The following is a 72,089-nucleotide window of genomic DNA, read 5'->3' as shown; positions in this document are numbered from 1 at the left end:
AGTAGTTTTATATTCATTTTGAACAAAATGCCAGACTTCAGGTCCAAGGGACATTAAGTAGTAAATCATTCTTTTCTTCAAGAAACCAAAGTTAGTGCCATCGAACAAAGGAGGTCTTCCTGATGCTTCGTGGTTTCTCATCATGGCTGTGGATCCTTCTTCAAGGTGTTAGGCTAGTATGAAGAAACTTGGCTCTGATACCAATTGTTGGAAATACTGAGAGGGGGGGTGAATCAGTATTTCTTACTATTTTTTTTTTAATTGTTGTAATGATTGCCAACAACTTGTATAGATATCTATATGTATACACAGAACATAGAAATCAACAACTGAATTTAATGCTTTTATTAAAACTCAAAACAGTGCAAAGAAATAAATACAATATAAGTATAAATCTGATTGTGAATAGTTGCCAAGCTCCAACTTGGACTTTAGTGAGGCTCCAACCTCCAGAGCACCAACTCTATTTTGCAGTGGTTTTTCACTTAGGATCACCTACCCCAATGACTTCAGTCCTGTTCAGTTCTGAGGCTCCAACCTCTTGGGCTCCAACCCAACCTTGGTATAAATAGGTATGCTGTTGCACTCTATTCAGCTGAGGTTGTCTCACTCCTACTCTCCTGCCTCTGCTGCTTCTACTGCCTCTACAGCCTCCACTTCTTTTTCTGCCTCTTTTGCCTCTGCTGCTTCTACTATCTCACCCTCAGGTTCTTCACCACCATAACCGCACCAACATTTCTCTGTTTCTACTATTTTATACATTCCCGTGCCTTTGTCCATTCATTTCCGCTTACACCATCTCTTAGGCTTCCTCCTCAGTCGCTGTCGTTTCCTCTGACTCGCTTGATCTTTCAGCTTCCCTCCTTGATCACTGTGACTATTAGCTCTGCTATAAGATTAAGCTTTTGATGGGTAAGAAGCAGGTTTGGCAGTGTTAGTTGTGCTTGTTAGCTCTGCTACAAGCTTCAGCATGAGAAGGTTATATTCAGGTGTGACAGTGTTGTTCTGTGCCTTAAGAATGCTCACAGCAATTGGTTTTCCTTTTCTCCCTCGTTCTCCTTATAACTCCATAGCCCCTGCTTTCCCTGTTCCTCTTTGAAACTCTTCCTAATCTCGTGTTTTCCCTGAGCCCCGATTTCTCTATTTTGTCTCCTAAAAATTCTTCTTTCCCTGCTAGACCTGTTTCTTTCAAAACTCAGTGTGAATTCATTTTTATCCCATAAACCTAAATTTCCTAAAGACCGGGTGCTTAACCCACGTAGTCACGCCCATATTAGCCTCTGTCGCATTCGCAATCACAGCCGTTGATCACCCTCATCCAATGGTTCCCGCGTCGCTACAACCTTTTTCTTGCACATTAAACCTCGTGCATCTCCTCACCATCTGATCAAACCCCGCTGCGATCAGACGACAGTCGCACCTTTCCTTGCCGAAACCTACATATGCATTAACCTGCGGGGGCAGTGGTTTTCATTTGCCACATGTCATATTTTGATTGGATCGCTGGCCCTTGTACGTATACCAACGAACCCCGATGGGCGGTGCGGAGAATACCACTTACCACCTACCTGTACGTCTCCCACGCATTATCGTCCGCACATCTTTCACGTGCGACGACCGTTGGATCTGCTGCTCTTTGATCCGACGACTCATATTCACTCTCCTGCCTGTCCTCCTGCTCATTAACCTACGTGCATCTTTATCACTCGCGACTGTTGGATCTACCCGTCGTACCGTATCTGTTGTCCATCTACGCAACTCTGATAGTGTATTTGCCGAGGAATTTGTCGGGGCTTCATAGTATTCCGCCTCCATTTACGTTAATGCATATTTATATGGTTTCTGCTCTGATAATGTATTAAACACATATATGGGCTTTACAGGCCCGATAATTTTCTGATAGTGTAATCGCTAGCATACGATAAGCTTTTGTGGCCTATACGGCTCCCGATGGCTCCTGATAGCATTATCTGTGGTATATTTGCTCCTCTCGTCTCCATCTGCTCCGATGGCTCTATGTGCTCCTCTTCTTCAGCTCCGTCTGCTCCTCTCGTCTCTATCTGCTCCTCGAATATTGCCATATTGACATCAATGACAATCTGTGTCCAACAAGCGATAGCCAGAAAAGGAAGTGATTTGGCTCTTGAGGAATCCATGAAGGCAAAGTATAAGTTGGAGAAAAAGAAGAGCGACTACGCCATCTCTAGCGTCAAGTATAAGGGGGTGCGCATATCAACTCAACACCTGGCATTTAAAGTGATGAAAAAAATTGTGCCAATGAGGTACCAGTGCCGGTGGTTGTATTGGCTGAATAGTGCACGGAGGGGGTCCAATTCAACTAGGCCGAGTTCCTCTACGAGGAGTTTTTGTTAAACTATCCTGAGGCCCAAGAGTAGGGTAAGACCTTCCACTATGCATGGTTACTCTTATCCATCGACCGAGACTTACCAAAGTCCGCAAAGTACGCTTCACTCTGGGCCACCAAGGGCGCAAAACGGATTCGCGATACTAAAATTTTTTGGGTGCTCATGGAGGCAAGCATCCAAATGTGGATCAACAGGAGGCCGCGTTGTCACCTACGGTGCATAATAATCTACAAAGTTTTGTAGACTTTAAGGTGGATATGCACAACATATACATTAGGGCACGAGAGGATCCAGCGTAAGAGTGGACAAATCTACCATTTGTATCCACTGACGACGCGATCTTTACAATATTGGAGACATGGCCTCCCGCGTGGCGCGCCCTAGATTTGGCTAAGCTAGAGAAAGCAACAGCATAGAAACAGAAGCATGATGCCATGCTGTGCATCACCCAACTAGCAGAGAGAAGGTGGAATGAAAAACCAGTAGTTGAGGTAAGGGAAGTACGCGAAGCAACTCAAAAAACCATGGAGCAAAAGAAGGCCACAGAAGCAGCAACATCAGTGCAGAAAATAGAAGCCGCAACAGAGGAGGGCCAAGAAATGTCCTTAGGACAGGAAGCAGAGGACACTAATATAGCATAAGGGAGCGTGGACCCAGGGATCACATCCACACAACTCAAATGGCCGTGCATCACAGAGAGATTGGGTCCAAGGAAAAAGGTCAAGGCTTCAAAGCTGGCCATTGACCCGATCATCTTGACCGAAGGTGATCTCCATGACATTGGCAAAATGGTTCGTGTTGTCACTAGTGAAGTAATCCAAGAGTTTATGGCGAAGCACCAGAGTATGTAGGGGGCCCTCAGGGCACAGCTGTAGGAGCTACAGGTGCGGCCCCCTCAGGAAGGTACCTTATCTACCCACATCACAATAGGAAATTCAATAGCAGAACAGATGCTGCGCAGGAGAATGGCCAACACAATAGTGTTACTAGAGGGAGCATTAGTATCATCAGATGTGATGGACCGAATGACGGTTAGCATGATGAAAGGCCTTGGCCTTAATCTAGCTGCCCTTCCACGGGAAATGCTCTATTAACTCGAGGATGGGATCATAGCAGAGCTGCACACCAGGGAGAACCAAACGATCCAAGTTCTTAGTGAATAGAAGATCAATATGGAGTAGCTTAGCTTGCAGTGCGATGAGTTGGTGTTGCAGAACCAAAGGTTGGTGGAGATGGTAGATGACGATTACCGACATGTCCCAGGGCTATCTATCACAGCAGATCTGCCAGTAGAAGTGTGGATCCACAGTTTGGCAAGTGGAGTCTGCGAAATGAGAGAAGAGACCACAAAGGTTTAGCTAGAGTTGAACCTTCAGATTGCCAAGCTACGACTGAAGGCGCAGCCTTCCACTCTACTAGAGATCAAAGAACAACGCGCGAACACTATTACAACATGGTTGGAAGATATTGGAGGTGCAGTGCGCGACTGCACAAATATGTTGGAACAGGCACTGGAGGTGCTCACGACTTTGCAGGAGGACCCCACCATCCAACGACTAGAAACGGAGGCACACAAACTCCAATAGTAGTATGAAAACATTAGAAGGACTGTGCAGACAGTAGTCCTTACTCAGCAGCTTGCAAGGATGCAACAATCCAAGGCATTAAAGGAGCAGGTGGACGCGGCACGCCACAAGGAAGCAGTCCTCAAAGCACGCGTCCAGCCATGGATCGACGAAGCCTTCACAATCACAACAGATATTGAAGGAAAGCTCACGCAGATTTAGGGGATGCATGCACAGATGCAACACAGCACGCCAGAAATAGAGGTTTCAGAAGAGAGAATGCAGCAGGTTCAACAAGCAGCAGCTCAGTGTGTTGCGGACATCGGGACAGTTTGGAACCAATTGGAGGGACTCCGTGCCAAGATCGCCGTGGAGACAGAGTGACTCAAGGACGAGTCACGATGTTTGTGTTGGGGGCCTGTTGGGCATGGAATCCCCCCCCCCCCCTGCAGCATGTTTTGGGGCTCAAAGCCCAAGTTTTGAGGAATATTATTATAATGCTCTACGAATTGCGGGTGCGGAGAGTGAATTGTATGATAGAATCATAGGGATATCCACCCTAAGTTTTGAATGTAGTGTTGGCCTACCCATGGTCTATGGACAATGGGATTGTATAAATAGAGTGAGGCTCTAAGTTGTAAAGTCATGGAAGGAATCAATGGAATGAATAAATGGAGTTTGAAGGTAGCGAAGTGTAGTGGAAATGTCTAAGTGTCTTGGGTCATAGTAGTATGAAGAGGCTCTGCAGCTGAGTGTGTAGAGGCCTAGTAGAGTCTGCAACTGAGTGCATAGAGGCCTAATAGAGTCTGGAGCTAAGTGCACAGGCCCCTACAGCTGAGTGCGCAGGGTAGAATCGAGTCTGTAACCGAAGGAAGAGAATAATAAAGAGAAGTTTTGTTACCAATTATGTGTATCTGTTCTAAGTTATTACATGTTTGATGTTACTTGCAATTATACTGTTTATTTATTGCACGCACTTGTATTGTGAATATTGTTAAGTATAACTGAAAGTGTACAAATAAGTTAAGTAAATCAACTAATATCAGACTGTGAGTAGGGACTTGGGTAATAACACTATTCGGCCCCGAAATAGGGCTACACAAAGGAAACACCTTAGGTTGCAAGGTATGGGTAAGTGTGCATAGTGACGTGTTGGCTGGATCAAACCGCGGACCACTTGAAATCATTAGACATCCCTAGGGTGCAGAAACCTGGTTCTAGCACCCTCCCATACTACTTCGGGTGAGACCTCCGTCTGCGCTCCGCAGACTATTGCTGAAGGGGCAGTAGTACCAGGATTTGTTTGGCTAAATCACTTCTGAACCTAGGTCAGGCCCCACTAAGCCAACAACCTCCCTCATATACCACCCTTTGTGGCCCTCCAAACTGCCTCCTCCATACTCCTCCGCTTGTCTAGTCAATACAATGACCTCACCCACTTAATACATTGTCCCAGTCATATATTGACCTTGCATAGTGAATACCTCCCCCAGTTATATATATTCACCCCTTCCCCATACAAATATCTCCCCCAATTAATGCCTTTGTTATATATATTGACACTAGAATTTTATTTTTTACAGAATATTGGTACTAGAAGTGCAATTTTTTACAGAAATTACCACAATAAGTGCATTTTTTCACAGTATATTGCCAACAGAGTACATTTCTTACACATTACTCATATTTTTAAATGCATTCACTGATATCCATTGTTGGTGTAGTTCTCTTTAAAAAAGAGAACTATCCTGAATGGTCAAGGAAGATAAAACACACTCTCATTTTTAATGAGTTGTGGAGAGGAGTTTTTGAAGGAGATAATGCAACTGCAAAGCCCACTTCAGATAAGGAGATTTCCATTTGGGAAAATAAGAACAACAAGGCCTATGCCGTGATTGCAACATCTCTAAATGAAGAGGTCAGTCGCCATATTTCACCATTTTCAAAATTCCTTTGAATCCTTAACAAAATTGAAGGAATTAAATGAATTACACTCTAAACCTGGTGTTGTCCAATTGATGATTAAATTGTTCAGTTTTGAATTAAAAAATGATGACCCTCTTGCTTTATCATAAGAAGTAAGATATATTATGCATGATCTAAAAACCATTCGTGTTTAAATAGACATTCCTCTCATAGCTTATGTTAAGGCACTATATCCCACTTATTCACATTATCTTGAGTCATTGCAAGCAAGTGGAAATATCAAGGAGATTACCTTTGACTCCCTTGAGAAGAAGTTTGGTGAGAGAGAGAAAGCTTTTTGGAAGAAGACAACTGCTCGAAATTCTGAAGAAGTTGTGTGTCTTGCACATAGAGAGGAGAATCATGCACAAGATTCTTCTAGAGGAAGAGAAAGAAGGAATTTTAGAGGCAGGGGGGGTAGGTAGTTCCAAGGAGAAAATTTTGATCTTCATTACAGACGATGCAATAGAGATGGACATGATGCATCCACATGTAAGCTTCCTTGGGACATAATTGATCAGGAAAGAAATGATAGCAAAGGTAAAACCAACTATAAATGGAAAGGTAAAGCACCCGAATCCACTCACTTTATTGTTTCATGTTTGCAACATTGGAGTAACTGAGGAATTATTCAATGCTTCACTTGCTTCATGGAAAGATGATTGGTTTCTTGATTCAGGATCAAACTGCCACATGAATTTTGGGAGATATTTTTTTGAAGAATTCACTGACAATGTTGATGGAGTAGTATATTTTGCGGATAAGTCAAAACTCAAGCCATCAGGTGTTGGCACCATCAGGATCAAACTGCCTCGTCTTCCATAATTTCTTCTACATGATGTTCTATACCTCCTGGAGTTGAGGATAAACTTGTTTTCATTGTTCCACATCTGCCAGCAAGGACACTCCATTCCTATATTTGATGGCAAGGTCAAGGTTAGAAAAGCATCAGATAAGTCACTTGTCATGATGGGGATAAAAGAAGAAATGCTTCTGAAGCTGCAAGGTACCTATGCTCGTGCACAAAATTTTCCTACAGTTCTCACTACGATGAAGGTACATTTCCATCAATTATTTTATATCATGCTATATTTGGACACTTGAACTATGACAACCTTCGGTTTTTGAAGAAAAATGGTGTTACTGGTTTTCCTACAATTCCTAGGAAACTAAAGCAATGTGATGCTTGTATTCTGGGAAAGCATAGCAAACAATCTTTTAATGATTCTTATTCTAGAGCACATAGAAAAATTGAACTTGTTCATTTAGACTTATTTGGCCTAAGGCATGTTCCTTCTACAAATGGTAAGAAATATATGATGACATTTATTGATGACTACACCAGAATGTGTTGGGTTGATTTGTTGAAGAACAAATCTAATGCTTTTCAAACATTCAATAACTTTCATGCATGGTTTGAAAATGATGCACACTATCATATTGGCTCTATTTGCACTAATAATGGAAAAGAGTACACTTCAAATGAATTTGAAAACTATCTTCACCACCATGGGATCAAACATCAAACAATTGTGCCTTATAATCCCCAGCAGAACGGAGTAGTTGAAGAATGAACAAGACAATCTTAAATATCATACATTCCATGATGTTTTTCAAGAATGTTAAACTCATGTTTTAGGATGATGAAATTCTATGTGCTATGTATATAAATAATAGGTGTTCATCTAATGTTATTATAAACAAGACTCCTTATGAAATGTGGTATGGCCACATTCCTTCGGTAAATCATCTCAAGGTCTTTGGTTTCACCTGTTATGCCTTGATACTTTAGGAACAAAGAAAAATACTTGGTTCAAGGAGTCATAAGTGTATCTTCTAGGGGTATTCAAATACCTCCAAAGCCTACCATCTTTATGATGAAGTGAATAAGAAATTCATAATATCTAGAGATGTGATATTTCTTGAATCTTCCAAGACTGAAAATGTTGTTAAGTGACAACTTGGTCTCTTGGATAGATTCAGACATGAAAAATATTTTCAAGAATTTGATAATGAGATTCCACATCTTGAAGGGGTGATTCCTATACTAGATCAATCTATGGAATCTTCTTCGGAAGAAATCTCTCCCCCACATGAAACTCCCACCACTGATGACACTTTGAGTGATGTGATTAATAGAATTGGGAGACTAAATATTGATTGAGTCCCAACTCAGTAAACTCAGTAGCTTGGTCCATCTTAGAAAGGTCCTCCAAAATGTCTAACAAAGACACTTGAAAGTGTTCATCCTCATGAGGTTGGAAAGACAGGAACAAGAAACTCAACCAGACAGAATGGAGGTGATGTAGAGGATTCTGATTCACCAGTTGATATGGATGGTTCTTATGATTGTGAACTGAATTTGTCTACAAATTTTGAACCCAATTCCTTCAAATACGTTGCTTCTCATGATGAATGGAAATAAACGATGCATAAAGAATATGATGCCTTGATAAAGAATGGCACCTGGAAGCTAGTTGATCCTCCATTGAGAACCGAACCAATAGGCTGCAAGTGGGTTTACAAGAACACGTATAAAGCTGATGGCTCACTTGACAAGTGCAAAGCCAAGCTTGTGGAAAAAAAATTTATACAGAAGGAAGGGTTCAGCTATAAGAATAATTTTTCCCCCACAACAAATTGGGTTACCATCCAAACACTCTTTTCCTTAACAACACAAAAGGGTTGGAAAGTCCATTAAATGGATGTAAAAATTTATTTCTTAAATGGATATGTGAAAGAGAATGTTTTTATGTCCCAACCAGAATGATTAGTTGTTAAGGATCAGGAACATAAAATATGCAAGCTTGTAAAATCCTTGTATGGCCTCAAGAAAGCACCACGAGCGTGGTACAAGAAGTTAACTGAGCATCTTATGAAACTCAAATTCAAACATTATGATCTTGATGATGAAATTTTGTTTGTAAAGAATGTTGGAAAAATAATTGTATATCGTGTGGTGTATGTAGATGATGTTTTGATGACAGGGAACAATGAGAGCTATATTTCATCCATAAAGAAGGAATTGAGGAAATGTTTTGAAATTACAGACTCGGGTTATGTTCACTCCTATCTTGGTATTGAAGTAACTCAACATCCGAAGTTTATATTCCGCTCTGGGAAGAAGTACATTGGATATATGTTTAACAAGTTTGACATGGCTGAGTGAAATCCTTTGACTAATCCAATGGAACAAAACTTAAAGCTCACATCTAGTGAAGGAAAAGAATTTGAGGATGCAAAAAGTATAGACAACTTGTAGGAAGTATCAACTACCTAACTACTACCAAACTAGAGATTTTATTTGTTGTTGGAATCCTCTCCAAGTTTATGCAAAACCCTTGTGAGGGACATTGGTCTTCTGCAAAAAGAGCTCTAAAGTACTTGAAGGGAACACAAGACTTTGGACTTAAGTATACAGAGATGGGCGAATTCAGCTTGATTAGATAATCTGATTCAAACTTCAATGAAGATAAAGAAACTGGGGTATCTACTTCAGGTTATTCTATGAGTCTTTGATCAGGAGCTGTCTCTTGGAGGTCATGCAAATAATCAGTTCCAATAGATTCCACAACCAAGGCATAATATGTGGCAACAGTTGAAGCAACAAAGGAAATTGTGTGGCTCGGGAAGATTCTGGAAGATTTGTAGGAGAAACAAGTGCATTCAACTCCTCTCATGATTGACAACACTTCTGCAATAAAATTAGCCAAGAACCCAAAGTTCCACGTTCGAACAAAGCATATCAATACAAAATACCATCTGATTCGGCATCATGTTGAGGCCAAGACAATTCACCTATGCCTTTGTTCTACAAATGAGAAAATTGTAGACATCTTCACCAAAGTTCTTGGAGGAGAAAAGTTCGAAAGATTTAGAATGATGCTTGGACTCACCAATATCCCTTTAGATTAAGGGGGGAAATGTTGACACCTAATCTTTGGGATGAGGTAAATCCATTTAAAATAGTGTAAATAGAAAAGAAGGAGAATTGGACTATGAAGAGACATTGGGAGATGAAGCCCAAAAGTCTCTCCATCCATGTATATATCTATGATAAGCCTTAATGAAAAAATAAATTCATTTTGAGGATTTACCTCCTAGCCTGACATAAATGACACAACCCTTTGGTCCTAAGGCTAGAGAAAGGAAATCAATCTTGACTAGAAGGAAATTTGGTCCAAAAGTGGATAAATTTTTAGCATAACTCAAGAAGGCACATATAAGATTCAAAAATTCCTTAGATTAATTATTTTGGGCTTTGAATAGCATAGGAGGAAATTATAACCCAATCTTGGATACTTTGCGCCTTTTGGACCTAGACCAAGTGATGAAAAATGATGCTAGCAAAAGTTTTGGAAAGTTAAGTCCCCTCTAAAGTGTAAATTATTTATGTGGCTCATAGTGAAAAATAAGTTTTTTACATAGGAAGCCTAAGTCCAAAAAGGAAATAGAGTAAGTCCAAGTATTTGTTTAAAATCTCTTTCAAGTTTAAGTTGTTTATGTAGTTCACATTGAACAATAAGTTTTCAAAATGGGAATACCTTGCAAAAAGAAATAGAACAAGTCTAAGTATTTGTTTCCTTTGTAATCATTAGAGAAATTTTGACTTCTAAAATGGACCTCCTAAGGAATATTATAAAATAATAGTGGAAATAATTAAATAATATTATATTGCATCATCAAATTTTAGAGGGACAAAAGGAAAAAAAAAATTAGCTTGTATTTTCAAGTTATCGCCCTACTAATTTACTCAAATTTCAAGATGGAGAACTCATTGGATGCATAATTTAATTCCTCATACAATGATTAACCATGTCACATACTTTCGTTGGACCTTGCTACACAAAAAATGAGAAATACATGAAAAAATGTGATTGTAATCATGTTTTTCATGTATTTCTCATTTTTCATGTAGCATGGTCCATCAAAATTATGTGACATGGGTACTCATTGGATGAGGAATTAAATTATGCATCCAAAAGTGCACGTGCTTGAAATTTGAGTAAAACCATAGGGAGATAAGTTAACAATACAAGTTGAAAAAAGTAGCTTCTTTATTTTTTTTATTTTTAATCTTTTTACTTTTTTACTCGAAAAATGATGAATCAACTCCCATAGTTGACATAATCATCTTTAATCCTATTGGTTCTTATAAAATCTATTTTGGTTTTACTTTTTTATTTTGAGGCCCATTTTTTATCTCAAATTGTTTCTAATGGTAGTGTTGAAAATAGTTGATATTTATTCTTGCATTGTAACATTTCTAAAATGTTGGGGAGATTTTGGTTATCCTGAACCTTTGGAAATGTGAATCCGTATATGTTGTGATTAAAATCACACAATTACAAGGATCTATTGCTCTGTAAGCCTTTGCCTAGGCTCACTAGATAAATGTGTATGCAAGTACAAAAAGATCAATCAAAACATATCAATGGAATCCCTTAGTATCCATTACATTCATGTATATAATCTTAAACAATTGGTTCAAAGAGACACATGTGAACCCTCACAGGTTGGTGATGAATGTTTAATTGGATGTCTTATGTGGGTAACCTACTTCCACACAAAGATATTGCTCCTAGCAACCTCAGTCAAACGAATCTACACACAAACAAAACCAAGTAAAATAAGCTTGCCTTTCATAGAGGGAAAAATAATATCAACAAAATAGATAGAGACACATTACACAAAGGGAACATAGAGAAAGGGAATCATGGCATATACATAAAATAGTATACCTTTAAGCATCAAGAACCTCTCATTTAGCTAGAAACCTATTTTCCTCCTCTTATAAGGATGGTTTGTACAAATGAAAGAGCTTCCGCACTTTCAGTATAGACACTCGATCTAAATATAGCTAGATCTAGCCCCTTTTCACTTGATAGGGTGAGATTATATACATTCATTTTATCCTCCAAGCTGAGAATGCATCTAGACCCCTTGGGGCTTGAGAAGTTAGAAAACTTCTACAATAATAGACCCCTAGCCAACTCAAGCACAAGTAGGTTAAGCACGAGGGACTTACTCAATGAACCTCTGACATATCATGTGCATTTATGTCTTACTAAACAATACCGTTAATTTTATTACATATTGAAAAATACCTCTAAAAATCACATTATTTAACCCCCTACCAATATGAACCCAATACACCTTCCCAATTTAAACAACCCCTACTCTCACTATATATTGTAGGTGTCCATTTTTTCATTAACATTTTTTTATACCCCCTTACATATTTTCATTAACTTTGAGCTCTATTTTGTATACCTGCCAATATAAAAACCCCTTACCCCTTATTATATGCTCAATATATTATGTCATTTTTTCCTAAATATATATCCCCCAATATGAATGCATGCAGTATTGTATTCCTTCACTAGCGAAGCCCCCATGACATTAAGTAGAATTCCTTGGGAATGACAAACTCTGGAACCTTTTTCACAATTATGAGTATTTTCTCAATAATCTCAATTATGAAATAATTATTATCGCATAATTATGAAATTGTGACAAAATAACAATGAGAAATTACTTAATTTTGTAATTTCACTCTTTTAAAAGGAATAAATCCCTTGTAAGACCCATGTACATAAAAGAAAGGGTGAAAGGGGATGCATTATGGAAAACAACTAACATAAGTTTAACTTGGGTTTCTCTTACTATATAGTGGAATTGAAAATAGGGTTATAACATATGCACCCTAATGCATGAGGTCATAAGAGAAACTAATGGCCAAAATGCATTACAAAAGTACAGAGGTCAAAACGGGAGGAAGGAATGGTTGGTGGCTAGATTTGCATACTTTTATTCGTCTTTTTACCATGTCCTTTTTATCCATTTCACGCCAATAGTGGTTAATCAATATCTTAAAATTCGCATGTATACCTGTCGTCATGTATTTATGGGTTATTGGTCAATGAAGCATAGTTGTAGGGGATTATTACCTAAGTGACTTTCTAATGCAGTTATTTTTGGAGATTTATAGGGAGAACGATGAGGATCGTGCCTCACTGCATGGTACCATTAAAGCTGGAAGCATTATCCTTGGATATTGGCGGCAACAGTGAATCAATCTTCCGATTGACACACTGCTATATTTCACATCTTGTTTCTATCTAGAAACCACCATGTAAAATTAAAGGCACATAGTGTCGTGATTCTAGGAACTATATTATTGACAAATTGTATAAATTAGAGGTGTGGGTTGTGAAATCTATAGTTGTTCAGAGTCATTAAGGTTACAAAAGAAATACTTTAACTTTGAGTCTGTAATAGAAGACTTGTAATATTTCTATAATTAATGACAGTTTGATCTTCTGAGCATATCGTGATTTGTTGATCTCACACAGCCCTGATCAGAGAGTTGGTCCCACTCTCATAACTAGGTGTTGTTGGATTAGATGTGTGTTAGGTTTAATTCTTTGAGTTTATTATTTTAGTGAATGTTTATTAGTGTGTTTTTGTGAGTCCTTCTTGTTGTTACTCTTATTGCTATTAGATTTATTATTTGTTGTTACAATATTGCTTGCTATTACACATTGATGAATTTATAGTTAATGATAAATGTCAGAGGGAAATTGTGGCTTGCACATACAATGCACTATAGCCCTAAAACAAGAAGTAGAACCCTGGGTTGACAATTAAATGTGGATTCGGTGAATTGCATGATTCATACTTCGACACCAACATTTTGGCATTGTTGTCAGGGAGGCTATCAAAGGCGTGAAAGTACAACCAATATTGACCATAGGACTGGTCTCTCGTCCTGGGGAAGGAATCTTACACCTTGATACAGGTCCTGAGTTTTAGATGATTTGTTTGTTTGGTTTCTTGCTTTACTTTCTATTTTTAGGATTATTCTCTCGTCCTAGGGAAGGAAGTTTTTATCACCTTGCTCTAGGTATGGAGCTTTAGATTGCTTGTTTTTATTTCATAAATGTTTTTGTCTCATCCTGGGAAGGGAAGTTTTATTTTCACCCTATTCCAGGTCCTGAGCTTGATTTTTGTGAATCGATTATTTTCTTTCTTTTGTTTTCTTTAGGGGCCACTCTCTCGTCCTAGGGAGGGAAGTTCTTATCCTAATCTAGGTCTTGAGCTTTTAATTTGTTTGAATGTTTCACTTTTATTTCCTGATCTTATGAACAAAAACCCAAATAAAAGGGGTAGAGGGAGATCCCCAAAAAGAAAAGGGGTTGATTTGGGAAGAAAAACTTACACCCAAGAGATCATATCAAGGGTTGAGTTTGGAGCATCATCACAAGTTCCTATTAGGGTAAGGTCTCATACGAGATCGGGAGGGCAGTCAATTTCACAACTGGAGCCTCCTCCAGTAGTAGAAGTGAAATTTGGGGAAGAATTAGCCAGCAGAGGATCTGAGGAACTGCATATTGCAAGTTCAGAGGAAGAATATTTGAGGGAATTATTGGAACCATTTGACCAAGGGAGTGTTGTTAAACAACTTCCACCACCTATTATAAAACAACCAGAGCCAGAACCTGTTGAAACTTCAAGTGAGTATTGGAAGATATTCATGGCTCCTACAACTTCTTCAATTGAATTTCCAATTGGGGATATCATAGGTGATGTACCTATGAAGCCTATTCCATTGACATCACTACCTAATTTCCATGGTCTTACCTCCGAGGATTTGGACACAATCATTTTCGAATTCGACGTTGTTTGTCAGGGATATGATTACATTTCTGATGCTCATAAATTAAATATATTCCTCGCTACCTTGAAGGGAACATCTTTGAGATGGTTTATGGGTTTAGGAGGAAAATACATTGCTACATGAGATGATATGAAGACAATTTTACTTGAAAAATATCAAGAATACTGCAAATCTCAAGATGTTAAAGGGAGAAATTTTCAAGATTATGCAAAAAGAGGATGAGAATATGGAATATTTTGTGGAACATTTTCAATATAGTTTGTAGAGATCAGGCCACAGTGACTTGGATAAGAATATTTTGAAGATTATATTTCTCAAAGCACTGAGGGAGGAATCTCTAGAGCTATTGAATGTAGTAGGGAAAGGAGATATATAAAAGGAGGAATTTGATACCATCTGTGAATTATGAATTAAGTGTTCACGAGGGGCCGTGAGAAACCAAAATTCAGGAACAAGGCCTTGTCTAATCAGCGCACCTGTAACACAGTAAAACTGAAATGCAACGCACCTACTACACTCGGGAAGTGCGCTGAATTTGAGGTTCACAGAACAGACAGTGCGCTGGACCAGGGACAAGACTTTGATTGGGTTCCAGGTCACAGTTTGCAGTTCAATTCAGGGATTTTGGCCGAGCAAGTGGTAATCAGTCAATCAATCACAGGGGTAGATCTAAGGAGGTTACTAGAGTCACCACAAGGGCAATTAGAGAGCTTGTAAATCAATTATTTAATTCATAAACAAAACCCAGAGATTGACTAAAGCAGCGTTGATCTACTTTGCACTTGCATAGCAAATGCAGTTCGAAGGCTAGCTGGCTTGACTTTAGGCTCCATCTGTAAGTTTATAAAGTAAACAAATGTAGATGAAAAAACAATCTACTCGCTCCCCAGCGGAGTCGCCATTTTGTTACAAGGAAAAGTGTCTATGCAGAGCTGCTAATCCCACTAAGGCTGGTAGCTACCTTAGAAACAAACAAAGTAAAACTACTTTCGTTTTCCTTTATGAGAGATAGATGAGAGAAGAATAAAGGAGACCAACCTCTGTCTTGCGCTTCGTTCCTTGCTCGATTCCTCTCTCTTCCGATAGTCCTTTGCTACTTGCTTTCTTGTATACCCAGCTTCACAGAGTACCTGTAGAATCAAAGCAGCACAACACTATATGAGAACATGGATCTATTATCATAAACAATCTAGGATCAGATGTAAATTGACCATACAAATGCATAAAACCTAAATCACACAAGAGTATGGAGGAAAACTTGAATAGCTTTATTGATAATCAAGAAAGAGCCAAGAGAGTTACAACCAATTGTTCTGACCCAGCATCATCCTCTCAACAAGAAGCCCTTCTTCACCTCATGAAAAGCTTAGATCAGCCAACACTATGATATTGCACCAATAAACCAGCAGCACTTCCTTACAAGATACAAAATTCCAGCCTTAGTGGGATTAGGAGCTCTGCATAGACACTTTTCCCTGTAACATTCCTGTGGCATGGTATTTTGATATTGTTTCTTCTTTAGTTTCATATGTATGAATGTTTTGTTCCTCTCATGATCCATTTCACTCTAAGTATGTTTTATTTTTAAGGTGTGATAAGAAGAATTCATCTTGTATTCTCTGTTTTTGGAAAATTATCATAGATTGTTTCATTTCTTTAGTTTAAAAATAATTCATGATCTTCATGCTCCTTTTAACACCTCACTAGTCTAAACCATCTCATCATTATACTACAAAGTGTTAAAGTAACTTACCTACCTTGCCCCATCAGATGTCTGCAATTTTGATTCTCTTTTCCCTGACCTAGTTCATTCTATGACCTAATTCACTCATCCAGTGACTACCCCAATCAAAATCAAAACAAACAAACCCTGAGCTACTATATCTAACCTAAAACCCTAATCTATCCAGCCCTCTTGGTTGTCATCCATTGGAGAGAGCCCTCTCCGGCTTGGTAGGGCTAGCTACCAAGTCAAAATATTGGTCTGTGGTTACCTTAGCTGGACTCTTCCTTAGCCTTAGAGATATGGAGGAGTATAACACGAACAACAGGAGAAGTGCATTATGGTAGAGACATGGCTTGATTAGAGGTCTTCACAGGAACAACAGAGGGACACTTCCACCATCATCTTTATGTTTTCCTTTTCATTTCATTATTCTATAATTTATATTTGTTTTCGAGAAAGGGATCAAATCCTTGGGAGTCAAATTGGGCAGCAGAGCTATCGTAGGGCCTAGGTAGCTAGTCAATCTGACAGCTGGCCCTGGGCTGAGATATTTTTTAAAGGTGGATTCAAAGTCTCCCTTCTCTGAATAAATAAGGGATAGAAACACTTAACAGGGGTTCCAGAATTCTGCACCCGCAGTGGTCCAAATTCTTTGAGTCCACTTTGTTTCTAATTGCATGTTCATGAGGGACTTGAGCTAGGCATTGCTAAATGGAAAGGGACTAGTATGTTGGACTCATATTGGATTAATGAAAGTCTTTGATGATTCCAATCAGAGCGATGCATAGTATGTTTTCCCCTCTCTAATCTCATTCCATATATGTTTTTCTTTCTCTAAAATAGTGTGACGAAGCTGTCAGTTTCTCCCTTGTTCATGATTGTATATTTGTTACCAAGTAGAAATAATACTTGTGTTAGCTATAGATTTATTTAAGTACCTGTAATGTGCACATATTTTCTAGAGCTTTTGGATACAAATGTGCCCATGAGTATATGGCTCTGAAACCCAGAATAGAGCCCCACTCCTGTCACTCTTTCATCTCATCCCTCTTCCATATTTCTACTGGAACATCATGGATTAGGATTCTGCATTGTAATCAACCCTATGCATCGATCTCCCTCCTCCCTTTCCTCCTCTTCACTTTAGTGCAATGTCAATATTAAGTTGTCTGTTGTTGTGTGCCGGCCACTAGAACCAAGAATTTCTCCTTGAGGAGGGCTTCATTTACCCCCTAAACATTTGGATCCATGTACCAGCTTGATTTCAACTTCATGAAGGTTGATTGAACCAATCCCCCCTTTATTCTCTTTTAATTATGTGACAATTAGAGTGTTGCAGAAACCCCTCACAGATAATTGTCCATGCACTCCTTTATTTAATATGTCCTAGGCACTAGTATACAATCAACCCAGAGGTTGTCTCTAGGAAGCTTTCTATGTCTCCCAAAGCACTTGTGCTATGGGTTTTGTTAAAAGTGACAATAGGACCTTTGACAAGTTTGAAGAAAATTAGGAAAATGGGCCACTTGTCCTCCAGTTGGAGAATTGTCAGTCTATAACTGTTTATAACAAGCATGAAACCCTCTTAGCAATAAAGGGATGGAAATAATAGACATTGGAAACCTACAAATGGTGCATTGACATATGCATAAAACAAACCTTCACTTGTCATGAGGAGGCCTGGACAACTATCAGAATAGGTGGATGTGATCGTCATCAGTTGTCAGAATACATGAGCCTTTGGGGCCTCCAATTTTGTTCGGTCCTTAAACAAGGTATCTCAGTACGTTGCATGCATGCGACTTTGTGGGGTCTGATGGATTGGTTTGAGGTTTTGATTTACCATTATCTGGATGCCAATTGATCACTACACTCCTGCTTATGAGGTAGATGAGGATTGGTGGAAGGAGGTCATCCAGACCTATGGGTATAAGCCTCTAGGAATAGAGTTGTCTACAAAATATGATCTTACACAGCTTCATGTTGATCATCGCAACTCCAACCCAGATTTGTTCAGGGAATGAACAACATGAGGAGATGCAGTAAGGTGAGTTGGGGGGAGATGTTGGTGGCTAGATTTTCATTCTTTTATTCACCTTTTTACCCTATCCTTTTTATCCATTTCACGCCAATAGTGGTTACTCGATATCTTAAAATGCACAGGTATACCGCTCGTCGTGTCTTTATGGGTTATTGGTCAATGAATCACAGTCATAGGGGACTATTACCTAAGTGACTTGCTAATTTAGTTGTTTTTGTAGATTTAAAGGGAGAATGACTAGGATCGTTACTCACTGCATGGTACCGCCAAAGCTGGGAGCGCTATCCTTGGATATTAGATGCAACACTGAATCAATCTTTCGATTGACACACTACTATCTTTCACATTTTGTTTCGCTCTGAAAACCACCATGTAATTAAACGTAGTTAGTGTCATGATTCTAGGAACTGTATTATTGACAAATTGTATATATTAGAGTCGCGGGATGTGAAAGCTAACGCTATTTAGAATCGTTAAGGTTATAGAAGAAATACTCTAACTTTGATTCTGTAACAACACACTTGTAATATTTCTTTAATTAATGATATTTTGATCTTCTAAGCCTATTTTGATATATTGATATCACCACAACCCTGATCAGGGAGTTGGGCCCACTCTCCTGACTAGGTGTTGCTGGATTAGATGTGAGTTAGGTTTACATCCATGAGTCTATTATTGTTGCAAATGTTTATCAATGTGTTGTTGTGAGTCCTTATTGTTGTTACTCTTATTTTTGTTACAGTTATTATTTGTTCTACTTTATTTGCTATTACAGTATTGCTTGTTACTACACATTGATGAATTTATAGTTAATGATCAATGTTGGGTAGGGAAACTGTGGCCCGCACATACAATGCACGATAGCCTTGAAACAAGAGGTAGAACCCCATGTTGAAAATTAAATGTGGATTCGATGAGTTGCATGATTCATACTTGGACACCAACAAGAGCCAAGACTATAAGGTTGAATAAGAGGAAGTCAAATGTTGAGGTCTCAACCCTATTGATATCATCCCAGAGTTGGGCATATCCATGCTCAGTCATAAAGAGAAACTGAACATGCCATAAACTCTACAATATGGATCCATGACATGAAATTTTAAACATGGTCACCAAAATTACATAGTGGATCCATGTGACAAAACAAAATATCATAACCACTAGCAAATATAGTGTGATCTATGTCACAATATACATCAACATGTATATGGGCACATATAAAAGTGGTTCCCCAGAATAGCCCTCAAAGTACATACATGATACATAACTCCAACTTAGGGTGCAAAGGGCGACATATAAGAGTGAAATGTCCCTAAACCAGGGTACTATACATAACCTCGATGGTACAAATCTACAACATGCTAATAGACGTTTTCATGTGAGCATGGTAGAAACTGCCTAATTACTAGACAATGATGTGTATCATAAACAGATGACATGAGGGGGCCCACCAATGATGAAAATGGACCCCAAGGTACCTATAACATTCCGATAAATGTGAATAAATGAGCCGACGTTGAACACTCACGAACTCGAAGGATTAGGAGTCAATGAGGTAAAACCACTATCAATCATGAGGAAACATGCCACTGAGGTTTGTAACCTCCAAGGTACTACTAGTTCTTAGATCAAGCTCTTGGATAATTATCTAAATTCAATAGGAGAATATTCATTCAAGGAGGGCATTGATGTATCCCCCATTAATAGACACAAAAGAGACCAAAATATGATGTCAATGGATGAAGTCATGAAGTGGTGAAGTACAACAAATACAGGGATGGTCAACACAAAAAAGTCAACAAGGACTACAGATGGTTGACTCAAGTTGAAACTTCCCTTGAACACATAACAACATCAAACAAAAATGAATTGGTAGAATTGACTAATGATTACCACATGATATCATGCAAAAAGATAGGCACCATTGCAGCACACTATATAGTGATTAAAAGAGTAAACAGTCAGAGCAGTAGAAAAGCTCATATTTTTGGTATGGCTCCTAGCAAAGATGAAACCCAATTGTAAAGAAATGACTCAAAGAAGTGCCAAATTCAAGGGTGATGTGACTAACTTTGTCATGAATAATAAATCAAGTAAATTCCCTTTCCTTTTTCCTCTTTTTAGTTTCATACATGGTTTAACGAGCATAAAAGATAAGACATGTAAGCTCAATAGTTGGTTTTTCATTCATATTTAACAAGCTCAAAAAAGAGATAAATGGATATCGGTGCCTTTCAAGGTTTAATGAGCATAATAAGGACAAAAAGGAATATCATCCTAGAGGAACAAGTGGTATAAAGGGTGAAAAGAAAACCAACATTATTAGAAAGCATAATTAAGGCTAAAATTCATAACAGCAACAAGGTATAAAAGTGGTGGAATCCTGTCGAGGTAAGGCCAGAAGATGATGAAGAAGATAAAACAAGGCTCAAATTCTAAGTCATGGCATGTCAAAAGGAGGAATTCCAAAAAGGGATAAAAAGAACATTGCATGGACAACAACATAGAACAAAGGTGTTAATCTAAGGCATCCATGTGCAGGTAAGCTCTACCATAAAGTTACGATGTGCAAAAAGAAGACAGGCTAATATCACAACCTTACGAGGTCGGACCTAAGGAAAATTGAAGATTGAAATGACGGTCAATAATGCAACAAAGATGGTATTGAGAGACGTACCCTTATATGTTAGGTTCAAGAGAAACACACCTAAGTTCCAAGGCATGTCATAATTAAAACCCCACCCAATCATGTAAAAACCATCTAGAAAGACTAGACCCATGGTTAAATGACATAATGAAAGAAATAAAACATGGTTTAGATAAAAATAGCGCCATATATATATATATATATATATATATATATATATATATATATATATATATATATATATATATATATATATATATATATATATATATATATATATATATATATATACATATATATATATATCTATATATATCTATACATATATCTATATATATATATCTATATATATATATATATATATATATATATATATATATATATATCTATATATATATATATATATATCTATATATATCTATACATACATACATATATATATATATATATATATATATATATATATATATATATATATATATATATATATATATATATATATATATATATATAATTTTTTTAGTTATATAATTTTTTTTGTTTTTTTTTCATGAGTACATGGTGGATAATGTTTGACCTGTGTGATATACAGATTTGGGACCAACTTGTCCCCTAGGCTAATCGCCACTCCATAGCAAAGGAGTAGCAACACGAGTGGCTCAAGAAGTGTCCAAGGAGGAGGAGGAGGGAAGAGAATATGATGAGCTGTAGGAGTACACCCACAATGTGGAGGGTATTTTACTTGGATTTCATCTAATACCTATGGATGACATCCCTCCACACCTACAAAGATACATAATGGGGGTCCGCTGACATTGTCGTTGAGGCCTCCTACATTGGATTACACACATTGTGTTGTGTTACCAATAGCACGAGTGTGGTTAAATCCCTATAGTAGTACTACTAGGATGGTTTTGTTTTATATAACATGTGTAATTAACTTTATAGTTTGGACCTTAGACTCCCTATTTTGAACTATGTACTCAAGGTTTGATGTAAAACTCTATTTTGACTTAATAAAAGATGACAACTTCTATGGCGTGTTTTGTAAATTATGTGTACTTATGATTTGATTTCCATATGTATGTCAGCAATTCTTAATGTTACAAATGCCAATATAACACGTAGTTAGCTAATGAATCAGCAAGAGCATTGTCGCCTTTAGGAATATGTGAATAAATAATATGATCAAAATGTTGTTCCAAGAGACATATCCACAGATAAAAATGTAGAAACATAAGATTCCTCACATAGTAGACATGGTTCAGCCGAGACACTACAAGGTGTGAGTCAAGCTAGACAACCAAATGGAAAATCCAAAGGGAAATAGCCTCAGTTAGGAGCTCAATCACAACACTATACTATGCCACATTACTGGTGATCAAACAAAGACAAATGACCCCTAAACTCACAAGCTCATCAATGGGAAAAAACATGACTAAACTCGCACTAGCACCTAAAATCGCACCATATAGCCAAGGGAACACACACAGTTTGGAAAGTGAACTTGTTGACCAACAAGGAGAAGTGGAATGACACCTAAATCTAGTATTGAATCCACTCCTGATTTGATTTTTCCTAGGTATTTCTACCCATTTTTCCAATTAGTTGATTAATTTACATTGGTATTATCACCTTTTCTTGTATAAATAATCCAATTGGGATCATAGTTTCTCATAGTGGGAAGTTGTAATGAAACCAAATCACAAAATAGAAGAAAATATAAATCAAGGAATTCAAAGTAATTCTCTTCAAGGGGGAACCTACTTTTACATCACATAAATGAACAATTCTTAAATGATTCAAATGATAAGACCTCCATGGTATATAAAGGAGTCCAAGGGGTCAAAATATATTTAGGGCCTACATAACAATAATAATGTAGGGGATAAACAATAAAAATAGTGGTGTTGAAAATGCAACAAGAAAATCCTAATTTAATTTTGTCCTTGAATTAAATTTGGAATCAAATTGTAATTCCAAATCACAAGACAACTTGTACGAGTTAACTAAGTTAAATTGACTTAGTTGGCCCAGTCAATTCGAGTTGAGGGTCTAAATAGATTCATGTAGAGTGTATCCTACATTATAGGAGCCTTGATTGATTTTATTTTGAGTTGTAATTAATTAATTAAGTTTAACTGAGTTAAAGTCAGTTAAACTAGCTCCAGCTGATAGAGGAACTAGTAAGAGGTCGGGCAGTGGGGTGTTGCTTCATGTGTTCAACTAGTTAACTGATGATTCACTCATAAACAACTCATGCATGTCAGGTCTGAGAGTTACCTAGTTGATATTGGAGTTCATAGACAATGTACTATTAGTTTTATAATCATCCAAATTGTACAGGTGGTGCATGCAGTCAAAGGAAGGCCTATGAGGATTGTGGAATTCATATTGAGAAATTTCCCTAATTAATAGGAGTTTAATTTCCATGGAAACAATGCAAGGAAATAGGGACTTGGGAAATCCAAAATTTGTTTAAGTATTGGCCTGGGCTTGTCTAGGAAGTTGTGATACGGATAGAGATAGTGCAGAGGTTGCTCAGGCTTGAGAAAAGCATTGTAATATTCTCATATTTTATGACTAATGAAATATATAGATAGTAGGGGTTTTTAGCTATGACTTTCCCCAGGAAATCATTGTGTAATGTGTTGATTGAATCCTTTCTCTTGTATGCTTCATGTTTTTCACGATCGTTTAATTGTTTCCATTGATGAGTAGAGTAGATTCAAGTTTATTGTTTTAGTACATTACAATTAGAAGTTTGAATCTACAAGGAATTTCTACATGGTATCGAAGCAGAAATCACTCTAGAAGAGGAGAATACGAATTTTTCTTTTGCAAGTGAAATCAAATTTATAGTATCATTCTTTAGAGCCAGTAGGATGTCATTCTATGGATTGAGAGCGAATATGCCCTTGAGGGTAGTTCGAATTATAATTCTTGGAAGGAAATGATGGAGGCAGCGTTAGAAGACAACGAGCTTAAGGAATTCATAGAGGAAATGTGTTGCAAAGGAGAGAAGGATCATATTACAAGGAGTTTGAGATCATATTGTCTCAAACCTCCACAGGAAGGAGACTCCATATGCAATGTGGAAGACCTTGAAAAGCTTGTTTCGGACCAACAATGACCACAGGAAGTTGGCACTGAAGGACAAGCTTAGGAAAATAAAGATGGAAAAGGGTGACACAATACCAAAGTACTTGACCAAGTTCACTGAATGTCGAGATGAGATTCTAAGTGTTGGTGTTACAGTTGTTGAAGATGATCTGGTCATCCTCGCACTTCTAGGACTTCCCAAGAGTTGGAAAAACTACTAGCATTCAGTAAATGGGAGGGAGAAGCTACAAGAGTAGCAGCATTTGTAGTCTGGCTTGGTGTAACAAGATATTTGGTGGAACACCATAGATGGATCTTCATACAAGCATGGTGATGAGGAGAACTATGCCTTAGATGGAAAGGTGAATAAAGGGAAAGAGAGATCATACCATTCCAAATCAAATTATAGTCAGGGTGGTAAGAAGAAGGACCTTCAAAAGATTAAATGTTTTCATTTTCATGAGCTGGGACACTATGTCATAAAGTTTCCACACAAGAAGGCTGAAAGGAATCCCTTAGGAGGAGCAGTAAGTGAAGTTATTGCTTCACAATTAGAGTTGGATTTCACCCTCATTTCTTTCATGGTGACTTCGTTGATGGGTAGTGTATGGTATCTGGATAGTGGAGCCTCATTCGATATGACTAGAAACTGTTAGATCCATATACTACTAGTGTAACCCCTTATTGTTATTAGTACAAACCCATTATTATATTGTTGTGCCCATGTAGTCCCCATATTGTTATTAGTGTGCCCCATAGAAGCCCATTATTGTTATTCTTGTGCCCTTACATTATTATTGTTATGTCAGCTCTGATTATATTATGACCCCTTAGACTCCTATATATAGAAAGGAGGTCTTGTCATTTGTATCATCCAAGAATTGTTCATTTGTGTAATGTAAAGGAGGTTTCCCCCTCGAAGAGGTTGAACTCTAAGGCGTTGATATATCTTTTCTATATTTTTGTGAGTTGGTCTCATAACATCTGGTATCAGAGCATTGGATTCTAGGGTTTCGCTGCTCCAAACAAGTCATCATGGAATTTTCGCTATACCATTTTTTATGCGACGTTTCAGAAGCTAAAAAAAAACCCATTTAAGCCGAAATTGTTCTGAACTTTGGGTCCAAATTTCAGAGCTTGTCTCACTATATTTTAGGAGATATGATCTAAGGAAGTTAGGGTTTTTGCAGACTCCTGAATTACATTCCGAACAGGTGACCTAGGGAAAATCATCATAACTTTTTTTCTAAGTATCAGATTGAAATTTCGTTTCAGAAAGAGGACAGCCTTTAATTTTCTGTATATCTGTTTCAGGTACTAAGGTTGAAACAGTGACACATGGCACTTCGTACATGTTCCCTCTACTGAACTAGTCTATAATCAGGTCATCGTGGGATATTTGGTTGCTTCCTTGGAGAATTCAATATTGATCAGACTTGCGCCATTAGAAAGAGGACTCAAAGTGCTACTATAGGACACGATTTAAGATATTCGAGATTCGCAGTTGCAGAGATACAATAGATTCGATATCAATCTCTTACAAAGTGAAAAAAAAGGTGTGCAGTTTTTTTTTAAATTTTGCATAAGATTGATTTGAAAAAATAGTTTGAAGGAATTCAAAGGGAATACTAAAGAATTATTAGCATTAATTGATGCCCCGAAGAAAGAAAATGGTAATGCCTAGTAGGCAAATTGAAAGCTCTAGCATGACTCATGAAGAAGAGGAAGAAATGCAACATGATATATCAAAATTACAAGACCAAGTACAACAAATTTCACTCTCACAAAAGGTAACTGAAGCCAAGATGAATGGCGTGGAAGCTGATATGAATGGCATGCAAATTAAGATGGATGGCGTGGAAGCTAAGATGAATGGCATGGAAGCTAAGATGAATGGCATGGACACTAAGATGGAATAATTGAAGACAAATTTAAATAAGTTGCTACAAAAAATGGTTACTAAGGGTGAAAGGGTAGTAAAACAAACCTGTGATGAGAACAAAAGAAATGTTAATCATGATGTCATAGACTCTAATGTTGGATTGAAGACCCACCATGTTCCGAAGATCGATATGAGGAAGTTTGATGGCAAGGATCCCGGAACATGGATACTACAGATGGAGCAATTTTTCGGTCTCCATAATGTGAGAAACACACAAAAGGTATGTATTGCAACATTATATTTGTAACCAAATCAATTTGTATGGTATCGATGGCTTTTCTCTCGCAAACAAATTGTCACTTGGGCAATTTTTATGGAAGAAATGATAGCACATTATGAGGATACAAAAACCAACACCTTTTTTAGCCAATTGATAAATCTAAAACAAAAGGGTTCAATGGTGGAGCACATTGAGGACTTCCAAAAATTGAACATAAGGGTAAAAGATATTCCAGAGGAGCATAGGATTGATGTGTTCATAGGGACTTTAAAGGATAATTTCCAACATGAGGTTCACCTTTTGGAACCTGATTCATTGGAGAAGGCATTCAAGTTAGCACGAAAAATGGAAAGAAAAATTATGGCAACCAGGAAACCTGTTATGAAACTAGCTCAAGAAAAGATAGAAAAGATAGATCAACTCCTTAGAATTCAGCCTCTTCGAGGGGGAAACCTCCTTTACATTACATAAATGAACAATTCTTGGATGATACAAATGAAAAAACCTCCTTTCTATATATAGGAGTCTAAGGAGTCACAATATAATCCAGCCGACTTAACAATAATAATATAAAGCCACAAAAATAACAATAGAGGGATTCTATGGGGCACAGAAATAACAATATGGGGGTAATAGGGGCACAACAATATAAATAAGGAGTATAACTATAATAGTAATGGGGTAATCACTAGTATTATAGGGACCCAACATGCCCCTCTCCTTCAAAAAAGTGTTTTCCTCAATGCTTGAGTAGTTCTGGATACTTCTGCATAAAATTCTCATCCTCCCATGTGGAATCTTCAGCGGATAAGTTCTTCCACTTGATAAGATACTCTGAAATTGATCGATTTCGTAGCTGTCGAGTTCTTGTTTCTATGACTGCTTCCGGTTCCAATATAATTTTTCCTTCCTCGTCAAGTTCTGGCAATATTGTTTGAATTGGGAGCTTGTCACCTATAACCTTCTTTAAACATGAAACATGGAAAACTGGGTGCAATCGAGAAGCTGCAGGAAGCTCCAATTTGTATGCCATAGTACCAATCTTTTGCAACACCTTGTACGAACCATAATACTTTGGTGATAATTTATTATCCTTCTTAGCTTGCTTTAGCGACATTTGCTTATATGGTTGTAGCCGTAGGAATACCCAATCACCTACATCAAAACTTCTTTCACTGCGATGTTGATCTGCCTGTTGTTTCATTCTATTTTGTGCCAACACGAGGTTATCCTTTAAGAGTTGGAGGACTTGTTGTTGATGTTCGATGTGATGTTCCACTGCCTGAACCTTAGAATTTTCTCTTAAATATGATGTGATGGATGGTGGTTGATACCCATAAAGTGCCATAAATGGGGTCATTTTTGTTGCTGTATGGAAGGAAGTGTTATACCACCATTCAGCCAGAGGCAACCATTTGACCCATTGTGTCTGTTTATCAGATACAAAGCAACGAAGATATCCTTCCAAACATTTGTTTACTATCTCAGTTTGCCCATCAGATTGAGGATGATAAGATGAGCTATGAGCTAACTGAGTACCAAGACAAGAAAATAATTCTGTCCAAAAATTTCCAGTGAAAATGGGATCTCTGTCACTTACAATAATCTTTGGGTTTCCATGTAGCTTTTGAATTGTTTCCATAAATGCAGTAGAAACTGTACTGGCTTTAAATGGATGTGATAATGCACAAAAGTGTGCATACTTGGTAAGTCTGTCAACTACCACCATGATGACACTCTTTCCCTCAGACTTGGGTAAACCTGTGATAAAATCCATTGAAACCTCCTCCCAACGTTGGCTTGGAATGGATAAAGGTTGTAATAGACCCGGTGTCTTAATTGTTTCAACTTTATTTTGCTGGCAAACCAAACATTCCGCCACAAACTTTTGAATATCTGATTTAAGGCCATCCCAAAAAAATTCCTTCTTAACCTTGTGGTAAGTTTTTAAAAATCCTGAGTGCCCTCCTAAGGGAGAAGTGTGCAATTCCATAAGAATCTTTTGTTTTAGCTGGGAATTCTTACAGAGGTATAAGCGATCTTTGTACCATAACGAATCATTTTGCCAGCTAAATGTATCAGAAGTACTGGAATCTTGTTGTAGCTTTCGAATAAGTGCCCACACTTCTTCGTCATTCTTCCATTCCTCCCTTGCTTCGTTTATCCAATCTGGTTGGATAATAGAAATGGCACACAACAATGCTTCCACATCCTCATCCTTTCTTGAGAGTGCATCTGCCACCACATTTTGCTTCCCTTTTTTGTAGATGATTTCAAAGTCATAACCCAACATCTTTGTGACCCACTTTTGTTGCTCTTCAGAGGATAATCTTTGTTCTAAAAAGTATTTAAGGCTATCATGATCCGTTTTTACCTTGAAGTGTCTTCCCATTAGGTAGGGTCGCCATTTCTTAAGTGCATGGAGTATTGCCAACATTTCCTTCTCATAAATAGCTTTTCTTAAAAACTTTCCCTTGATTGGACGACTTTCAAAAGCAATGGGTCTTTCATCTTGCATTAGAACAGCACCAATTCCATTTCCTGAAGCATCACATTCCACAATAAAGGTTTTTGTGAAGTCCGGTGTAGCTAAGACCGGTGCTTGGCACATTGCCTCTTTAAGATGTTCAAAGGCCTTTGTTGCTTCCGGAGTCCATGAAAATGAATCTTTCTTCAATAATGTTGTTAGAGGTGCTGCTATTCTCCCATAATTCTTAAAAACTTGCGATAATACCCTGTCAACCCAAGAAATCCTCGCAGATGCTTTATGGATGTGGGGATTTTCCATTCCTTAATGGCTTTAATTTTGCTAGGGTCTACCTTAACTCCTTCATGAGATACAATATGACCCAAATATTCCACCTCCTGGACTCCAAAGAAACATTTGGATCTTTTTGCATATAATTGTTTCTCCTCCAATAGTTGTAGCACCCTGTCAACATGTTCAACATGATCCTTCCAAGACTTGCTGTAGATTAGTATATCATCAAAAAATACTAACACAAATTTTCTAAGGAATGGTTTGAAAATTGAATTCATCAAACCTTGAAATGTTGAAGGTGCATTGGTAAGGCCAAAAGGCATGACCAAAAATTCATAATGACCCTCATGAGTTCTAAATGCCGTTTTCGGAATGTCTTCAATCTTCATTCTGATTTGATGATATCCCGAACGAAGATCCAACTTGGTGAAGTAAATTGATCCATGCAATTCATCCAGTAATTCATCAATAACAGGAATGGGGAACTTATCTTTAATAGTGAGCTTGTTGAGCTCCCTATAATCTGGACACATGCGCCATGATCCATCCTTCTTGTGCACCAATACTACTGGAGCTGAGAAAGAACTTTGACTTGGTTGAATTATACCAGCCTCTAGCATTTCTGCAACCATACGTTCAATTTCACTTTTTTGGGCATAGGGATATCTGTACGGCCTGATGTTTGGAGGAACACTTCCTGGAATCAGATGAATAGCATGATCATGATCACGCATAGGTGGGAGACCTTTGGGAGTCTCAAATACCTTGGAATGATTGTCCAGGACTTTTTGGAGATCTGGAGAAATAGATGATTCCAATGTGGAAACATCTAGCGAACATAATTGTGCAATTACACCTCTTTGCTCCTTTTTTAGAAGCTTTGTCATGCCATTAGAGCTGATTATCTTTCCTGGTTTCCCTGCAATACCCCTTAATTCAACTTCCTTTCCTTCCGTAGAAAATTTGATGAAAAGTTCTTGAAAATTAAAAGCTATTGTACCCAAGGATTGTAGCCATTGGACTCCTAGTACAACATCAGCACCTCCCATTGGAATGGAAAGCATTGGGCTAGTCAATACATATTCTCCCATGGATAGCTTGATATTATGGCACTTTCCAGAGCAATTTATTGTTCCTCCATTTGCAATCATCACTTGACACTCTGGTGCTGGATATAGGAAGCAATTCAATTCTTTTGCTACCCTACAATGAATAAAATTGTGGGTGCTTCCTGAATCAATCAACACTATTACCTTTTTCTTCTTGATTTGTCCTTCTATCTTGATGGTTTGAGGAGTGGTAATTCCCGCCAATGCATTACAAGATATGGTCGGATTTATTTGTTCTTCATCTAGGCTTTGTTCCTGGAGTATATCTTCTTCTTTTGACCTTTCTTGCTCCTTTTCTTCTTCCTCTTCACAATCTATGTAGAATAATTTCTTCTCAGCACACTTATGACCTTTAGTGTATTTGCTATCACAACTGTAACAAAGCCCTTTTGCTCTTTTTTCTTCCAATTGTTGTGGTGTCAACCTTATAGGTTGTGGAAGACTAGGGGAAACAACACTTCCGTCTTTATAGTTGTGAGTGGTATGCTTCCTGGTTGCCATAATTTTGCTTTCCATTTTTCTTGCTAACCTGAATGCCTTCTCTAATGAATCAGGTTCCCAAAGGCGAACATCATGTTGGATATTATCCTTTAAAGACCCTATGAACACATCAATCCTATGCTCCTCTGGAATATCTTTTACCCTTATGTTCAATTTTTGGAACTCCTCAATGTGCTCCATTACTGAACCCTTTTGTTTGAGACTTATCAATTGGCTAAAAAAAGTGTTGCTTTTTGTATCTTCATAATGTGCTATCAATTCTTCCGTAAAAATTGCCCAAGTGATAAATTGTTTACGAGAGCAAAGCCATTGATACCATACAAACTGATTTGGTTCCAAATATACAGTTGCCATACGTACCTTTTGTGCGTTTTGCACATTATTGAGATCGAAGAATTGCTCCATCTGTAATATCCATGTGGCGGGATCCTTGCCATCAAACTTCCTCATATCGATTTTTGGAATATGGTGATTCTTCGATCCAACATTAGCGTCTATGGAATCATGATTAACATTTCTTTTGTTCTCATCATGAGTTTCCTTTACTACCTTTTCACCATTAGTGACCCTTTCTTGTAGCAACTTCTTCAATTCTTCCATGTCTGTCTTCAAATCTATCTTCAAATCTGCCATCGAATCCTCCATCTTAGCTTCCATGCCCTTTATCTTAGATTCCACGCCATTTATCTTAGATTCCACGCCACTTATCTTAGCTTCTGTTAGCTTTTGTGAGCGTGACATTTGTTGCACTTGTTCTTGTAATTTTGATATATCATGTAGCATTTCTTCCTCTTCTTCATGAGTCATGCTAGAGCTTTCAGGTTCCTTACTAGGTGTTTGCATTTTCTTTCCTCGGGGCATCAGTTACCGATAATAATGCTTTACTATGCCCTTTGAATTCCGTTAAACCAAGCTTACACAAAAATTTTAAAAAAAACTACACACCTTTTTTCACTTTATAGAAGCCTGATATTGAATCTGATGTATCTCTGTAATTTCAGATCATCCAGTTCTGAAATTGCTACCTGTAGTAGCCTTCTGCGTCCTCTTTCCAATGCCACAAGTCTGAGCCAATTTGGATTCTCCAAGGAAGAGTTATGTGAAATCTCCCACAGTGACTTGCTTTTAGACTGGTTCAGTAGAGCGAACTTGTATGACGTGCCATGAGTCACTGTTTCAACCTTTGAATCTAAAACACACAAACAAGAAACTAAAGTCCGTCCTCTTTTTGTACCTTCTTACGAAATTTCAATCTGATCCCCAGAGAGAAAGTTATGACGATTTTCCCCAGGTCACCTGTTTTGAATGTAATTCAGGAGTCTGCAAAAAGACCAACTTCCTCAGATCATATCTCCACAAATATCGCGTGAAAAGCTCTGAAATTTAGACCCGAGGTTCAACGCGATTTCTTCTCAAATGGGTTTTTTTTGTGACTTCTGAAACATCACATAAAAAACGTTATAGCGAAAATTCCACGATGACCTATTTGGAGCAGCAAAACCCTAGAATCCAAAGCTCTGATACCAAATGTTATGAAACCAGCTCAAGAAAAGATAGAAAAGATAGATCAACGCCTTAGAATTCAGCCTCTTCGAGGGGGCAACCTTCTTTACATTACATAAATGAACAATTCTTGGATGATACAAATGACAAAACCTCCTTTCTATATATAGGAGTCTAAGGAGTCACAATATAATCCAGCTGACCTAACAATAATAATATAAAGCCACAAAAATAACAATAGAGGGATTCTATGGGGCACAGAAATAACAATATGGGGGTAATAGGGGCACAACAATATAAATAAGGGGTATAACTACAATAGTAATGGGGTAATCACTAGTATTATAGGGACCCAACAAAACCTACCACTCACGACTATAAAGATGGAAGTGTTGTTTCCCCTAGCCTTCCACAACCTACAAAGATGACACCACAACAATTAGAAGAAAAAAGAGAAAAAGGGCTTTGTTACAGTTGTGATAGCAAATACACTAAAGGTCATAAGTGCGCTAAGAAGAAATTATCTATGAAGAGCAGGAAGAAAAGGAATAAGAAATGTCAAAAGAAGAGGATATACTCCAAGAAAAAACCCTAGATAAATAAGAAATGAATCTGACCATATCTTGTAATGCATTGGCTGGAATTACCACTCCTCAAACTATCAAGATAAAAGGACATATCAAGAAGAAAAAGGTAATAGTGTTGATTGATTCGGGAATTACCCATAGTTTTATTCATTGTAAGATAGACAAGGAATTGAATTACTTCCTATATCCAGCACCAAAGTGTCAAGTGATGGTTACAAGTGGAGGAATCATAAATTTCTCTGGAAAGTGCCATAATATCAAGCTATCCATGGGAGAATATGTATTGAATAGCCCAATGCTTTCCCTTCCAATGGGTGGTGATGATGTTGTACTAGGAGTCGAATGGCTACAATCCTTGGGGAAACCGGGAAAGATAATCACCTCTAACGGTATGACAAAGCTTCTAAAGAAGGAACAATGAGGTGTAATTTCACAATTATGTTTGATAGAGGTTCCCACATCGAAATCATCTATTTCTCCAGATCTCCAAAAAATCTTGGACAATCATTCCAAGGTATTTGAGACTCCCAAAGGCCTCCCACCTATCTGTGATCATTATCATGCTATTCATTTGATTCCGGGAAGTGTTCCTCCAAACATCAAGGCGTACAGATATCCCTATGCCCAAAAGAGTGAAATTGAATGTATGGTTATAGAAATGCTAGAGGCTGGTATAATTCAACCTAGTCAAAGTTCTTTCTCTGCTCCAGTAGTATTGGTACACAAGAAGGATGGATCATGGTGCATGTGTCTGAATTATATGGAGCTCAACAAGTTCACTATTAAAGATAAATTTCCCATTCCTATCATTGATGACTTATTGGATGAATTTCATGTTAGGATATTCCGACACATAGGATATAGCTAAGTTCAACTTGGTCTAGTATAGAGTTAGGTTAGAGTTAGGTAAAGTGTGTTTCTTTACCGTTGTACATTTTGTAACTTACAATCCGACGGTCACGATATGTAGTGATCCGACGGTTCACTCTCACCTCGGTATTACCGACACTTGATCCGTGGCTTGACACCCGATTGGTCCATGAGTTCTATTTAAAGCGCATGGAGGGTCATTGTTCGGGTAATCCGTGCATGAGAGAAGCTTATGTAAATTTTCATTCTTTGATTAATAAATTGCCTGTAGTACCCACGTTGGGACAGGCCGTGGACTGTTTCCCTCCTTGCACTCTGAGGGTTTTAACCACGTCAAAAATACTGGTGTATTGATTTGAGATCTGGTTGTGAGCGGTGTCCTTTTGGTATTCTTTCTGTGGAACTTACCCTGTAAATTCCTACATGGTATCAGAGCTATTTGAGGGCCGCGTCCGTTGGTGATCCAAATCTGAAGCCGGTAGAACTGCATGCGGCTGTCGTTTCCTAGATCTGCTGTTTCTGACTGCTTTTGGGCCGAGAGGACTGCTCTGTTGCGTTCGGAGCATCTGTTCCAGTGAGGAACCCCTTTCGTTTCACGCGAAAAGGTTTCCGGTAGCCCTAGTTGCGTCATTTTTCAGATCGGGAGGTATACAGTGTTTTTTTTGCAGTTTACTGTTATTTTCTCTCTGCTTATTTCGGTTTCGGTTTATTTAGCCTTTTTTTAACCGGATCTATACCTTTCATTTCTGCGTATGCTCTTTGCCCTGCGACTCTGTGCGATCTGGGCAAATCAGAAACAGAAAGGAAGGATTTTTCTCATGCGTATGCTCTTTTCCCTGCACCTTAGTGTGATCTCGGAAAATCAGAAACATTGAGAAAAATATTTAGTTTTTCGGCTAAAGCTAACTTTGAGATTTTTTTTAAAATTTCTAGTTTTTTGGCTAAAGCTAACTTCGAGCCGCAAGGTTCGTTTCTCTTTGCATATTCGTGTTGGGTTTTGTGTTTTGTGTTTTGTAGGGAAAAAGAGGTTTCTCAAGGCAAGCACGCAAACCAAGGCCCCCCCCCTCTCTCTCTCTCTCTCTCTCTCTCTCTCTCAAATTTTTTGTATAGATCAATTGGTTCAAAGCTATTTTAAGAGAGTAGAGGTCTTGGGTTCAAGTCTCCATTTTGTGGGGGCGGATTTTTTCATTCCCGCACATTCGCGCACTTTGCCGGCAACTTCAACAATTATTTTTCAAAAAGCCATAACTTCTTCATCCGGAAGCCTTTTTCAGAGCCGTTTTTTTTAAAACCGCCTATTTTTTCGAGATCTATCCATTGGAACACTTACTTTCAGCATCTTCAGCTTCAGTTTTTTTTTTTTAAATGGAAAGTCCATGCCAAGTCATTCTTGACAGCACTAACTACTTCCAATGGGTAGCCTACATCGAAGATTTACTTAGAAGTAAAGGTCTCTTCAGAATAGCCACAGACCAAGAGAAGAAACCAAAAGATGAAGACAAGGCGGAAAAATGGGAAAATAGACAAGATCAAGCACGTGGTTTGATAGGGATGTCTATTTCTCCTGATCTTAGATTCCACATTGCAGAACTTGAGACTCCTCATGAAGCATTAGAAAAACTTGCTAAAGTTTTTGGGATTAAAAATGAAATTAGAGCCCATCAACTTGAAAATGAGCTGCTTACTTTGGATCCTAATAATTTTTCTTGCATTGAAGATTTCTTGTCCAAATTCAAGAACCTTAGATATCTCCTGGAAGGTGTTAAAGTTAAGAAAGACGATGGTAACCTTATTTATTCCATCCTTACTAAGTTGGGACCAGCCTACTCTGTATTTGTTTCCACTTTCCATTCTACAAGAGAAGCTTTCATTTGTCAAGGACAAGACTACAAGGCCCCTTCCTTTGACTCCTTTTGTGATTCCTTAATAAGAGAACAAGAAAAACTCTTACACCTTGGTCTTCTTAATCTTGGCAACTCTTCCACGAAAGCGTTAGCCGCCCAGCAGCAACCAAATTCCAAGAATCCTAAGAAGTCATATCCTCAAAAGAATGGTCCTAAACCATCTCAGCCTCAAAATGAAAGATCATTTCAGCAAAATGATAAGACCAATAAAAACAAATGGAAGAAGACTGATAGACATTGTAACTTTTGTAATCGAGATGGCCACTTAGAATCTAAATGCTTTAAGAAGATGGAAGCCTTGGAAGCCGCAATGAAGAAACATAACATCCATGTGGAGCCTACTTCAACTTCAACTTCCGGAATGGCACTTTCTGCATGTCATCGTCAATCATCTCAGTCTGGTTATGCATTAAATGTATCTTCTTCTTCTTCTCATTCTCATGAGTGGCTCATTGATTCTGGAGCCTCTTGTCACATGGCCAAAAACCAAGCCATGTTTTCTTCTTTAAATGATTGTAACACCAAAAATATATATATTGGTGATGATAGATCTCTTAATGTTGTAGGGACTGGAACTGTTCATCTAGACAATGGTCAGTTTAATGATGTATTATGTGTTCCAACCTTATCCTGCAACCTTCTATCTGTCTATCAGATAACTCATTCAGGTGAAGGTAAAATTGTTGAATTTTCACCTCATGATGTTGTAATCAAGGATCTAAAAGATCCTAAACAGATTCTAGCTACTGGTCTTGCTGATGATTCCAAAAGGTTGTATAAGTTTCACAACTTTGGGTCATCAAATCTTCCCTCAGTATTTGTTGCTCATAATGATGAAGTGAGCAAACTTTGGCATGAGCGATTTGGTCACTTAAACTATCGCTCCCTTCAGCATCTATGTAAAGAAAATATGGTGACAGGTCTTCCTATGGTATCTTGCAGAGATGGTGTTTGTTCCGGATGTGTACTCGGAAAACATCATCGGGACAGTTTTGACAAACGTGCCTCTTGGCACGCCTCAGCCCCTTTACAGCTTGTGCACAGTGATTTATGTGGTCCTCTTCCTGTTGCTTCATTCTCTGGCTGCAAGTACTTCTTAACTTTCATTGATGATTTCTCCAGACGCACTTGGGTATACTTCTTAAAACTCAAGAGCGAAGTATTTAACACTTTTTTGGCCTTCAAAGCCTTTGTTGAAAAACAATCTGGACATCAAATTCTTAAGCTAAGAACTGATAATGGTGGAGAATATGTTAAAAACACATTCATCAACTTTTGCACCGAAAATGGAATTCAAATGCAACATACTGTTCCATACACTCCACAACAAAATGGTGTAGCTGAAAGGAAAAATCGCACCTTAAAGGAAATGGCTAATTGTATGCTGCAATCTAAAGGACTCAGTCTTAGTTTTTGGGCCGAAGCAATTAATTGTGCAAATTATATAATCAATCGCACTCCTACTAAGGTTCTAGAGAATATCACTCCAGAAGAAGCTTGGAGTTCCATTAAACCAGATGTAAGTCACTTTCGTGTGTTTGGAAGTGAAGCATGGGCCCATATTCCAGATGAAAAGCATAAAGCTTTAGAACCTAAGAGTGAGAAATGTACTTTTGTTGGATATTCTGAAGATGTAAAAGGTTATAGACTTATTCCATTTAAGTCCAAAAATGTTATCATTAGAAGAGATGTAAAGTTTGATGAAAATAAATCGGCCTGCGAGCCTAGTCCGGCGGATGTGCCACCTCTTCCTATCTCTTCTATCTTTGAAAACATTTCTTCTTCAGATGATGAAAGCGAGGATGATAATCCTCCCCCACCTTCTCAGGATCCTCAACTTCCAAGATGGGTCCGTGCCACTCGGGATGCAGCAGGTGATCTTGCCGGTGATCCTACAGATCAGCGACGTACACGTTCTCAGTTTGAAAGAGCCTCTTCTTTACTGGCTCAAGCTCCAGTAAATCATGATCCTGACACTTTTGCAGAAGCTTCAGGCCATCCACATTGGGAAGCAGCTATGAATGAAGAATATCATTCATTGATGACAAATGATACATGGGATCTTGTTCCTCTACCAAAGGGACGCAAACTTGTTAGATGTAAATGGGTTTACAGAACCAAGTATGGACCAGATGGGAAAGTTGATAAACATAAAGCTCGTCTCGTTGCTAAGGGCTTTTCACAGGTTGAAGGCATTGACTACACTGAAACCTTTTCCCCTGTTTCCAAAATGAACTCTATCCGCCTTGTTCTTTCCCTTGCTGCCTCTTTAAAATGGGAAGTCCATCAGATGGATGTTAAATCTGCCTTCTTGCATGGGGACTTGCAGGAAGAAATCTATATGGAACAACCCATTGGCTTCATACAAACAGACTCCAGCCTTGTTTGTCGACTTAAGAAATCCCTTTATGGCCTCAAGCAAGCTCCTCGGGCTTGGTATGCCAAAATGGATAGCTTTCTTTTAGAATCTGGCTTTTCTAGGTGTCATTCTGACAATACTGTCTACACCAAGAAAGTGGGCAACTCTCTTATCATCCTTGTTCTTTATGTTGATGATCTTATTCTTACTGGTAGTGATCCCAACCTTATAAACCATGTGAAGTCCAGCCTTAAAAAGAAATTTGAAATGACAGACTTAGGACATTTACACTATTTTCTTGGTCTTCAAGTCTTGCAATCCCAAGAGGGTATTTTCCTTTCCCAGTCCAAGTATGCTTGTGATATTCTTCGTCATTTTCACATGGAAGACTGTAAGCCAGCCCCTTCTCCCTTTCAGTCTGGAGTCAAACTTTCAGTCTCTTGTACTTCTCCTGAAGTTGATGCTACCTTATACCGTCAACTTGTCGGAAAACTCTTGTATTTAACCCATACTCGTCCTGATCTTTCCTTTGCTGTTGGCCTTGTTGCTCGTTTTATGCAAAACCCCCGTGAAAGTCATTGGAAAGCAGCTAAAAGAATACTTCGTTATGTTCGAGGTACAGTACAGTTTGGGATTCATTACAGTGCCAAAGCAGCTCCTCTGTTAGTTGGTTTCACTGATTCTGATTGGGCTGGTGACCCTGATGATCGGAAGTCTACTGCCGGTTATGTCTTCACTCTTGGTTCAGGACCTATTACATGGGCTTGTAAGAAACAGGCTGCCATTTCTCTTTCGTCAGCAGAAGCAGAGTATCGTGGTGCCGTGGAAGCTAGTAAGGAAGCCTTGTGGCTTCGTCAGATCCTATCAGAGTTTGGCTTTGAGCAGCAGCATTCAACCACACTTTGGTGTGATAATCAAAGTGCCATTCAGCTATGCAAAGATCCAGTCCAGCATCAGCGCAGCAAACACATTGAACTACACATACACTTCATCAGAAAGCTCATTCACGATCATGTTCTTGAAGTGCAATATTGTCCAACAGATGATCAGGTTGCAGACATCTTCACAAAGGCTCTCACAGAGGCGAAGTTCACTAAACTTCGATATATGCTTGGAGTTCAGGAAGTTGTCACTAAGGGGGGATAGGCTCTAGTGCCTCCTTCCTTCTCCTATTGTGTCATATTTGTAAATCCTTCAATCCTATCCCAAGTTGTTCTTAAGGGGGGATGTTAGGATATTCCGACACATAGGATATAGCTAAGTTCAACTTGGTCTAGTATAGAGTTAGGTTAGAGTTAGGTAAAGTGTGTTTCTTTACCGTTGTACATTTTGTAACTTACAATCCGACGGTCACGATATGTAGTGATCCGACGGTTCACTCTCACCTCGGTATTACCGACACTTGATCCGTGGCTTGACACCCGATTGGTCCATGAGTTCTATTTAAAGCGCATGGAGGGTCATTGTTCGGGTAATCCGTGCATGAGAGAAGCTTATGTAAATTTTCATTCTTTGATTAATAAATTGCCTGTAGTACCCACGTTGGGACAGGCCGTGGACTGTTTCCCTCCTTGCACTCTGAGGGTTTTAACCACGTCAAAAATACTGGTGTATTGATTTGAGATCTGGTTGTGAGCGGTGTCCTTTTGGTATTCTTTCTGTGGAACTTACCCTGTAAATTCCTACATTTCATGGATCAATTTACTTAACCAAGTTGGATCTTCATTCAAGATATCATCAAATCAGAATTAAGGTGAAGACATTTCGAAAACAACATTTAGAACTCACGAGGGTCATTATGAATTTTTGGTCATGCCTTTTGGCCTTACCAATGCACCTTATACATTTCAAGGTTTGATGAATTCCATTTTGAAACCCTTCCTTAGAAAATTTGTGTTAGTATTTTTTGATGATATACTAATCTACAGCAAGTCTTGGAAGGATTATGTTCAACATGTTGACAGGGTGCTCAAACTATTGGAGGAGAAACAATTATATGCAAAAATATCCAAACGTTTCTTTGGAGTACAAGAGGTGGAATATCTAGGTCATATTGTATCTCATGGAGATATTAAGGTAGACCCTAGCAAAACTAAGGCCATTAAGGAATGGAAAATCCCCACATCCATAAAGTATCTGCGAGGATTTCTTTGGTTGATGGGGTATTATCGCAAATTTGTTAAGAATTATGGGAGAATAGCGGCACCTCTTGTTAGGGCCTAGATTTACCACGGGCTGAAAAGGTAGGATCCAGGGCCAACATCAAACCATGCTCAACCTCGTAGCTAGCCCTACGAGGACAGGAGAGGGCTCTCTTCGGGTCAATCTCAGTAAAAGATAATCGATGGGGCTTGAGATGACTGAAATAAAAACTAATTTTAGGCTAGGTATGAAGTGCAAGGATTGATTTGAGTTTTTGGGGGTTTTTTGGAATCAAGGGAAAGGAAGATTTTGGGGTGCGGGGATTGAGGCTCAGTTCTGCAGAGATCTCGATGGGGCAAGGTAGGCGATCGTTTTGGCACTTAAATTTTAATGAGATGGAGGGAAAAGATAGGTTAGGTGTTGAAGAGGGCAAGAGAAATCAAGAATCCTCCCCAAACAACTGAAAACATCGAACAACTAAAGCAAACTTCAAGTAGATCATTGCACTTTCAATGAATTCTACTTACACTCTTGTTTGTTTAGTTCATAAGAAGTAAGATAGATGATGGCATACATAAACAAAATTCACAATTACAAAGAGAAGCACTGTACCAATACAAATTGCCACGTGAATTCTAAAGAGTGCTACAAATCTTGGTCTCAATTCCTTAGCCAAAATACTAAAAATGAATGTACAATGAAGCTCAAGGCTTTCTCAAGAGTCCAACCACGCTAATGACTGAAAAACAACATAATATAGACAAACATAGCTCCTCCTTGCCTCTAGGGGTTGAGCTCATGAGTCTAGGATCTAATCCAACTGATTCTAAAATGAGAACTAGAAACTAGGCAAGATAACAGCATGCCTCTAAAAACAAGGGAACTGATTCATTCAGTTTCAAACAACCTCTAAATTGATGAATCTACCTCTACAAGTGAAAATCAAACATATTTACATCATAATCCATCAATATTCATCAAATTACATCATAAATTTTCCATTAGGAAAGTGAAAAAGTCAAACTAGGCAAAGCTAGCCAAAAAACAGAGCAAAACTTGGTCAAACTCGTAATTTTACTCTATGCGCCGCGCCTAATTCTCTATGCGTAGCGCCTGTTTGGACCCAATTTTGGAGGCCTTCCCGATGTCCAAATGAGCTACAGGTGTGCTTGTTGGAAAGGTCTTCCTATTTACTTTCCAACTCAAGTGGAAGTTTTGAATTTGGCTTCCATTTTCTCCCCCAAATGTCCATTCGCCCAACACTGCTTCCGGTGTGTCAAAATAGGGGCAATGAGGTCATATTTTGAGTGTTTTTTGACCTTTTGAGGGCTCAAAACCTGCCCAAATTTCTTGGCCATAGGTAGGCAAACATGAATTTTCATGAAAAATCCAGAAATACAAAGTTTTTGTGATTTGGAGCCCTCTAGCAAAAGCGAGTGCCACGTGGCGCAGTGCATAGGGAGGAAAACTCTATTTTTTGTGCCAAAAATTTACAAAAATGCAAAAATTGCTCCAAGTTTCTTGAAGTTGGGCTAACTCTTCTCTATCAAGTGCTGTGATGGGCCAAGGAAGCCTCAGCCAAGATTTTAAGTCCTTCATCCTCTTTTTGCCTCTTTGATGCTCTCTTTAGCTTTGCTTTCAAAGTCCTGATTCTTGCTTGGCACACCAAGTTTCGGGACAAGTAATGATATGACAAGTTTCTAAGCATATTCTTCTCATTTATTGCCTTCTCCAGCTTCCTCTCCAAGTGGATATTGACTCTTTCGAGCCATGACTCCCTATCGGCATTGATCTCTTGCTCCAAGGAAGTGAACTCCACCCTCCTCCTTCGGGCACTTTAGCGGTTTTGCCGAATGTTCTGTAACTCCATCACCACCTGCTGATCCTCAAGCTACTTGTTCCTCTAATCCAAATAATGTATAGTCCACTAGGTTGTATCCAAGTTGGTGGACAAGGCATCAATGTCTGCCTGCTGCTCCTTGATGATCTATCTAAGGTTTGCACTTTGTGGGCCCATATCAGTATCATCACCCTCAATGAGGATGAAATCAGTCTCTCACTCACCTGATGGTCCTTCCTCCTGTAGAGGCCTATTGCCTCGGTCCTGAACCTGTTGTGCTGATGGAGGAAGTGAGGTCCCTTCCACCACGAGTGGAGATAACACTCGCTTCGCTATTGCAAATAGTCGTCTAGTGCCTCTCTGATAAGAGATGAACACCAGCACACTAGCGGTCTCATGGCCCTGCTGATAAGAAGGTCCACCTGTCTCATGCCCAAACTCTGAAGGTCCCTGTGAAGCTTTGAAAAATTCACGAGAGATGAAGTCATCCCAAGTGATGCCCTGTAAACCAAGTTGATGAACGACCACAATTTTGATGAGAGCAAAATGATAAAGACTGTTAAACTGCTGCTGAAGGGTCTTATGTTGCACAAGAGTGGTCATCTTCTCTATGTTTTGGCATATGAAATAAGGAATTTTCATCATTCACACCCGAGTGAAATGCATCAGTAGCCTGATGTGATAAGCATACAAGCGGGAGAACCGGCCCTCACAGGTGAAATACTTCATGATGAGTTTCATTAAAGGAGCATACTCATCCTTGAGAAACCAAAAAGGAAACACTCTCTTGAGCTGCCTCAGAAAACCAGGTTTGATGTATGGTTCATAGTGTTGCCGGTCAATCTTCTGTCTCTTATTCCATGGTTCTCCAATGTTTGGTATGTCGGTTGCCAATGAAATGGTTTCTAGTGTTAATGTGAAAGTAACACTAGCAAGAGTGGCTTGATCACCATGCAAATGCAACACAAATAAGCGAGCCAACTCATGATGAAACCTAATATTAGCAACCTTTTCGCAAAATTCATAACATGACTAATGCTGGAAACAAAAGATGGCAAGAGGGCAGGCCTGTAACTCAGCAAGAGTGGTAGGTTCTTCTCTGATATGTCTGCCACCTCTATGAGGCCTCCTGGGTGCATGTCCCTCCGTGGATGAGTCACTTTGGGTCTCTTCTTCATAATCATATGAAGGATCAGATGCCATAACTGCTGGTAGACAAATTTCCTTGAAGAAATAAGAACTGATGTGTCAAACTTTGGTGGACTATTTTTGGTGATGTGCTTGATCTTTGTATCAATGCGTTTTGAGTGATTTGGGAGCGGAATTGGTAAATTTCGGGCTTCCTGGCTGTATGCGTCGCACAGCATGCCCAGTGCGCCGCGCCCCACCAATGCGCTGTGCCCGTGTTTAAATGCACTGAGTGCTAAGGCCCAGTTCGCCGCGTCGGCTGTATGCACCGCGCCTCCTGCCCAGTAAGCTGCGCCGGTATTCTTACAGAGATTTTCGCCCAATTTCTCACTTGCTCGCCAAATTTGCTCTATCTTGCTTCTCTTTTGCAAATGAGCTTATCACATGAAGGAATAGCTTATAAACAAAGAGCTTTTGAAATTTTGGCTCATGAAACCCACTTTTATAATTTTTTGGATTTGACTTTATCTTTAAACTCTATTTTTGAACTTTTTCACTGCTTTTTCACTTTGTGATGAATTTAATGACCTGAGCTTGCTTGTTTTTATAGGTGTTGGAGCTTCTAGGCTAAGGAAAGAAACCAGGGTGCAGATGAATTAATTTACAATGAGGATAACAAAATTTTCATGATTTTCTAACAATTAAAGCTAAATACTCTGTTTTTTCCTCAAAAGAGATTTTTGAGGAAAAACACATTTTCGAACATTTGGCGATGCAATTTATTGATGCTGAAACCTCCTCATGGCCTGCTGGCAATTATTGGACAATTTAACACATTTTTAACGAAACCCTAATGAAACCCTAGACCTAAATGATACTGAAACCCTAGAAAAGACTTCTGCAATCTTTAAGACAAAAAGGTGACTATATACAATTTTTAATGAATAAACAGGAGCCAGCAAGTAAATGACATGAGGGAAACTGTACAGCAAGCCACTACCGTCAAATGATCCATGCTCCTAATGGAATTTAGCTGACTGAGCGAGACACCTAATATGCAATGCAACAAGAGGATTTGATCTCTAATGGAGGGATGAAGATATCGACACTAACACCTCTAACAACATTATTGAAGAAAGATGCATTTTCATGGACTCCAAAAGCAACAAAGGCCTTCGAACATCTTAAAGAGGCAATGTGCCAAGCACTGGTCTTAGCTACGTCGTACTTCACAATAACCTTTATTATGGAATGTTATGCTTCAGGAAATGGAATTGGTGTTGTTTTAATGCAAGATGAAAGACCCATTTCTTTCGAAAGTTGTCCAATCAAAGGAAAGTATCTACACAAAGCTATTTATGAGAAGGAAATGTTGGCAATACTACATGCACTTAATAAATGGCAGCCCTACCTAATGGGAAGACACTTCAAGGTAAAAATGAAGCATGATAGTGTTAAATACTTTTTAGAACAAAGATTATCCTCTGAAGAGCAACAAAAATGGGTCACAAAGATGTTGGGTTGTGACTTTGAAATCATCTACAAATGTGGGAAGCGAAATGTTGTTGCAGATGCACTCTCAAGAAAGGATGAGGATGTGGAAGCATTATTTTGTGCTATTTCTATTATCCAACCAGATTGGATAAACGAAGCAAGGGATGAATGGAAGAAGGACAAAGTGTGTTCACTCATTCAAAAGTTGCAGAAGTTCCTAGTTCAAACAATATTGCTAGAACCCGACAGCTATGAAATCGATCAATTTCAGAGTATCTCATCAAGTGGAAGAACTTACCCATTGAATATTCCACATGGGAGGACACGAATTTTATACAGAATCATCAAGAAATACTCAAACATTGAGGACAACACTTTTTGAAGGAGAGGAGCATGTTATGTCCCTATACTACTAGTGTAACCCCTTATTGTTATTAGTACAACCCTGGTATTATATTGTTGTGCCCATATAGTCCCCATATTGTTATTATTTTCCCCCATAGAAGCCCACTATTGTTATTATTGTGCCCTTACATTATTATTGTTATGTTGGCTCTGATTATATTATGACCCCTTAGACTCCTATATATAGAAAGGAGGTCTTGTCATTTGTATCATCCAAGAATTGTTCATTTGTGTAATGTAAATGAGGTTGTCCCCTCGAAAAGGCTGAATTCTAAGGCGTTGATCTATCTTTTCTATCTTTTTTTCAACTGGTTTCACAACAGAAACAAATAATTTTTCAATGACTTGGAGGAGAAGGACCTCCAGATACACATTGAAATGAGAGATGATGGAAGGTATAGCGCAACCAGCATTGATATTGTTACTTTTCAGAGGGATTTTGGTTCTCCTCTCACATTAAAAGATGTCATATATGTTATGGGTCTGAAGAAGAATTTGGTTTCAGTTTCTATGTTGGAGGACCATGGTTACGATGTGATATTTAGAAAAGGAAAGGGTTTCCTTCATCACATAGCCTCATTAAAAGTATAGTGGATCGAGGTTCAGGTGAAGAACCTCTACAAACTGGATGTAGAATATTGTGTTGCTTTGGGCACAAAATGAGAGAAGGTACAGAGTCGAGACATTGGTGAGTTGTGGAAGAGAATATTGGGCCACTCACGCCATGGAGTTTCGAAGATCATGCAAAAATTTCTACAAGACTTCCTAGGTGTACACTAGAGTGAAGAGATACATGCAAAGGGTGCATATTGAGGAACTACACCAAAGACACCTTTCATGATAAGTACATTCAAGCGTAAGCGATCCTTCATAGAGTTCACTCAAATGTGTGTGGACCATTCTCGACAGCCTCCACAACCAATAACATGTACTATGTAATATTTGTAGATGATTTCTCACATAAGTGTTGGATTTCTTCATGCAGAAGAATGATCAGATGTTCTCTAAATTTAGTGAATTTAAAGCACTTGTTGAGAAATACATTGGTAGGAAAGTGAAGGATCTCAGGAGAAATAACGGTGGATAATATGTGTCAAATGAATTCAAAAAAATATGTGCATTAGAAGGAATTCGATGGGAGTTAATAGCACCTCATAACCCATAACAGAATGGGATGGACGAAAGGAAGAACAAAATTATTGTGGGAGTTGCATGGGCGATATTACATGATCAGGGCCTATCGTTGCACTTGTGTACTGAAGCATGAAACATAACTGTATATGTGCATAATAGGATTCCTTATCAGATTCATGGGATGATTACACCAGAAGAAGCATTTTCAGTTAAGAAACTAGATGTGACACACTTTAATATCTTTGGTTCATCATTTTACTGTCATGTTACTAAGGATGCAAGGAAAAATCTATAATTGACAGTTTCGTTTGGCATATTTATGGGGTACACTAATACACCTCACAACTATCAGGTTAACCTGTCAGCTCAGAGGATGATAGTGACTCATAGCAATGTGAAGTTCGATGAAGAGAAGGCCATGAGATGTTCCCTTGAGAGGGATATTTAGTTGCATGGAGTGTTATAGACATATTTGGGCACATCAACCCCAAACTTATATGTTGATAAACTAGGTCTCATCAACCCCCAAAAGAGTTGTTTCATACTCTTAAAGAGCTTAGTCATCTGATTACATCATTCCCCAAAAGTTCCACCTGAGAAACCATCCAGAAATGGCCTAAACTGAACCATACTAACTGCTCCACTAGCAAAGTGCGATGCATACTGAGTGGTACACTGCCAGGGTGCAACGCATACTATTTGGGCCTTCTATAGGGTGTGATGGGCAAGGATAGACAAATGTCCGAGACAGTTTGCTAGGTGGTTGCTCATGGAATCTTCTAGAAACTTCTCCTGTGCCACTTGCCTCTCAGAATTCGCCCAAGGATGACTAAGAGATCTTAAACCTTCAGTTATTCCCTCTCTTGTGGAACCAAATGTAACCCTAGAGATGACTCACACCCTTGCACACATCTATAAATGGATCCCTCATCTAAGAGATCCAGGAGGTAGGGAATATTGTGAATTGCAAGGAAGTGCTGATAGTTTGTAATTGAGGAAAGAGCATTGTATTGTTGGTGTGATCTTGCTATTTCATGAGGTGAAGAGGGATTGAAGCTAGGAGGATGATGCTGGATCAGACAACTGGGTTGTAATTCTCCCTTCTATTAATAAAGTTCTTCAAGTTTTCTTCCATATGATTGTGCAATTGTGAATGTTATCATTTGTGAATGCTATCATTTGTTCATTATATATCTGATTCTGTAATGTTTATGTTGTAATAGATCATGATGCTTTGACGGTTCTTTGTTGCTGTACTTATGCAGGTACTCTCCAAGCGTGTTAAGTACGAGGAGGAGTTGCAAGCTCTATCAAAGGGGAGAGAGATCAACCAAGGGATTAAGCAGAAGTTCCAGGTTGGTTCCATTATCTTTCTCTTATCTGTTACACATAGAAGAAATCTTGAATTGCTTTAAACTGTTATTTCTAGGGTAGCTGCCAAACCTAGAGGGCTAATCGTTCGACAAGACACTAGTTTTCCCAGAAACATGGAGATGAGGAGATTTTAACTCCAAAGGAAGAACATCAAGGTGATGTGGAGCAGCCACATGTAGAGGACAAGAGAGTGGAAGCACCCACTCATGCAGAGACTTCCAAAGATGGAAGAAAGCGCACCAAAGAGGCTGAAAGATTGACACATGATGCTAGAGAGAATGTGGGAGCACCCACATCACAACATAGGTAGAGGAGGTAACCATATCAATACACTGGATACATGACTCTGATGAGCGAGAGTGTAGAGATTGAGCCATACTCATTTGAGGAAGAAGTGTAGAAACTAGAATGGATTGATGCCATGGTAGAGGAGTATGACTACATTATGAGAAACAAAGTTTGGGATGTGGTCCCAAGACCACAAGACAAGTCAGTGGTGAGTTCCAGGTGGATTTACAAGGTAAATCAAGTAGAAGATGGGAGTGTGGAAAAACACAAGGCCATATTTGGGGCCAGAGGGTTCACTCAGGTGGAGGGAATTAATTACGAGGATACCTTTTCTCTAATAGCAAGGTACTCTTAAATAATATCTATTCTAGCACTTTCAGTGCAGATGGGATGGAAGATACTCAGATGGATGTGAAGATAGCATTCCTCAATAGAGTGATTGAAGAAGAGGTGTACATTGAGTAGCCAGAAGTATTTGATACCTTCAACGGAGAGTTGCATGTGTGCAAACTCAAGCGAGCATTGTATGGATTGAAACAAGCACCTCGTGCTTGATACACCAAACTTGATATCTATTTCAACGGGTTGGGTTTCACCAAAAGTGAAGCAGATGAAAACCTTTACCATATTGTGGCTGAAGGTAAATTGTTGATTACAGTATTATATGTCAATTATATAATTCTAACAAGTGATGAGAAGCTAGTAAAATCTTGCAAGAGAATTTGAGATTAAGGACCTGGGGCTCATGCATTATTTCCTTACTATGGAAGTATGACAAGGAGATAAGGAATTGTTTTTCTCTCAGGGAAAGTATGCCAACAAGACATTAAATAATTTCTACATGGAGAGAAGCAAACCCACGGAGACTCCTCTAGGAGGAAATTGGAGGAAGGAAGATGTTACTTCAATTGAAGTAGTGGAGGCTACTATTTACATGCAGCTTATGGGTTCACTTATGTATTTGGTGAACACACAACCAAAATATTTTTTGTAGTTAACCATCTTAGTCAACCAAAATTTATTGGAAGGCAACTAAACATGTGTTGAGATACCTGAGAGGAAACACTCTGTTTGGTCTTTAGTACAGACAAATAAAGGGAGTGAAGCTTCAAGGCTTCACAAATAAAGATTGGGCATGGAGACCATCCGACAGGAATAGCACATGGGTCAATAATAGTTTCTTGGTACAGTAGGAAGCAGAGATCGGTTGCACTCAATTTAGCAGAAGCATAGTACATGGCTTCTAATCAAGCAACTTTTGAGGCTTTCTGGATGAGCAAGATCATTGTTGGGTTATTTGGTAAGTCTGGATGAGGAAGATGATGAAGATCTTTGCTTGCAATAAAGCCACAACTGACTGCAAATGAAGGACCTCTTTAGGAAGTTCATCCCATGCCTTCTTCTCACAAAGCTCCTACAATATTTTAACCATCTTGAAAAGACCAAGTGGAAAATTTATTTCCACAATCCATAGAAGAAAAAATTGTTATAAAACAAGATTGATAATCAATATCTTTATACCTTCAATCAAAACAAAAATTAGACCAATTCACCTAGTTTTGTATAACTAGCCAACAAGTGTTTCATACCTCCCACCATACATTGCATAAACATATAGTCATGATTCTATAAGAAGTAATCCTTGAGACATTAATGAAAATTAATATCCATAATCAATAAAACTTCTTCAGAAAAGAGTTAGGAGACAACCATCTCTTCAAACATGTTCCCAAATCGGTCCAAATTAATGAAGGAGGAATTTGACCTACTCTCGCTCTCCCAAAATCAATCAAAGAAATATGGGAATATCCATATATCCCCATCCAAGCCAATATTTGTCTCCTTCCATGAAAGATATTCAATGGAAAAAATTAAAAAAATCAATTCCAAAATGAACCCATTCAAGATCATAGAAATAAGAAACTCAAAAAAAAAATCAGCTGAGCAGGAATCGCCTTTTTTGATACCATGTAAAAGTATTCTATTACTCACAATGTTGTGTTAATGTAAAGACCTCCATTATATAACAATGGAGAAGGCTCAGTGTCCGACTACGACAACTAGACAAATGCAAGTCCCTATGTTAGCTTACGACTCACCATACTTATCTCATAGGAAAATGAGGCTGTGGAAAAAACAACTCTAAATTTGAGTACATTTGAAATTTGCAATACATTCAAAATTTTATAAATATCAGATTTATCAATATTTAATGGCTTTAGTTGTTGAAGTTATCTAGATTGCAGATTCTAGAGATATTTTGAAATTGGATAAACAAGTCAAGCGAATTGTTTGATTTATTAGTATCCATCAAATTCATAAATATTCTTAAAATCTTCTATCCATATTAAAAAATAGACGGTCTAACCAATCTGATTCAGAAGTATTCTTGAAATCTTCTATCCATATTAAAAAAAATGACATTCTAACCAATATGATAATATTTATTACTGAAAACATTTTTTACATATCGATACAAACCCTGCTATTCCTTATTTGAACTTGAAGTCCATGGCTTTGGTCATTTCCTGGATTGCGTGCATAATATATTTGGCCGGGAACGTGGACGTGAATCTTATTTTTCTGTCTGTAGCATCATGTACCATGATTTCACATTCACCTTTCCTTCAATTAATGTTAGGCCATCCACTTGGGAAAGTCCAGTGACAGTTGGATGAACTGACCATAGAGTTACCATAACTCATAAGATGTTAATGTCTAGTTACTCTTTAGAAAGACTGAAAAGCCAAACAAAAATAAGTGTACCTCTTCTTCAGAAAACCTAGACAGATCCTAGATCCATGACATCGCTATTAGATGAAAAGCATTGATCTGAATTGGTCCTCTTTCTTCCTTTGTCATATGGTCTTGTTGATTAGAGGAGAGGGCATTCCAGGGTCAAAACCCAGACCCACATAGAATAATAAACTAGCTAATTGCTATACTTTAAAGTCCAACACGCATCACATAGAAGAACATAATTCCAGTCGTCGGTCGATCTGAAGCAAACTAAAAAATTGTAGATTTTGAGGGATTGGGACGGTAGAAGGATGAACGGTGTGTGAGATCCAAAAAAAATATAGTGAATGCATACCTTTGAGTTTGTAAAAGCCAAGTCAAAATCATTTAGACAAGTGTTCTCCTCCACAAACTTCTTTAGTGAATAGCCTTGCTTAAACCACTCATCTTCCATTATTTTTTTTATAGTTATATGTCGTATATCAACGAAAAATAAACATTTATCATAATCATTTGGACTGAAAAACCCTTTATATTTAATCTCTAAAGGATCATTTTTCAATCACTTTCTTGGGATTGAGATTGGGGATTATTTTTCAATCAAATTGCGAGCCCCAAAGAGAGCCAGTCTGGACACTTGAAATCACTTTTGGAGATATGCAGAGGCGTTGCGCTGAATAAATAATCATACAAAATCTATTCAACTATTGTGATTTTGTATTTCGTAGTTACCTTATAATACCATACTGCCAGATTCCTGTCCTTAATGGAAACCGACCCGTCAATAGAAGAAAGATAATGACACCGCAAGACCAAACATCAGCAGAAGCACCATCATATCCTCTTTCAGCAATCACATTCACCAAAAAAACCATTAAACAACCTAAATCAATTACAACTTTGATTAACTCTTGATATGCAACACAAACTCCCAAATAAATTGTTACCTTTGGAGCCACCTAATTAGAGCTTCCATAATTCGTATGCAGCAACCTGTATTCCTGAAAGGCCACGATCTCACACAATGAAATAAAATACCCTTCTAGATGGTTATTCCATCGAAATTACATCCACACTCGAGATGTTAGTGCAGACATACCCTAAATTGTTGAGGTACCACGTTGAGGCCGAAGTCAGATATCTTCACATTTCCATTTGCATCGAGCAGAAGGTTTTCAGGCTGATCATGATTCAACTTCAAAAACTAACGTTTATTTCAAAAGATAAGTATAGAATCAATTAAAAAAATATTAATGCTTCAACGATACACCTTCAAATATCTGTGGTAAACGCCCTTGATGTGGAAATATCCTACTACGTCGATAAGTTGTTGGAAGTATCTTCTCGTTGTGCTTTCTTGAGATTAAGTTTTAAAATCACACGACACTAAAACTGCAAACACTTACAATACATAACGCAGGAAGACACTCACGACTTTGGTCGAAGAGATCACTCCGTTGACAATTTCAAAAACAATGTATATACTTTTTGTTGGACACCTAATCCTTTATGGGTAGATGTGGAATATGAACAGCCACTGAAGTCCAAGAGGCCACTTGAAATGTGAATCCAAGGGTCACACCAATGTACTATAAATGTATATCATGTCAATAATAATGCATTCAATGTTTATCATTCATATTCTACCTCCACTATGTATGTGTTTAACATGGTATCAGAGTGCAAGCCATGCCTGGGCATTTTGAGATTCTGTTAGCTCTGCATCATTTCCAGAATTTGTCTGTCATTTCTCTATTTATAGAAATATTCTAATGTTGCTTTTCTCTATTTATAGAAATATTCTAATGTTGCTTTGTTGCACCTGGGTGCTATAGAATATCATTTTATTACTCTTTGTGAATGTGTATGCATTGAGTGTTGGTTGGAATCTTGAAAATTGTGCATTGAGACTTGTTAATCTAGATTGCCATTGACGTCAATATGGAGATATTCTGGGATACTAAATGATAAGGTGAAACCAAGAAGAGCAGATCCAACAGCATTACGTATAGAGCAGATCTGTGAATCAACAAGAGCATTTAGTCAGAAGAGTGGAGATTTATCGGAAGTCATCAAAGAAGAGTTATCAGAGATCGCGGGAAGATAAGCCATAGGAGCAACATTTATTAGAAGAGTGGAAGAGTGAAGAGAAGTCACAAGAGCAAGAACCCAAGAGTAAGAGCCATATCGAAGGAAGTAACAAACCACATCGGAGAAATAAAACCATGTAATAACACCGCATTGGAGAATTTATATCAGAGGAACTTTATTGGCAGTTCTATTATATTGAGTTATGTAACACTGCTCAAAACCCCCGATTGCGATATACAACACAGACCCAATAGCTCCATTACAATATGTCTTAATGAAGCATCACGTCCACTGTATTAGAGTTGTCATATCACAAGTCTTAAAGGATGTCACGTTCAAATTCGTCGATTGCGATATAATATTGCGGACCTGCTGCACCATTACAATATGCTCTAGTGTTATATCGCATCCACCATACCGGAACCTTTGCATCGGAAGTTATGTACCCCAAGTCTTAAAGAAATGCCTCACCTAAACTGTAATTGCGATATAATATGTGGACCTGACGGATTTATTAGACCATTCATAAAAATATTGCATGTACCCCAAGCCTTAAAGAAATGCCTCACCAAAAACGCCGATTGCGATAGTACTTTGGACCCGATGGACTATCGATTGCAATAGAGTGGTGGACGTCAGACCGCCGACTGCGATAGTGTGGTGGACCCAATGGAGTTATCAAAACAGTTTAATATAATATCACATCCAATAGGGGCAATCGACAATTAGCCATGTTACGAGCATGAATTGTAAAAGACCTCCAAAAATTGGGATTGTGATTGAGGAGATGATGTGGATGTGGGACCTCATGTGGGTACGGCCTCTCCTATGAAATTCTATGTAAATAAACAAGTCTGTGAATAATTGGATGAATATTCATAAGTCAGCTTCTCCTTCCAATGAACGTATCTCTTGGTTATTAGTGAGACTCGTATAAATCCGGGTTAAAACGCCTCACCTCAAGCATCGATCTCAGTATCGGGCATAGAGTAGAATTGACAGTTCACAAATCGTGAACTCAAAGAAACAGAGAGAGCTAAAGGTCAAATATGGAAGCCGAAGGTCCAACATTGAAGAAGAAAATCAAAGGTCCAGCAAAAAGAAGGAAGATGAAGGTTGAGAAAGTCTGTTGGTTGGGTTAACCTCTAAAAGGGCTCATGAGAAGTAGTTACTCTTGAAGTAGTTATGTAGTGCAGATAACAATCTGTTACAAACATCACAAGGACAGGGAGCAGTGAAATACAATCAAAACATTTCTTGACAAAGAAAAACTATAGGGTTGAATCCCTTGGGGTTAGTGCCTCAGAATTGGAAGGATTGGTGTCCTTGGAGTTGGTGCTCCTAAATCCCAAGTTGGTGCCTTGACTAGATAGGGTCGAAGCCCTAGAGGTTGGAGCCTCAACAAAGTCCAAGTTGATGCTTGGAAAAATTCATCATATATTGTATTCAATCTTTTTCTATATTTTAATAAAATCATTTATTTGATTAAAATTGTAAAGAATCTAAAACTGGTAATAATAACAATTGAAAAAGAAACGCTAATTCACCCCCCTCTCAGTATTTCCAACAATTGGTATCAAAGACAACTTCTTTAGAATCAGCCTAATAGCTGGAAGAAGGATTCATAGTTACAATGAAGAATCAAGAAATGACAAGAAGGCTTCCCTTGTTTGATGGTACTAATTTTGGTTTTTGGAAAAAGAGAATGTCTTACTACTTAATGTCCCTTGGACCTGAAGTTTGGAACATTGTTTTGAATGGGTACAATGCCCCTCCCACTCTTCCTACTGATCAAGATGAAAGGAAAGCGTACATTGCAAATGCCAAAGCTCTAAATTCCATTACCAGTGGAATTACTGATTCTGAGTTTACGAAAGTCTTGAATTGTGACTCGACCAAAGAAGTATGGGATAATATGGTTAGCTTATATGATGGGGACTCCAAAGTTAAGAAGGCAAAGCTTCAAACTCATAGGAGGCAGTTCAAAAGTCTGAAAATGGATGATGAAGAAGATATTGCATCATACTTCCTCTGAGTAGCTGAAGTAGTCAACTCTCTTAAAGGATTGGGAGAAAAGATTGAAGAAAGCATTGTTGTTCAAAGGTCTGAAGATCTCTCCCAGGCATATTTAACTCGAAAGTAAGTGTTATAGAAGAAATGAAGGAACTAGACACTCTCAAGATGGATTAACTTTATGGAATCCTCATTTCCTATGAGATGAGAAAAGGAATCCCAAGTTCCAAAGATGCAGCATTCAAGGCTTCAAAATCAAAAAAGGAGAAAGGATGGAATACCAGCAGTGATGACTCTGATGCTGAATCCGAATTGGCTTAATTTGTATGAAGACTAAAGGAAGGGTCTAAGCTAAAAGGTAAGAACCCTCTTATTTGTTTCAACTATGGAAGAAGAGATCGTTATGCTGCAAAAAGTCCCCATAAGCATGACAGTGACCGAGAGTCCCACAGATGAAGTAATGCTTCCCAACAATCTTAAGGGGAACCACTGTGTTGCCATTGTTGTCTTGTAGAATTGAGTTTGAAGTCGAACAAGCTTGGAATCCTATTACATCTGTCTCCACCACAGAGTGCATCGCAATATAAGAGCACATTGCATGTCTCATTGAACCTTCTGTTATTGTTGTAGTTGCATTGAACAGACTGCATGTTATCTTAGAGGATAAATGAGTGTACAAGGACTGTGGTAAAGAGGGAACCTGTGCTTCCATTTCCTGGGCAACAGATGTTGAGGTGCCATTCTGGGGACTGATAATTGCATATGTACTTAATTGTGTTGGTTGTCATTTAATTATCAGGTTCTATCTTCCAATCTGCGTGTTGTACAATGCCATTACAAAGGAGAGATACAATAGTGTAGAAAGACTACATAGACCATATAGGGATGTCAAAGGTTTGAATAACTATTGGTAGAAAGCAAATTAATATTGCAGCATTTACTTTCCATTTTACTATGCTCTCAGCTACATACTAGTTCCAGAAAATTAGCAGAGAGGAACGACAAAGATCACTCAATATTTGCGCATTTACTAGTCACTTTGTATATTCTGCAACTTGTTTTATTAATTGTTGAGCTTGAATTGTTTGAAAAATGGCTCCAATTGTTGGAGTAATAGAGTTACTAAACAATATGATACTCTCTACTATGGATAATACAATCAAAATCAACAAGGATTTTCTCACTGATATTCACAGTTGTTTACAACATGCACAAGAAAAGATAGATTTTTTGCAGCTTGAATCACACTGACAACAAGTGGAGTTACAACAGAAAATGCATCATTTTGAACTTTTTTTTGTTCAGAATAATCCTTTTGTTTGCGATTGGGACAGATTCCCATCAGCAACAAGAAATTGCATATGAAATACCCATTTCAGAAGTAGATGTGTAGAAAAATGCAAAAAGCATACACTTCCCAAGCCCATCATCAAACCTTGGGAAGAGCCTGTTAGCAACAAGCACAAAATAGGTCTTGGATATGATAAGGAGGTTTCCTTTCATATTCCAGATTGCTCAAAACCCTTCAAATTTTAGAGTGTTAGGTTTCTTCATAGTGGTTCACCTTCACCTATTCTAGATTCTTCTCCTTTTCCATAGCAATAACAACAGATTGTGAAATTCCAACATTGTGAAAGAGTTAGCCATATGAAAGATCACTATTTTGATTTTTATCCATGTAAAAATTGTCATAAAACCACTCACTCTTCAAATAGATGCTTCATAAACAAGCCTCCTGCAAGAACAAAGGTTCATCTTGGATGGATCGCTTCTTGGCAATGGGTTTCAACAACCAAGAAGATATTTCAGTCATATGTCAAAACTTCTTCTAGAGTATTGAACAGCCTTGTAGTTGAGTTTTCTCCATCATCTCACCTTGTATCTGACACGGGGTGAAGTGATGATCATCTACAAACTTCAAAGCCACATCAAGCGAGCCTAAGCCACAACCTACCATACCCGATTCAGAGTTGTATCCAGAGACAAATATGCCAATGAGCATGCCTTCGGTTGGTGGTCAACCTTAAACCATCTATGCAGGGTCGAGACATATCTTCAAAGAGTTTGGGACACTTGTTCTAGTAGAAGACTTCAGATTCTTGCTAGTTTTGGAAGAGTTCCAGGAATTTCATTAACCATTCTAGTGTTGGTGGTCATCCTTAAATCATCATAGGTTGAGACCTCCCTTTTTAGGTTGAGGTTCTCCCTTTTTATGTGGGGTGAGACCTCCCTTTCAAGGTTGAAGGTTTCCCTCTTCAAAACATTAGGAGAACTTCCTCTAGCAGAAGACCTCAGCTTCATGCCAGATTTGGAAGAGTTCTGGAAAGACCTTAGCTTCATGCTTGCACTATGCATTCCAGTGTTGGTGGTCATCCTTAAACCACCTCCTTATGCCAACATTTCAGAGAGCACATTCAACCTAGTGTTGCCATGCATTTTTTCACATTTTGTATTACAACTCTCATCTTGGACTCATACATACCCCTTCGGATTGGGGGGGGGGAATGTTGGACACCTAATCCTCTATGGGTAGGTTTGGAATATGAACAACCATCGAAGTCCAAGAGACCATTGGAAATGTGAATCCAAGGGTCACACCAATGTACTATATATATGTATCATTGTGAATAATAGATGCAACTCAATGTTTATCATTCATATTATGCCTCCGCCATGTATGTCTTTAACACTTTTCTTAGTCCCCAATACCTCTTTCAAAGCCAAAACGAGTAGTTAAACAAGTGATGGGATCATAGGATTAAAACAAGATACAAAATTTCAAAAGACTAAAACATTAAAAATGGAGAAACTCTTCAATTTTACATTACATTGCATGCCTTGCCCTGCCTGCATGCTCAGGCTGAGGAAAATTACAAATTTATAGAAGATTGACAGAGCTTTAGAATTCTTTACATGTGTTTTTCATGAGTTACACGATTATTTCTAGAAGTCAAGAGTGGTGGAACTAGTTGGCAAGAGTTGGAGTTGGTTAAAGTTTGTGTGGGTGGTCTTGTCAACATCTTTATTTAGTTTCACAATTATCATTCTCCCACTTGAAATCAAATGAAGAGTCTTGAATCAATTCACACCGAGTGCTACCATGCCTCTACATAACTCATGTTTATTTCTTGATAGAATCTTAGTGAGCATATCAGTTGTATGGATATTTTCCAAGGATAATTTTCCTTCCTCCAACACATGTCAGATCCAATGGTACCTTAAGTCAATGCCCTTGGTTTTTTAGTGAAATGTTAGGTTTTTCACCAAGAGAATGGAACTCTGAGTATCACAATATAACACATACTTTTCCTCCTTTGTTCCTATCTCTTCTAGGAATCATTGCATATACAACATCTATTTACAAACTTATGTTGCAAATATGTACTCTGCCTCTGTTGTAGAAAGAGCTATTATTCTTTGTATCCTTCACACCCAAGATATTTCTACCCCTGCAAATGTATACAACTAAATTGTAGTGGACTTTCTGGTATCCATATGTCCAACCATATATGTATCTATAAATCCTTCAAGAAAAGTATCAACATAAATAGTATTGACTAGTACACTTGAGATACCTCAAAATCCATTTTACTGCTTTCCAATGTTAATTTCCTGGATTAGCAAGGACCCTGCTCACTACTCCCACTGAATATGCAATTTATGATTGTGTACATACCATGGCATACATCAAGCTGCCAACTATTGAAGCATAAGGAATATTTCTCATTTCTTTCTTCTCCTTATCATTATTAGTACATAACTAAGTACTCATCTTCAAGTGGGTTTCAAGGGGTGTACCAACTAGCTTGGCATCCTTGGGACCTAGTTTAGCGTTGCACATTTTTATGTTATTCTACACACAGAGACCTTTCCAACGACTCAATAAGTGAATCAATCGGAGTCCGTATGCAAAAGTTGTGCCACTCATAAGTTGATCCTCTTGTTTTCACAACTAAAGTTCAAGAGGATGTCGCGTCAGTGCCCATTATTTATGGAAAAGGGGCTAGCCACATGTTTGTGATGTAAAATATTAGAAGGGTCTATTTTGTAACTCTAATTAAGAGTTGATGTAGTCAAACTTAACCACTAGTAGGCAATCGGGTTGTGTTATAATCGGGCCACTAGGAGGAAGAGGCATTCCATTATTTCGAGAGATTGTTCCAAAGATGGGAAAAGATAGACATGAGAGATAGGGGGTATAGCACATAGAGAGGATATGTGCATTGTAGTAGCTCACAGGCCATAAGCATTACTTCTTTGTACCTGCAACCATATTTCCAAACAGAGAAAGAGAGCGAAGCGAGCTCACCTTTTAGTCACGTTTTCTCCCGAAAGGGTTTCCCAGAGAGCATATCTTATGTCTTATGTGTGTGTGTGATTATTTTTTCATTCTCTACCTTTTTCTAATAATTTACATTCGTGTGCATGCACTAATTAAAATTAAATCCACAGATCGTAAAGTTTAATAAATTGTAATAATGTACATTTTTTAGAGTTTTAATATAATATTATTAGATTTTTTATGATGAATTGTCCAGTGGAATATCCATGAAAGTTCACAGATCATTTGGAATTAGAGCGGGTTTCTTTGAGTATTTTGTGGATATTGCAGGGATCTAGATTATAAGGGTCGAAAATCATAAAACCCTAATTATGGGTGATGAATTTGTAAATGAACCTCATGATCCTACAGAGGTGTGGCTTTTGCGGCTCGAACAATAAGTGGTGGATAGAAACCACAATGTAAACCTCCTCATAGAGGACCTAAGAAATAAGCTGGGGATATTTGGAGAAGATGGGGGTTCGAATGTGGAGGAAAAATCAAAATAGGAATCAGAATATTGGGGAGACATGGAGAACCAGGCGAAGAAAAAACCAAGAAAAGATAAACCTATTTTGAGTGTTGTGAATCAATCCCTATTCAAAATGGGAACAAATGGCGATATTAAGCCGTACCACAGCGAGATCGACACTCTAAACTTGAACCACTTGTTGCAACAACTAGAAGTTTATTTCAGTGTGCATCAGATCAAGGAAGGGGAAACGATCTCATTCATGTGGTTGAAATTAGAGGGCCATGCACTGACTTGGTTGGAGAGTCACATGGAAACCCCGAGGTTGGGGGGAGAACCTCTAGTGACTAAGTGGATCTGATGGAATTACTTCAGGAAAAATTCAGGCCAAAGCGTGCAGGAGTACACCACAAAATTCATAAAGATGGTTATAATGTTGGGTATCTCTCCAAAGAACCCAGATTTACTCCTTGAGTATTTGTGGGGCATACACGACCATCTGTGTAAGCGAGTGATGCTTTTCAAGCCCAAATCAGTGAACAAGGCTTGTGTACAGACAAAGCACTTGGAGAACATAGGTCTGAAAATAACACAATCAAGTGGATCGAAGCAGAAGGAGGGACATGAAGCGTCTAATGAGGGGAAGAAGAAGAAAAATGGGGGAAAAGATAAAAATATGATATTCACAGCACAACAGTGAAAAGATCCTAGAAACCACTGCAACACTACAACATTGATGGACATAGAGAGGAGAAGTGTTGGAAGTTGCATCCAGAGCTAAACCCGAAGAACAAGAAGAAAGATAATAAGAAGAAGAATCTCATGGCCACTTATTTGAGAAACCAAGTTGAAAGCAGATTGAACATGGATGAGAAGATCATTTGTACATCAGTGTAGAAGGAGGTGAATCCGAGTAGCCTTCATCAAAAAGAAGAGAAAGAAATTACCAAAATCTTCCATGTAAATATACAGCTCAAGAAGACGAAGATTGATGCTCTGTTTGACTCAGGATCACAGGCGAATCTCATTACAGCAAACTTGGTCAAGATGTTGGGGCTGGAAGTTCATGATCATCCAAACCCATATCCACTGGGATGGGCACATAAGGATGCAGAGCTGAAGGTAACAAAAAAGTGAAAAATTAGATTTGATATTAGTGCTAATTTTATTGATGAAGTATATTTGGATGTGGTTCCCCTTGATGTATGTGGAGTCATGTTTGGGAGTCCATACATGTACATGTGTTATGCAATATTCATGAGGATATATAACCAATATTGGCTCATCAAGGATCGAAAATTGTTCATCATCAATGTGCACAAAGGAAAGTCAAAAAATTCACTGGTAAGTGCCAACCAAGCCAAGAAATTGATCAGTTCTAGGAAGAAGTATGTTTTATTGTTTTTAAGAGAAAGTCAGTCTAAAGAGGAGTCAATAAGAGGTAAGGCATCTCTAAAGGGGTGTACTAAGAAACAAAAACAACAACTGGAGGAGTTGTTACAGGCATACAAGGATGTGTTTCGAGAGCCTAAAGGGTTACCACCTAAAAGAGAAGTGGAGCACGATATCTAGCTATTGCTGAACCCCCCATTGCCAAATATTGGGTTGTACAAGCAATCTATTATAGAAGCAAGTGAGGTGAAGAAATAGTTGTAGCAACTGCTGGAACAGGGTGTCATTCAGTTGAGTACATCACCATGTGGGTCACCCATCATCATTGTACCAAAGGAGGATGAGACTTGGCAGATGTGTATAGATTACAGACCGTTCAATAAAATCATGCTAAATAACATATACCCCCTGCCCAAGATAGACAATCTGCTAGATTAGTTGCAACAACAAAAGTATTTCACCAAGCTAGACTTGAAGTCGGGATAACATCATATTCGAGTCAAAGAAGAAGATGCATGGAAGACCACCTTCAAAACCAGGCAACATTTGTAGGAGTGGTTTGTCATGCCATTTAGCTTATGTAATGCATGAGATACATTTATGAGATTACTGAATGATGTACTGTGCCCTTTCATAGATTCATTTGTTATTGTCTATCTGGATGATATACTAGTATATACTGCTACTTTAGAGGAGCATATTTCACATTTGACGCGGGTGTTGGAAACATTGACGAAGCACTAGCTACTAGAAAATCTCAAGAAGTGTGAGTCTGTGCATCAATCCTTGGTGTATTTGGGGTATGTGATCGGTGGATGAGATCTGAAGATATATCCTTCCAAGATGGAGGCCATCATGAAATGGTTAATGCCTACTAGTGTCTCTGATGTCAGGACTTTCATTGGGGCAACACAATACCTGAGGAAATTCATAGCCTCATTTTTCAGCAGTAGCAGCACAACTCCACATAATAACAGTGAGTGGCAAGAGTTTTCGATGGGGGGAAAGTTAGCAAAGGGTGATCAATGAGTTAAATATGAAGATCATTCAAGCATCAGTTCTGGCATTACCAAACTTGCAACGCCCTTTTGAAGTGGAGACATATGTGAGTGGGTACAGTATGGGATCAATCTTGAAGTAGGGAGGAAGGCCTATATGTTAGCATTCTGAAGTATTTCATGGGGAGGTTCTTAATTACCCTACCTACAATAAGGATCTTTATGCCATGGTGCAAGCTGTGAAGAAGTGGAAGCACTATATGATGGGAAACGAGAGAATAATCCACCCAGATCACTAGCTATTATAGTACTTTTAGGCCTGGAGTAAGCTACAACAGACAAGAAATTACAAGTGGATGGGGTTTTTAAAGTAGTTTCATTTGGTGATCAAGTATAAGAAGGACATCACAAACAAGTTGGCCAATGTTCTTTTAAGGCCACCCACATCAATGATTACAGCTTTGGGGACTCTTTTGCACATGGATCCATTCACCCATGATGCACACAGCGAGGCATATTTAGAAGATGAGGACTTCAAGGAGGTGTATCACCAGTTACAAAGTCAAAGTCATGTGCATGATGGTGAAAACACCATTGACTACCATCTCCATAATGGGTTACTCTACAAGCTGGATAAGTTATGTGTTCCTAAAGGTGAGTGTTTGCAGCTGATTAGAGAGGCTCACACCTCCAAGGTTTCAGGGAACTTTGGTGTAGGGAAGACCATGGCTAACTTGCAGAGGTATGCGTATTGGCCCAAGATGCAAGAAAAGGTAGATAGGTTCATAAGAGGATGCATGCTTTGTTATACCAGCAAGCCTAGCAAGAGGAAACAGGGTCTATATCATCCCCTACCTGTACCTACTCATCCTTGGGAAATCATTTCCATGGAATTTATGGAAGGTTTACCGACAAATAGGAAAGGACATGACTAACTATTCATGGTAGTTGACAGGTTCAACAAGATGTGTGTTCTGATGCCCTATAAAAAGATCACCAGCAGACAAGAAGAAGAAAAATTGTTCTTTGGAAAAGTTTGGGTGCACTTTGGGATACCAAGGAGCATCATTTCAGACTGGTACATCATATTGCTCAGTGTATCCTGGACTACATTATGGGAGAATATGGACACAAAGTTAAATATATATACAACATTCCATCCACAGACAGATGGGGAGACAAAATTAGTCAATAGGACTTTGGTGCAACTTCTGAGGGGGTACAACCAAAAGCATTTGAAGACCTGGAATGAAAATCTGGTATATATACAACATTTTTATAACAGAGCAGTCCACACTTCTATAGGAAAATCCCCATTTTAGACTTGTTTGGATATTTTCCACCTTCACCTTTAGATATTGCATATGGGCAGTTAGGAGGAGTGAGGGAAGATCTTACAAGAGATGCTTTGAGGGATGACAAATTTATAGAGAAGACCAGGCAGATCCATCTACAAGTACAAGAAACATAGCATAAGTCACAAGAGAAGTATAAGGCTAGGCATGATCAACACATAACAAGGAAATCATTCGAGGTGGGAGATAGAGTATGGCTACAGTTGAACAAGGAGAGCCTACAGGGACCTAATAAGAAAATCAAGGCTCTAAGGTATGGTCCCTTTGAGATACTGGAAGAGGTGAGTGATAATGCCTATCAACTTATCTTACCACCATATATTCACATTTACTCAGTATTGAATGTAGAGAATTTGAAACTCTATGAGCCTTCCATACTAGATCAAGAAGAGGAACAAGTCCTACCTTCTATGGAGGATTTGGTACGAGAAACTCAGGAAGAGTTGACAAAGGATACATATTTGCAAAAGAAGTCTAGAGCTACAAGACAAGGGTAGCATGACCTTTGGCAGATTGGGTTAAAGGGACCACTTCTAGGCAAAGTTAAATGGTACACTAGAGAGAAGGTGTAGGAAAACATTCCTCACCTCATTCAGTAAAAGCTTTGGGGACCAAAATCCTCCCAAAATGGGGAGGTTTGATCCGAATTGGATCATTATAATGTTTTTCATCCATCTCAATGCATTGGGAGTGGAAAAAATGGAGGAATCATCTCACGGGACCATTTTTTCCAATGGGACCTAGTTTGGAGGCATCAAACCTTCTTGGAGTGTTTTGAGGCATCAAACAACATCTTTTAAGAGTATAATTTTGTCAATTGAGCCCAAAACATTTTCATGTTATTCTACACACGGATACCTTTCCAATGGTGAAAGAAGCGCGTCAATTAGAGTCTGTATGCAAAAGTTATGCCACTTAGAAGTTGACCTTCTTGTTTTCACACTTATAGTTCGGGATGATGTCACGTCATCCCCCATTATTTATGTAAAAGGAGATAGCCACGTGTTTGCAATGTAAAATACTCTAGAACATTCTATTTTGTAACTCTACTTAGGAGTTAATGTGGTCAAACATAACCACTAGTAGGCTATCGGGTTGTGTTATAACCGGGCCACTAGGAGGAAGAGGCATTCCATTCTTTTGAGAGCATTTTGTTCCATAGCTTAGCAAATATAGTCAAGAGAGATGGGGGTAGATTACACAAAGAGGATTTGTGCACTAGAGCAGCCCACAAAACATAGACATTACTTATTTGTACCTGCAACCATATTTCTAAATAGAGAAACAGAGCGAAGAGACCTCACCTTCCAGTTGGGTTTTCTCCTAAAAGGATTTCCCATAGAACATATCTTGTGTCTTATGTGTGTGTGATTTTATTTTGTCGTTCTCTACTTTTCTGCATAATTTACATTGACATCTATGCCCTAATTACAGTTAAATATACAAAACTTAAAGTTTAATAAATTGTAATAGTGTAGAATTTTTGTAGTTTTAATATAATATTATTAGATCTATTGTGACTAACTGTCAAGTGGAATATCCATGGCAGTTTACAGATCAATGGAAAAGCTAATAATCTTGAAAATTTTAAATGGTTTTGAATTCTATAAAAAAATATTAAATAATAGTGCCAAAACTTGGTTGTCCTTCTAAGTAATGTTCACCAAGAGTTTACATAACATAAGGTTGTCATTGTGTCCACACAATTTTAAAGTAAATATGTGGAGACATAAAATATTGTAAATGTATGTGCGGCCAAGTTAATTAAATCCCCAACACAAGTTTTTCATTTTTTCCAGGAAATTCTAAAGTAAATATGTGGAGATGTAAAGGTTTGTAAATGTATGTGCGACCAAGTCAATTAAATCCCCAACACAAGGCTTTCATTATGTCCAAGAAATTATAAAGTAAAAATGTGGAGATGTAAAGGCTTGTAAATGTATGTGCGGCCAAGTTAATTAAATCCCCAACACAAAATTGTCATTGTATGCAGTAAATTCTAAAGTAAATATGAAGAGATGTAAAAACTTATAAATGTATGTGCGGCCAGGTTAATTAAATCTCATAATTGTAAGCAGGGGTGTGGTGCCTCTAATAATACAACAAGGTGGGTTGCGTCGTAGCTAGTCCCTGCCCTAAAGTATTTACGGGATGGAACTAAGTCTTTGCATATAGAGATGGAGATTGAGTTCCACCCGTAGAAGCAAAGGCAAAGGTAGCAGAAGCAGAGATAGCAGCATAACAACCAACAATTTCAGTAGCAACAGAGAAAGCAGCACAACCGGCAGAGGCAGTTGTTTCATCCGTTGACCCTAGCACTAGAGGAAAAAGTGGGGAAATAAAAAAGGATAGCAAGAGTAAGGGCAGTACTAGCAGGAAAGACATATCTATGCGCCCTATACTATGCTCTATCAATGATTGATTAGCCCAGTTTCACTACGAACATTAGTAGCAAAGCTAACCAGCCAAAGCCAGCCAAGCCAGAAAGCTACTACTACCTTTCCCAGTCAGCCGGACAAAGCCAGACAAGAAAAAGCCAGCCAAGAGTAGCGGGGAAGGCAGCAGCTATAGACGCACAAAGGGCACACAGAAGCAACAAGGATAGAGAAAAGGGTAGCTAGTTTCATACCCAGTTCCAGTAGTTCCATACCTACTTTGAGATAGACAGAGTGATATTAGTTAAATATGTGTAAAGTTGAGCCTCCTAACTTGAATCATTTTCATTCACCAATTTTGAGTTAGTTTTTTTCTATGCATTGTAAGTTGCCCTCTGCACTCTCAGATGAATCTAGGTCATTGCCAATTGGGCCTATGTTATGCGTTGTATGTTAGGATTTATGCAATTGCCATCTCAGTATCTACCGTGCGCTGTAAGCTAGAGCCATGCCATTAGCTGCAACTTGCCGGAAAAGCATCTTGCTTATCTTGTGCTCTGAACTCACCAAAATATAAATGTATTTTATGAAGTCTTCCAAAAAAATTCAGCAGGAAATATCCAGCAGAATAATGTTTTTTAAACAGCCGAATGTATGAGCATGTTATGACTGCACCAAAATATTAATTTAGCCTATGAAGTGATCCAAGAAACTTCAGCCAGAAATATCAAGTAGAATAATGTTTTTAAATAGTGGAATTTTATAGTGTGTTTACTTACTGCACGAAAACATTAATGTAGTTTATAAAATAATAGAAGAAACTCCAGATACAGTAGTGCAATGCATTAGTGTGAGAATGCATATGCAACTTGATTGTCTATTTTGATTTGATTTGTTTTTAGTAAACAAATTTATTAATGTGAGGTTAATTATGTAACCAGAAACTTCAGTTGCAGTAGTGCAATGTATTAGTGTGAGAATGCATATGCAACTTGATTATTTATCTTGATTTGATTTGTTATTTGTTTTTATAGTAATCTGCAATGCATTAGTGTGAGAATGCATATGTAACTTGATTATCTATCTTGATTTGATTTGTTATTTGTTTTTATAGTAATCCAATGTATTAATGTAAGGTTAATTATGCAACCTGATTATCTATCTTTTTCATGTTTTTATAGTAGTCCAATGCATTCATGTGACACACACCAATATAGGAGTTACCTAAACTAACTCCTATCTTAGAGGAACAACCCAAGAGTTAGGCACAAATTCCTAACTTGGAATATTTAATTTATTTATTTATTTTTGGATTTATTATTGTCTTACGAGAGAGGCTAACATTCCCCCCTTCAATGATAAATCCAAAATAAGAATGAGGAACCATCTTCCAAGTTCTCATGTTAATCCTCAAAAACATTGCCTGAAAAACTGCCAAATCTGGATGCTGAAGAAACTGCAATATGAAGAGACTGAGTCAGTTGCATGACTGATTCATCTCGGAAGGATGCTTGACAACTCCATCATGTGCCAAGCCGCAAAAGGATCCAACTGTCCTTTTCTTGAAAACAACATCCGATGTCCACTGACACAATTTGATGAATGCCCATTGGTGTATTTGTTGATGATGATCGCCCACTAGCTGATGATGTCGAAAAACAACTCAACATTGCTTTTGCTATGATGAAAGCTGCTCACTATTGCTTTGGTTGTCGATCACCCATTGGCTGATGAAGATGCCCACTGGCTCCTTCGCTGATGTTGTCGAGACTTTCAGTCTGACAACCACTTTTCAATTTCATTGACAACAATTTGAGTATTTTTATTTTTAAGTTTTTGTTATATATATTCAAAAAAATTAGTGGAAATTAATTAATATCACAAGTTTTTATTCTATATATATTCAAAAAAATTGTTCTTGAGAAGATTTGCTATAATTTAAAAAATTGGTTTTATGTTGGAAAGATAAAACTCTCAGCATTCCAAGTTTCCTCACACTAAATTACATCTACTACAATATTAATATATTTTTAACATTCCAAAATAAAATTGTGTATAGGATTTATTTTAATCGTCTCACCCAGACTATGACCAGATTTAACATGCAACACAGGACATAACATTATTATTTAAAATAATCGAGCAATCTACTAGTGAGAGTATTCATCAGTTGATTAAAAATATTTACCGCAAAATAATATATTCTTAACTTTCCAAAATAAAATTGTGTATAGAATTTAGTTTCACCCAAGCTCAAAATAGAATGTTTAATCAGTAAGACATAACATTATTGCCGAAAATAATCGAGCAATCTACTAGGGAGAGTATTCAGAGAGTATTCATGATCTGATTACAATACAACACAACCCTGCTTTAGAAAAAGCCATGCAACATAAGTATTACTTTACAATACAGCACAACCCATCTTCAGAAAAAGCCATGCAACACCATATGTTGGATATGCTATCAGACATTTTATTCAGAAAAAGCCATGCAACACCATATGTTGGATATGCTATTAGACATTTTATTGGGATGACACGTATACAACAAAGATGTCAATGGACATGATCACTTGCAACAAGTGGTCGCTACTCAGGAGTAAAGAACTTTTAACTTACCATCTTCTTCATTTTACATGATTACATGAAATGACAGTGACACGGGAATGGATATCCAGCCGAATAGAAAACCGTCAAAACAACTAGTGATGGGGAATGCTTCCTTCTATTATATTAGAGTGAAACCGTGGTAATATCCAACAGTATCATGAGAACAACCTGGAGTGGGAACAACAACAACATAAGAGGCGTTATCTAGGTCGAACTTCTGCAATGGATAATTCTATCTTCTAGGGAATTGAAACCAGAACAACGTCACTAGCATAATATCTTTGCAATTTATTTTCTCACTGGGTTGGCTGGTCTGCACAGTGATCGTTGCATTGGACTATCAGACAAGTGGTGAGCACATATGTTTGACCACAGAATTCGTTACCCATGTCCTTCCAAAACAGGAAACATATATTATGGTCGTAGTCTATATTATGGGTTGTAGCTGTCAATGGTCCTGATCATTTCTATTCGAATAAGAATAAGAAAAACAAAAGTGAGTCTATACAAATATAAAATTTGAGCCTTGTTAATGTGTTTGTTAAAGCCAGATAGGTTCTATTGGCCCAAATTTTGTAGCCATACCGCTGATGAAGATTCTACAATATCATCTTTTGTAATAATGAAAGAAACCAGAGATGGTAGGGGCTCCCACCTCGCATATTGCAACTCCTACCTGTAATGCATTAAATTGCACTACCCCATTACACTTACTCGATGCATACCCTGTCCAAAAGGTGGGCAAGGCAACGCTTGTGTTTCTGTAACATAGATATGATTACTCTTATCTGTACTCTGTGTTTTATTTTGTTTCTACAGGAGGGAAATTCAACTCTATTGGACTATGTGAAGATGAAGCGTCGATTGAAAAGAATATGGAGGTGTTGTTGTTGACGACAGAAGATAGAGAGCACATCCGCTCACATGTTGGGACTCTACGTTTGAGGTGTATGTGCTCTCCATGATTCTGTTATCAAATTAAACCTTTAGCTTGGTAAGTATTTCATATCTGAAGTTCCTTGCCTGGATTGCTTTTGCTCACATATTATTATCAACACATAAAAATTTATCTATACCTAGGAGAAGGCCCAGTTACGGATCCATTACCTACATAGGCACAAGTTGGGGTAGCTAGAGCATTAGCAATAGGAGTTTGACCGGTTTAAGCACCACCAGTAGCACTTGTAGACCCAACAGCAGTAGAGATTCCAGTTCTTGATCGAGATCCAGTTCTTGTTCGTGTTCGGGCGGATAAAGTAGAGGTAGAGGCAAAGATAGCAACACCTAAACTAGTTAGAGAGCCGGTTGAAGCGTGTATTGAATCCCCCAGAGAGGAGTCTGCTGGGCCAAGGGTAGATACAACATACATAGACGCAGGGGTGACAGAAGCCATTGCAATTTCTCTAAAGCCATAAGCGGGCATGCAACTGTTTGCCAAATTGAGAAAATAGATACGAATCATCTAATCACAGGAAATAAAAGGTGTCAAACACTGGCGTATGCAGGACTAGTGCACTTGTTGCTTTTACTCAATTTACACAGATGCTATATATCAAAGTGTCTTGGTGACTACGTAACCACGGTGTTGAGGCAGCACAAGTCTACCCAAGATAAAAATATATATTGGGTGTCAGTGGAGAATCCCCGACTTATCTATATCACTTCGCTGTAAATGGTGTATTTATCCGTTAACCATTTTATTGCTCCAAAAAAATTCTTACTAATCGTGACATGAAATAATCATATACCTTTGCAATTTGTGTCTACTTAAATCTAAAACAAATTCCAGTTTTCCCTGTATCGATTATCATAGTGGTGGGTGGTTTACCCTATATCAATTATCATAGTGGTGGGTATAAGCTATCAATACAAAAGCCTCAAACAGTTGGATCATATATTAATTTATCCAAAGAAAACTAAACGAAAAGTAAACACCGTCTATTAAGCGTGCTATTTTTCAACCAAATAATTTATTATATTTAAACATAAATTGAAGTCAATAAAAATAATTCGTAAAGTGAATATGTTGTTAGAAAAATGAATATGACAGGCTGCCAAATGTTGCATGCACAAAGAAACGTGGCGACATGAAAGTTGTATAGTGGACAGACAGGTCGAAAAACATGTAACCTTATCTACACCTTACCGCCTGATAGATATCATCTTCTTGCTCCCTGCCTTTGAACTTATGCATGCTTCTCCAGCCTGCCTAGACCTTGCCATTGATAGTTTGTCTTGCACAGTCACTCGCTGGGACCGATCCACAAGAAAATCTCAGGTCATGTTGGCTCCTGTAGGAGGGACTATGCAGAAGGGACTCAATTAGGTCGAAGCAAGCAGGCGGGAGAAGGCAACAAGATATCTCCTCTCAGGCAGTTTGTCAGGTCGAAGCTGTAAGTTCGATGAAGGAAGCCCAAGTTTATTCTCCCAGCCCAGCCTTCCATGGTTTCTTTCTCTCACCAGCTCTTGGATCCTCTCCCAACTAGCAAGCCACCCATACCCATTGGATTTAGTCCATCCTCCCAGCGCAGGGAATCCTTACACTCGACTAACAGTGGACAGAATGCTATCAGAGTGATAAGGCAACCATGCAGACAAGTAGGCCGAGACTTGCTTCCTACCATTGGATTCAATGCAGGCACTACACACACAGGGCATGTGATAAAAAATGGATGGTGCGTTATTACATTTATAACACACACCCCCAGCCCCAACCGGCTGAAGAGCTTTAATTTTTATTGTTTTTGGATGAGCTATCTCTCTTCTGAAGCTAGCTAAACTATACTTCTAGCAACCTCCACAGAAACCATGTTAACAAACTCCAGGTATGCCAATGACAACTGAATTTGGTGGATTCCATGTAAAAATAATCATATTTTTATAGTAGTTAATTTGAAATGAAACGCTTTGTCCATTCGATTTGAAATGACAGTCCGTACCTTTCATACCCATCCTCCCACATGGAGTGTTGTATCGACCCAGGGTGACCTTTCGCATCCCTGTGTCAAATCATTTGTTTTTTTAAAAACCCTCAACTCTGAAAATAACATTGGTTTCCAGACAAATTTGTTTGAATAAGGAGCAGGGTTTGAATGCCCATATGGGAGAGGAAATACTTTTAGATCTGGTAATGGCCAAATAGACATGCTTTCATAGGAATACTAGGATGGAGAGGATGTTCTCTTATAGCTTACATAGTTTCGATTCCACAGGTTCATTTGCATTACAGTGTAGTGTTTTCTTTACAATTTCTTGCTTTCTAGGTTTGTGTTGTGGCCAGCAACAACCCCCCTTTTTATTTAGGATTAGTAATAAACACTAAATAAATGGGGACCGTTGTAAAAAAAATAAAACTAGCACTTAGAATTCCCTTTTAATAAAACACACTATCATACACTTAGGAAAAACATCCGCAAACGCAAAATCTTAATTATTATGAAAAGTCTCAAATAAAATCGTTCTCTTAATGAAGAACATCGCATCGCAAAAGGGTAACGGAGGGCATCATATATAAAACTGTCGAAATTATGAAAACGCGATGATGCGAGATCGCGACCCACACATAATCATCACATCTCGCAAATCACATCTCGTCGTCGCATAATGAAGAAAAAGATTATTAACGAAGAATGATTAGCGATATTTCGATCTGCAATATTGCGAAGCAAATCACAAAATCACTTTATTGCATATCAAAAGGGCTCATCGCTCGATAAAATATTTCTCGTCATCCGATACCGAGTTATGGGCATTAATGTCAACTTAGTGGTTTATTGATGGTTATTTATGAGAAATAATTTAGATCTAAATGAAAGGTTTGTTTCACGTAAGGTGATATATTTGATGTGATTTTGAAATTAAGATCTTTTTTGTCACCTTATTACTTACCATCATTCGTTATATTTCTTATTGTGTCTTAGTTCTCTACTGGTGAACAATACACGGAGTAGTGCCAGAACGTGATGGGGAAGAAAGGAAAAGCTCCGGTATCTGAAAAAACAAAGATGACCCCAAAGTCACAGAATTTGTCACAGAAGCCCTTGCCTTAAATGCTCAACTCTTGCAACA

The sequence above is a fragment of the Pinus tabuliformis genome, chromosome 9 (genome assembly GCF_031772625.1).
Source record: "Pinus tabuliformis cultivar Carrire ecotype Pingquan chromosome 9, CPIR1, whole genome shotgun sequence".
NCBI lineage: Eukaryota > Viridiplantae > Streptophyta > Pinopsida > Pinales > Pinaceae > Pinus > Pinus tabuliformis.
Note: the sequence above shows the minus strand (reverse complement) of the source record.